This window comes from Cyprinus carpio, chromosome A21 (genome assembly GCF_018340385.1).
Source record: "Cyprinus carpio isolate SPL01 chromosome A21, ASM1834038v1, whole genome shotgun sequence".
Lineage (NCBI taxonomy): Eukaryota > Metazoa > Chordata > Actinopteri > Cypriniformes > Cyprinidae > Cyprinus > Cyprinus carpio.
Window position 1 is genome coordinate 23,517,931 of NC_056592.1, and position 72,089 is coordinate 23,590,019.

Here is a 72,089-nt window from a genome sequence, read left to right on the forward strand (position 1 = left end):
ACAAAATGTGGAAAAAGTGAAGCGCTGTGAATACTTTCCGGATCCACTGTACAGGGGTGTTGAATGTTGGCGGAAAACCAGAGCTTGTGTGCTTCATGTGCTTCTCCAGAGATCTTGAAAGAGGTGTGGGCCAGATACTGAATGCCATACAAATTATATGTTTTATTTTGATGACCTATTCAGTCATTTTATAATCTTCTAATGTATACTATGCTATTGTTGTTTTTCCTGCAGTCATGTTAATAAAACTCAGTTCAATTGCAATTTATATCTGTTGTCTTTCTTGGTCACATAATTAAATACTGTATTTATAGAAAATCTTACAGTAAATTTGAGTTTAGATTAATCTCAAGAGCCATTAGTTTTCTGGTGTTGTTGTATTGAAGACCTTCTTCGATCGAGTGAAATTATCTGAAAATGCATTAAAATAATTTTTTTTTAAATGAATGACAGCACAATAATTTAAAATTCTTATTAACTACATAACTCAACAGAGCTTGTAACCTTGTTAATGGAAAGAGGAATCATTTGATTAAGGTGTTTATACTGCACTTCAGTAATGCGACTAAAATAGGAATACTCCACATGTCTTAATTCGATTAGAGTTTACTTTGATTAAGACTTTAGCCGGATTAAGGTAATCAAAAATCTCTGTTTACATGGAAGATTCTTAATCAAAGTATTGTCTTAATCATGCTAAAATCGGATTATTGTTGTCCATGTTAACATACTCATTGTCAAAAGATCTCCATGATAAAGTAGTGGACAGCCACAAGTCAGGAGATGGATACAAAAAAATTAAAAGGCTTCATCAAAGCATTCCTCCAGTAAAGCATGGAGGTGGTGATCTCCTGTTACAGGGGCAAAATGCCATCAAATTCTTGAAGAAAATCTGCTACGTTCTGCCAGAAAGTTGTCAATGGGAAGAAGGTTTTCCAAAACACACTGCAAAACTGAGCACATAGTGACTGAAGGAGAAAAAGGTGAATGGCCTTGCATGGCCTATAGTCAGAGACGAGACTCAAACCCCACTGCAAATCTGTGGAATGACTTGAAGACTGCAGTCCACAAATGGTCACCAACAAAACTGAACTGAACTTGAGCAGTTCTGCAAAGAAGAGTGGGCAAATATTGTCTACTGTAGATGTTAGACATATCCCAACAGATTAAAGGCTGTCATTAAAGCTAAAGGTTGTTCAACAAATTACTGACACAAGGGGACAATCCTTTTTCCAATTCGTTGATTCAGGTTATTTATTTATTTATTGGACATGGTGTTATATCTTTAACTTGGATGTATAAGTTACACTGAGTAAATGCAACTGGATTAAAAAAAAAACACTATGTCTGTCTTTATTTCAGGCTGCAAAGCAACAAAATTAAACTGATTTAAAGGCGGGTGATTCATTATACCTACTGTATGTGTGTGTGTGTGTGTGTGTGTGTGTGTGTGTGTATGTATAATATATATACAATTTTGCGGTTCTTTTGTAGAACAATTCTTTGTTTTTCTACCATCTTTCAGGCTGCAAAACATTTTGTGTGTGTGTGTGTGTGTGAAAGCTGCTGTGCTGTGTGACCTGCCCTTGTGTCCACCCAGGTCTGTATGGTGTTAAAGAATTACTGGCAAGAACCTAAAGCAGGAGTTCTATGAGAACCTTGAGAGACACACAATTGTCAACACAAGTGATTGGGGTTTTGATGGATAAGTAAGTATTTTGATAAATAGTCACTGAGGGTCAGCTATGGATCCATGATTACAATACTCTACATTTATATACAGGTGCATCTCAATAAATTAGAATGTCAAGGAAAAGTTCATTTATTTCAGTAATTCAACTCAAACTGTGAAACTCGTGTATTAAATAAATTCAATGCACACAGACTGAAATAGTTTAAGTCTTTGGTTCGTAAAGACTTAATCGAGTTCAGTCAAACTTAGAGTTTTCAGTGTATATATATAAAAGCAAATATAATAGCATCATCCATCATCATCATCAAGGCTGAAACAATTAACAAAAGCTCTGAAGGACAAGAAGTGACAAAGAGAGAATCTTTTGAGTACCACACAACCTTTATATTATATTATATTATATTATAATACCCATCATGTGGAAAGGCACTAGTTTTTTACCCAGGCACCAGAGAAGAGTAAGTCCAGGCTACGTGACACCAGAAAACTGTAATAGAGTTGACCCTGTGGCTGATAGGCACAGGTATCTGATCATTCGCGCCCCTTTAAAAGCGTGCCAGATTGTGGGACGTGTGCACACTTGGCTCTTGAATTGCCTTTGAATAATACATGCACCCATGCAGTGTGGTTATATCACTTCACATCTACACATAAGCTCCCACCATGGAGCACTGGTATACATCTCTCTGCTGTAAGCACAAGTGGAAGCAAAGGGCCATATATTTAACAGACACAGAAAGAGAATTTGCACTAGATTTAATATATTATATATATATATGTGAGGTGCTTTCCAATGTAGAATTTGGTGCAACAGTGTTGTTAAATCGGTTGCCAAGTGTTCTGAACCAATAAGACCTCAAATATTTTTATTTTTGGCTGCTTCCTCCCAAAATTATAGCAACTGGTAGCACAGTCCTCTAACACCCAGGTCATGGGTTTGATTCCCAGGAAACATATAAATGATTAAATGTTACACTTAATGAACTGTGAATTTAAAGAGGAGCTGCATTTCAAGAGTGACTGTTTTCTCTTTGAAAATGAGTATGGATAACTATACACAGAACAAAAACCATTAAGCTACTAAACACTAGAATTTGATCAAGGTGTATCAAAGTGTCTGTGATCCACTTCACCTAATATATATATGTCCTCTGGAACACAGACAACACCCTTAAGAAAAATTACACTAATTTTAAAAGTGAAAACATCATTAAATATTAAACAAACACAAATTATATATTGCTTAAATGAATGATTAATAGCTCCATGCATGATTATTAATAAGTGTGACTTTTATAGGGTTCTTGTGGATTACAGAAAATGTACGTTAAATATAAAGATTGCAGATGATGTAACTGTGATCACAATTCCTTTTCACAGTTTTAATAATTTTGCAGATTTGTCCATTACTGTCATGATTTTGCATGGATAAATTACAAAGGCACACAATATAAAATATAAAGGATCTTAAAATATAAGACACACAAAAAAGTAATCCTGTATAGACAGTGTATATCTTAAGTGTGTAATGCACAAATTATTTTTTTTAATTCAGTGCAAGTAATATAGTTTTTTAAACCAGTGACTGCACAAAAATACTACAAAATATGTACTTTATATATATATATATATATATATATATATATATATATATATATATATATATATATATATATATATATATATATATATATATATATATAAAAGACCATATTTAAGAATTAAATAAATATATTTATGCAAACTTTGTTCATGTACAAAAATATATACTGCAACAGTAGATGTAAATGAAGTAATGCTTTAATAAAGACAAAAAATAAAATAAAAAAATTGATCCTTCATAAATAACATTTTTAATAAAAATTTACTTGAGTTGGCTATATGCAATCCTAACAGATGCCAAAAGATTTTTCAAGAAATCATGCAGAGGGATTTTATCTTGCTTTTCATCAGTAAGTTTGCAGGTTTTCTGAAATAAAGTAAATGTCATGGTTATTTTAATTAAATAGGATGGAATAACTGTATAGAGCAGGCATCGAGTCACAGAGTTCAACTTACCACATGGTGCTTGTTATACATGTTTAAATTCCTCATTAGTTTCTTGTCAGTACGGAAATGGTCAAATCTGGCACCAAATAGCCCAGAAACCTTAGTTTTCAGTTCTTGCTCAACCTGGCAGAAAAGAACCTCACGCTCCTAAAATATTGGAATCACAGGTAAGACCAGGGCATGAATCCTTTGAATTTGATTTTTAGCGTTAAAAAAAGCTATCAGAAATGGAAAAAAGAACTGAACAAGCTTATACACTTAATATGGTGTATAGTTGTGTTAATGTACTAGTGGTGTGAGGCAATGAAATTCCATGTGTATCATCTCACCTTATGGTCCAAGCCATTCATTTGCAGATCTTTCAGAAAGATTAGTTTTTCCTAGAAATAACAGGCAAAATAATTATTGCAATCATGTTCTGCTCTGTATATTAAAAGTATAAATAGTTTTGACTTACTAAAGTTTCTATACTAGCTACTAGGTAAATCTTACCTCGGTTTCCTTTGGGAAATCTTTCATTGCCGCGATCAGCTCCTCAACAAGCTCTCCCAGTAAAGTCTTATCGGGGAGAGGCTTGACGCTTGTTGTCACAGGAGTGCTGGAGACGCATACAGCGACAGCAAGCAGTAGAATAGTCTTCATCATTTTGTCTGTCTGCTTGAGTTTCTCAAGACTTTAATTGTGCGAAGGCCAGAGGTAACTGATTCCACCACTGCTGAATGCTGTGTATATATACACTCTCAGAAAGGCAAGACTTGGCTATGAAGTTTTTTTGCATCGTAAGCTTCGTTCACTGGCTGATAACAGTGCGCTCCCTGAGTATCTTGATTGAGATGTGGTTGATTATATGTCATATTGTCCTGATTTCCTGTAACTGACTCTGACAAACTGCCAAATAAGATCATGATGATTTAGGGTAACTGGTCTGTAGATTAGGTGTTGAAGGCCACATCTCGACTGTGCTTGCTTGTGCAAAAAAAAAAAGTTTCAGTACTGCAGAATCAAATGATCAATACTGATAGCTTTTTGCAGCAAATCTGCATTTGTTCATGCTTGCAGTTGTGTTGATATGCTGGAGATGCATTAGTCATACAGTGACGGCAGCAAATGTCCGATGATTAACAACATTTGAAATCCATTTTTAAAATGTTGGTTGGCTGAACTCAAGTGTTAAAGCCAATTTTAGAAACACATATATGACAAGTAATCCCTCTAATGTCACATTGGTGAATAAAAAATTGGACACTCAAGTCACACTCAAAATGTATGTGAGGATTTCATTCCTTAAAAACGATAAAACCAAATAACATCAAAATATTATCAAAGCATCTGTTATTGCACAAGCTAAAGTAGCTATATATTTCCCCCTAAATTATATAATTATTAAAACATTATATAATGTGTTTGGTGTCAGGCTGAGCAGATTTAAATATGGTTAGGATTTATGTGAATATTGTTTTAAGTTCACTTAAATTAAAAGTGATTAATTAGATTGATTAATTAATTATGATGAATTAGTTCTTTTCAAATAAACAGCACTAGTCCAAATACTTTTTGATGCAAAGATAACAGATCATGAAATAAAGCCACGCATAATAGAATTAGGATTCAGAAATTAGAATCAAAATTTTTTTTTTTTTTTTTTTTTACAGTGTACAGTTTTTTTTTTTTTTTTTTTGAAGTATACTGAATTTATAAGTAGGTAGATTTAAAATTTTATTTGGTGGGTATATGTTTTATTTTGAGTGTTTTGTTAATGTCATGCTTAACAGCTGTCCAAAAACTGAACTTTGATTCTGTCACCTCTGTAGACTAACGGTCTTTCTTCTCTCATCTGATCTGATGCATCAGTGCAGGTAGGAGTTGAGAGTGTTGATGCTACACCTTGTGATCTCTGAACACTGGTCCTGGTTCTTCCTGATCCTGTAGAAATGCTCCACATAGTTGGATCGTCCTAGGAGCTCCACAAAATCCTCATCGTGGGTGATAACAAGAAGCTGGAAGTTACGCTGCCGAGAACGACTCTTGATTATCCTGCAGAGATACCAAAAGTATATCTTTCAGTTAAATAGCAAATAAAAGTTCTTGCTTTGTCATGTTACTCCTGCTGGAAATAGACTGAGTTTCCTGTTTAAATACTTCTTGTTGTTTTTGTTTTAATAAAGACTCACTCCACCAGTGCGTGTGCCAAAGACTCTATATTCTCTCTGTCTAAGTTGGTGGTGGGCTCATCCAGTGCCAGAATCCCACAGTTCAGACAGAACGTCTCAGCCAGAGCCAACCGTATGATGAGAGAGGCGAGAACCTGCAGACAAACATGCAGTAAAACCAAAGATTACATTTAACTGGATTTAATAAAACAGGACTGCTTTGTTTTTTTTTTGTTTTTTTCAGTTAAACATTCTGATCTATTGACAGTCTGATCTATCGACCAATAAAATCATCGGCCAGAAGTGTCAGCATCCTCTTCTCAGCTCTAAAATCTATTGACAGCTTTATCAACACATAGTTTTCATTAAATTTGTAAAACAATTACATTTAATGTACATAACCAGGGGTGATTCAGTGACTGAAAAGAACTTTCCAATGGGGAGCGGTAAGTAAATAAACTGTGCATTTTTATAGAGAAAGCCAAGATACATTTAGAGGCTTATTGACCTTTTGTCCAGCACTGCAACGTCCACGCATGTCCAAATCAGTGTCTCCTTTGACCATTACCACTCTATAGTTATAGGTCCTTCTTTTCAGGCCAGCAGAGGCGTTTTCATCCACATCAGAGCGTATCTCCACATATTCAATGTCTGCGAGAGATCACGAGACATATAAACAAGGCCATATTTACAGCTAATATTTTTTTATTTAAAGAAAGAATCAGCATGGGATAAATCAATTCAAGCACCAATCATGGCAGACCTTGTCCTCTGTATGTGCTCCGCCATAAATCTCTGATGATTTTATTAATCTCCTCCATCTTCATGCTGTGAAACTTCATTATTGTTCTGTAATAAAAATAAATAAATAAATACAAAAATAAATAAAAACAACAATAATAAAAAAAGACTAGTAGATATACACAATATATTGGTATCATATTGTTTACAGACAATTAAAAAAAATGGTATTGGTCAATTCTGGATATTTAATTGTCACTCTCATTTACTATATTTTTGCATTTAGATTACCTTTGCCATTATCTAACACTCCAAGTAAATCTTTAGCAAATCTCAACATGGGATTATTTTAAATTATAACGCTATAATATAATTTAAAATGATTCTGCCAATTAATCTGACTGATTTGAGTTTCTAGTATTTTATTATTAATAATAATTAATATAACTTATTATTATTTAGACAAAATAGTATTGAACTTTGGTATGACTTTAGACTTTAGTTTGTTAATATTAGTTCATGCATTAAGCATCATGAACTAAAAAGAGACATTTAAAGTATTTATAGTATTTTACTGTATTATAGTGTTTATATAGTAGTAATCTTACTTGATGTTGTGTATATGTATACTAATGTATACTAATAATTATGTATATTAATACCTGAGGTTAATTTCTATGTATACTAATAAATGTTAAACATCTTATTGATATCAGTGGAATTTTAATTTCAATGCATAATACATACAGTTATAAAGCAATACAAGAGCAAAATGCAAATCTGAACATATGAATCATTATTGTCTAGAAAACATGTTAGCAAAGAAAAAACACTGCCATGTATATGAAATTAACAAAAACATCCCTGCTCCTCTATTGCTATTTTTTATGTATAAGTAATTTACATTGTGCATATACATTAAATTCTTAAAAAGAATGCAGTGGCAATAAAAGCAATAAAAGACTTATTAGAACTATTAGAACTATATTAATACTAAATCTGAAAAAAACTTTTAAAGCACTATTTTGACCGTAAGGCTTTTTTCAAAAAACATTTTATTAGAACTGATATTAGACGAAATCGTGCACCTAAGCATGGTGCGTCCTATCAGATTGCCACACTTCCTCTACTCTTCTGCACAAACAGCAATGATGGTATCACGGTGAGAAGAACGGGTAAGCTGGTTTAATGTCAGACGCGATACTTCATCAGAAGAAAACTGCTTTACTAAAGCAGAATACTTTGGACAGCTGTCTGTGTACGGTGTCTGTTTGAACCACACAGCTGTACAGAATTTGATTAGTGATGTGCACAAATCCCAATTCTCAGTCTTGGCAAATGTGTAATCAATCTTTGAAGTAGCGATACCTGGCAGGCAGTTAGTTTGGCTTTGATGTACCAGTGGTCGACCAATATGGGTTTTTCAAATGGTCAGAGCAGATACCCAAAAGATATTCTGGAATGCCTGAATATTCAAAATATAAAATCAAACTATCTATTTCAGAAGGAAAGAATGTTTTCTGTGCGTATTCCCCCCTAATGCCAGGGTTGGTACCACAAAAGGGCCTGTGAGGACCAGAACCCCCCATCAGACTAGTTTGCTATCCCTTCTGAATCTTCATTTAATGTGAAACACAATTATTCTTAAACATATTTTAATAGTATTTGCACTGATAGTATAACATTTTCTTCTCTTTGATTTAGCAATGAGCAATTTAACCTATGTCACATTACGTGACAGCACATGACTAGGTTATTTCATTACCCGGGTTTCCATCCAAAGTTGCGAATTTAACTTATGCACAAAATTGGAATATCACACAAAACATTTGCAAACAAGTACCGTTTCCATCTAACGGGTCAAAGAGAACAAAATTGTCACTTCCTGATAAACTGGCACTATACATCACTAAGAAAAGTAGGAGAAGCTATTGAATATACAGTAATAATTTTCCTATATAATAAATTACTTGCACCTCAGAACGAGCAGATGAAAACACAATGAATGTGGTCATTGCTTTCGGAGGTGGATGCTGCTGTTTGGGAATGCAGTCTTTTAACAGTTCTGGGAGGCAATTATACAGAAATACTTTGATGACAGACTTTGCTCGGGCATTTCAGAATGACCATATAACAACATTTTCAGTCCGCTGGTTAGTCAGGATTTGCCGTCCCATAGTGCAAAGTCACGTGACTTTTTTGATGCGCTTAGAGGAATTTATTCGCAAAATTCATTTCTATCTCCCATTATTTGCATTAACCCTTTTTCACAAAAGTCAAAAACCACCTCAAGCGAGCGTAAAAACTTTTTTTGTGAATTAAGGCATTTTTATTCAAAATTCAGCGTTTCCATCATTTGATTCTGATGCGATACTTCAAAATGCGGATAAAAGCAGGGTGATGGAAACCCAGTTATTGACAGTTGATCAGCTAGAATTCTCTCTAATGGTGAGTTTTATGTTTTTTTCAATTTTACTGTATGCTACTATAATGCCAAGCTGGTCCTTTGGCTAGAATTCAACTCCTCTAATGGTGAGGTTTTTTTTTTTTATACAGGTATATATATTTTACTGAATGCTAATATCATGCCAAGCTTATTTTAATAGGGTTAGTATTGTAATAATGTTACATAACATTGTTTAATAATGACTGTGTGACTGCACAACATGACTGTTGTTAAACCTGTTAGCATGCTCAAAAGCATGCTGTTTTTTCCTTCATTTTGTTTTTATGGCTTGTTGCTAGCTATGTGTTGTTGATAAAGTAACTACTCAGCATTTGAATGATTATCTGAAGAGCCAATGTACAGTGTAATTCTGCATTTAAGTTCTGCTCCTGGCTTATGCTACACAGCAATGATGCTCAATAGAGACGTGCGGTGTGTAATTCTGTGTTTATGTTTTGGCCTTTTGTGTTTTATTTGCTATCTTGCATACATAGGTCCATTTGTAAAGCAGTGGTCTCAAACTCAGTTTCTGGAGGGCCACAGCTCTGCAGAGTTTATCTTCAACCAGCTCATACTAACACCAGCTTGGAAGTTTCTAGTAATCCTGAAGACCTCGATTAGCTGGATCAGGTGTGTTTGATTAGGGTTGGAGCAAAACTGTGCAGAGCTGTGGCCCTCCAGGAACTGAGTTTGAGAGCACTGCTGTAAAGGGTTCATGATTTAAATAAATACATAGATAGATAAGTAAATAAATAAATAAATAATCCTTCTGTCTATTGCCAAATATAATCAAGTGGTGGAAAATATTCTGAATTTATCTTCCTTGGTTGCGCTCATAAAAAGCCACATTAAATGTAGTTTATGGTTAACCAAAATGGGGATAAAATCACTTATTTTCTGCAATATTTACAGATATTTACCTAAGACGAATCTGAAAACAGAAATGGATTTTTTATCCATTAATAGGCCACATCGAGGGGTTTGCCAGAAGCCATGAGACAAAGCCTGAAACCTTGTAAGAACATGTTGTGGTTTTTAAGAGAAATTTGGCCTATTACTGGTGCAAACTGAATAAAGCCCAAAACAGTCACTATACAAGAAATGCTGTTGATTTACTAATAATTTATTTACAATGGAACAATAATGAGTCATTAATATATCACTACAACTACTGTGTCTCCAAAAACTTAAATATTTGGAGTGAAATGACTGATCTTTACTATAATGACAACTGTGATGTATTAATTAGTAAAGAAAAATAATTCACACAATTTAAACATAAGAAAGTGAAAATTAATGACACAGCCTAAAAAAAAGGATAACGCCTCTGCACTGTAGATGATGGCAGAGTGATTTTGACAACCACAGACCTGCTGATGTAACTTCTGTGAATGCAAGGGATGATATTGATCTAAACCAATGATGATGACTTGAGACTTCCTCTGTATATTCCTACATGGGAAACCAGCAAAATCATTTTGACCGCCTTTTTTAATAATAATGCTTACTGTTTTATCAATATTGATTAAACTGTGTATTTTTGCAGAAACCAGGATGTTCATGTGGGTTGATGTGAATTCGAGTCTGGTGTATGTCACTTATTGAACCATTTTACACGATTAAACTGTGTATTTTTGCAGAAACCAGGATGTTCATGTGGGTTGATGTGAATCTATGTTGGAAAAACGGCATTAGAATTTTATAGTTCCACAAGGAACTGAATTTAGTTTCAGTACTATTTCAACAATTGTGTTGTAAAAATGTCAGTAGAGACTGACATCTCAAAGTTCTTTACACCTGTTCTATCACGGCTATTCACTTACATCTTTCACAACATATTTCTCCTGCGCTTTGACCCACACTCACACAAATCTCAACTGAAAACATAACTTAGGCAGTAGCTGCACAGCTCTTTTAGTGTAGGGTATTCAAGTCCATCAGTTAACCATTGGGGTTCTTCAGGGTTCGGTATTTGGTCCTCTCCTATTCTCCATATACACAAACTCATTGCATAGCGCTATCTGTCAGTCTAATTTGACAACCCCACCATTTAAGCCGGTATCTCTGCATGCCTTTCAGACATATTATAAAATCTCGCTCCACTGGATACCTATAGCCTCCTGCAGACCATGCTTCAAGACCATGACTGGAACAGCACACAAATACCTTATTACACTTGTACAGGTCTATGTTCCCTGCGTACTACAGTCAGTAACTGTGTGGTACCTAAAGGCTCCATGACAAAGTGGTAAAAAAAGCCACATTCCAGAATCCTAACTATCCCTGTTGCTCTGAGACCTTTAACTCTTTCCACGCCATTGACATAATTTTACATCATTTATGAGACAGTGCTTCCCCGTCATTTACAGAATATTCTAGCTTTCCATGTTTTCACTGGTGTATGGTAGGAGGTGCTATAACACATCTTCTGAAAGAGTACTGAATGTCTGCATCAAAAAGGGTGAAGTAGAATCTGAAACATGCGATCGTGTATGAAAGCAGAAGCATATGTAAAATAACGTGATCATCAAGCATTAAACAACTTATACATCAAAACTGCTTAGCGTTACTGAATGAAATGATCCATTAAGTGGCATAGGACCGTGCAAGATTTGAATGTGTTGATGGAAGCAATCTATTTGATCTATGTTTTGATCTTTGTTTCGAGTCTGATCCAGTCTTTTTCAAAAATGCGATTTTCTCAGCTTTTTGAATATTCGGAGTGCCATTAAAACAAACAAACAAACAAAAATAATATATATATATATATATATATATTATATATATATATATTGTTTTAGACCTAATTTGTATATATTACAATATATTCTTTCTTATACTGTCATCACTGTCATCACCTAAAGATGGCAAGATGACTGTTGTTGTGGTTACAACAGTTGCAATGGTAAGTATTTTATCATGATTTTGGGGAGTCCCTGTAATGAAGCCCACTGGTTAGTGATGATTCAAATGCATCATTAGGGCTAAAAAGTCTGAGTCAGACTTCCTTTAGTCTAGATGGATGTGCACATGGCCTGTTGCTGATTGCTGCTTACTGTCTGCTGAACCACATCAAAACCAAACCTACACACTCTGACAAACCGCTACCTGAAACTACCTTTCAGAGAACCCCTGATAACAAAATCTACTTACTGGTCTAGGGCTTTATAGTAGATGTCCAGGTCCTTACTGGCCAACTCTGTTGTTCTCATCACAATCATTTTGTCTCTGTAGAGATCCTCGGCCCGACAATATTGGTCCTCTCTGAGCTCTTTACGAAAACGGAGGATCTCGTCCTCGTAGCCCTTCTGACGACCGAGAGCCACACTGCGGTTCTTTTTCAGGTCCTCCAACTTTCGCTCCACTTCTTGCCGATCACTTGACAACAGAAGACATACTTTTTAAGATACACATTAATCTGATGTTCACTCTCACACTTACAAAAGGTCTATGCAAAATAGTTAATATTAAAGTAATTAGGAGATGGATTAATTTAGGTTAGTTATGATAACTAAAGAGCATACTTGGCACATTAAGATGAGCTTCTGAAAGTGGGTCAAACATTGTCAGGACTTCCAAACTTGTACTTGGTAGCTATTTTAAGTGATCTCATACTTGCTCAGTTGCAGATCTTGCATGTTGCCCATCTCTTTAAGTAATTCTTCATGTTCCCTGGACACCTCTTTCAGCTCCTCCACGCGCTTCCGTAAGGTCAAGTTGTCCTGTAGCCAGCGCTCTTGAACCTGTTAAAAACCATCATATAATAATCATATAACCACAAACAAAACAGAAAGCCATATGCTTCATTTTAGGAATAAAATGTATGCATATTGTGATAAAATATGCATTCAGACAAGTGGTCTCAGATGATTAATCAGCTGTTATTGCATAATTTAAAATTAGCAGCCTACAACTGCATCCAATTAATTAAGAAGTCAGAAGATTTCAGAATTCTGATGTTACAAGTGTTCAACATGCTCATAAAAGCAAACAAAAGCAAAAAAAACCCAAACAAACAAACAAAAAAAAAAAACAGGAAGCTTTGCTTGGCACCTTCTGAGTGTCAATATCTTGTCGAATGTTGCCCATGTCTTTATTGATCTTCTCTCGCTGTTTTTCAGCCTCATGTAGTTGTTTGTCTACCTCTTGTAGTTCAGTTTCTTTTTTCTAAAGAAGTAAAAAAGTTACAAATAAAATACATGAAAATAAATGGGGGAAAACAAACAAACAAACTTGCATACAGGAAATGACAGCTAAAAAACTACATAATTTTGTTGTACTGTACCTCTTTGTAGCTGTCTTTGCCATCTTTTATGTACTTGGTAATCTCTCCTTCAAGGAGGGTCAAGTTTTTAACTTTTTCCTTGATTGCATTGATCTAAAAAACAGATATAAAGCTTTAGACAACTCTGATGATAAGTAATGACATCATCTTGATTTAAAGTAAATGTCCACAACCTTGCATTTAGTACATTGTGGTAAAACGGAAAACATAAGTCAGACCTTTTCCTGTCCTTCCTCCTGTTTCTGCCTCCTGTGCTCAGCAAGGTCCTGTTTGTCCTGCTGGAGCTTCTCTAGAGTGGCAGCTAGAGGAGACACCTGCTCCTTTGCATCCTAACAAACAAACAAATCATGATGAAACAACAGAAACAATATGATTAAACTACTGTTCAAAAGTCTTGGATCTGTATGTTTTTTTTTTTTATGCTCACCAAGGCAGCATTTATTTGGTCCAAAAACAAACAAACAGCATAAATACAGCTGTTGTGAAATTTTATTACAATAAATTGTGAAAATTTCTTTCTGATTTTATAATATTTAGAAATGTAATTCATTCCTGTGATGGAAAAAAAACTAAAATTTCAGCATCATTACTCCAGTCTTCAGTGTCACATTATCCTTCATTCTAAAATGCTGATCTCAAGAAACAAGAAATAGAAAGTTCAAAATAAAAGAATTTAAAATTAATTTTTTTTTGTAACAATGTAAAAGTCTTTATTCTCTTTTGGATCAGTTTTATTGTATCAGTATTATTTTCTAAAAAAAAAAATTCTTGCTGACAAAAAAACGTGTGAATAGTAGTGTATATGACAATTTTCATTAATTTTGTGAATTGAGGTTTTACTTTGTACAAATTAAGCAGTGTATAGTTTTAGTGCATTTATAGGTTACTGAACCAACTCGCTTCAAGGAAACTGCTGATCAACACTCCAGCTGTTCAATGAAGACTCAGTTATGTATGTACAGTAACCCTGGTTCCCAGAGTAGAAAATGAGATTCTATGTCAGTGCATAACATACACCCTCCAGGGTGGTACTGGTGTGAATGGTGTCTTACCAGTAATAGGACGAAGCAGTGTTGCATGTGTGAACAGCACATTTTTGCATGATTCTGGTAATTCTAGGGTAAATTACCAGGATTGTGTCAATGGGACTTGGGGTGTAACGATATTCAAAGCGAACTGAAAAACCACTGTACTCTCATGGCATACATCCATACTCTCTAGGCTTATCCTGCCCCCTGTTGAGACACTTAAAACGCGTACGGCCATGATGGTTTCGAATTGCTTGAATAACTTTGAAAAGGAAGGTACCATTAAAGGTAACATGCAGAACAAATCTATCATACAGGCTACAAAAAATTATAATGAAGACATGACTGTAAAAGAATATGCCATGTTTCAGTGAGTTGTTATGGGAAGACTGTGTCCATAGAGTTATACCTTTATGACTAGCACAGTCAAGTTCACTTGTGCAGCCACTCACAGCCCATTGTAAAACTGTAAGTTGCAATATTCTGTGTGTATGTATATATATATATATATATAAAATATATATATATGTAATGTAAACATTTAAGTCATGCAAATGTAAACATTCAAGCTATTTTAATCCATAATGTACTCGCGCATCTGAGAGGTGGTCTTCAATGCGCTGTCAGTCAAAGCCACCTCTCAAACAGCTCAGATTGAGTTATTACATATTTGATTAAAATCCATTTTATTTATCCATGGCACAGGCATGTTTTATATGTAGCCTAAGCAAAGTCGTCCAATGACTTGTTTGCATTATTTAGCCATTTTTTCATTTTATTAAAAAATTTTTAAGGCAAGTTTTTTTTGGTAACACTTTACAAAGCAAAAATTTTTAAAGTCTCATTTGTTAATGTATTAATTAACATGAACTAACAGAGCAATTATTATTATTATTAAAAAGTGAATCTAGTGTTCTTTAGCATTGCTGGTGTCATGCCATGAACCCTACCCCCACAGCAAACAGAACAGAACCAAACCGAACTCAACCATGGCTCCAAAACTGTGATATGAACCAAATCGTGGGATTGGTATATTATTACACCACTAGTGCGCACCATCACTCCTCAGATTTCTCTACAAAGGAAGCCATCAGCAGAACTGAGGAGTATGGCAAGCTACGCATCACCTTGTCCTTGATACTCAGGGAACCAAGGTTACATAAATAATAGGTTACTCAATGCTGCATCAGTAGCTGACACTGTGGGAACAGTATACTGCAATGCAATACAACCAGGTAACTGCTGGTTTATCATCCTGTGAAACACAGACTTCTCAGAATGACAAACGTGAAAGACTGACTACCTGCTCATAATTGTCACAACTGGAGGGTGTTTTAAACCTGCTACTGACGCAGTGTTGAGTGAACCTATGAAATTAAACTTTTCTCTTTATGAATTAAAAGGCACATTAGAGTGGGCGCTCCTCACTTGAATGTCTCTGTGGAGTGTCTGGATCTCAGTGGTGAACTCCACACACTGCTCCTCCAACTGTTGAAGTTTCTGCATATTGCTGGAGATCTGGAGCTTTTCTCCACGAATCTCATTTACGCTGCTCCTCAAGGCCTGGATATGATCCTGTTGGTCCTGGATCAGTTTCCTCTTCAGCTCGATCTTACTGCAGGCTACACAGAAGGATCATCACATGGAAACACAGTAATAAACAGGGTCATATTTAGAACTGATTTTACCAGTATCAGGGTACGTGACATGAAACACTTTGGGAAGTCCTGTGGTGTGACATGCTATATCTAAAATTATTTTCAATAGCATTTTACAAATAAATATTTATATTAATAATGCATGCAGTTTTTTTTATATAATTATGCATTTATATTAATAATGCATGCAATCGTTTGATCACAACAGCAAATAACTATTTAAAAAATAAAGTAGTGAAGGCAAAGGTGATTAAAAATATTTTTTAAAAGTCGCCATTTACAGTACTCAATCTGTACAATTTCCCTTATATATTAATATAAACAGAATGTAAACAGCATACAACAATATGACAAATGTTTAAAACAATGTACATGACCATTCAAATATATGGGGTCAGTAAGATTTTTTTAAAGAAATGTATATTTTTGTTCAGAAAAATGTGCATTAAACTGATCAAAAGTGACAGTAAAGAATTTTATAAGGTTCCAAAAGTTTTTTTTTAAGGCACAGTATGTAATTTTTCGCTGCTAGAGGGTGCATATTTAAAACAAACAAAGAAACAAAAAGGCATAGTTTGATGATGCCGTGATTGAGTGTGAAATCATGAGAGTTGTAGTCTTCATCCCCACAGCCGATGCAATCGGGACTCAGGCATGTTCATTGATAAGCTAATGAATTACAGATTTATATACGTTACTGTAGTATAAAGCAGGGTGGGACTGAAAATCGTGGAAGTGAAAGCCACTTCCACTCATTCCAGTAATGTGTATGTGGAGTAAAACAGCACTGTTTTATTCATGCTAGATACATTTGAGTTTGTTGACAGTTCTATTATAATGCTTCTCTGTGCGTTCGCTCAGCAGCTGCTATGAGACACTTGTTGCACACTGCAGTAAGCTACATTGATATTAGAATATCATATTATTAAAGGCTGGATGGCTTGTATTGCTAAATGGCATGCTATTGATTTTCAAATATATTGTATTATGCTTTATTACTATTAGTACAAATAAAACTGCATCTGATTATGCTATGTTAGCCATTTGACAAATTAAGTGTTTTCTCTGAGGCATGGCGAAAACATGGTGCTTGCAGTAAATCAAGAAAACGAGATTCAAACAATAAGACTATATAGTTTTGAGCTATATAACAGAGATTCGTTTTCTGTCTATACATTAGGGCTGCACGATAAATCGAAATGGAATCGAGATTGCGATTCGATAGAAGCTGCGATTGTCATGCGTATATCTTTCAGTGAAGCACGGTTCTGGGATCAGCAGTAAATCTCCATCCAAAGGCCAAAGGGCGCTCTCGCACTGAAATTCCAAATATGCCAAATATGCCTAATAAACACACGATTATTACAATATATGGTTTATCAGATTAATTATTATAATTTTCATTAAAATAAGGTATATTTACAATGCAATGTCTTTATCACTGTTTAGAATACTATGTTGCGTGCCTTATTCTGTGTAAGAAGCCACATCATCTCACAGAGGGATTTATTTCAAACACTTGACTGACGTTATAAAGTGAGTTTGGAGTAAAAATATGTTATTAAATGTATTTTCACATGCTTTCAGATGGAGCAGCATTTACTACACAGAGCCTTAGTTCACTGAAAAGTCATTATTGCGAACGATTTTCTTCGATTTCATAATCGGGCAATAAAATCATCTGCAATTTTTTTGCGTAACTTGTCAGTGAACTACAGCTCTGTGTAGCAAATGCTGCTCCATCTGAAAGCACTTGATGATTATTTACTGCTGATTACAGAACCGGCTTTACTAACAAAATACGCATGACAATCGCATTCGATTAATCGTGCAGCCCTACTATACGTACATGTATCCAAACAGTTGCTCACCTGTGTAATAAAACATATTAGAGCATCTTTGGTGTTTCCATGGATTCTACAAAATAAAACCGGAAAACGATGGTAATGCATGTATGACATCATTGGCAGGCGACACAATGACACAGTCCGTTACACTAGTTAAAATTTCTCTGGATTTAAACATTCTTGGAAACATTTGGGTTAATCTAAGTACACAAGTCAGCAAAATATATATTGTGCCATTAAATGGCTGCTGAAAATTCGGCACCGCTATCACAGGAATAAATTACACTTTAAATTAAAATAGAAAACATTTATTTTAATTGCAATAATATTTCATAATATTACTGGTTTTGCTGTATTTTTGATCAAATAAATGTAGCCTCGGTGAGCATAAGAGCATAAATAAAATAATAATAATAATAATAATAATAATAATAATAATAATAATAATAATAATAATAATAATCTTACAGACCATAAACTTTTGAACGGTAGTGTACATTCATATGATATTCACAGAAGTTTTTTATTCTACATAAACTGCTGAACCTACTGATGTCCAGGCGGTGTTGGGTCTCTTGTTTCTCCTGGCTGACCTGCTGCATGGTACGGCTGAGGTCAACTCCCTGCAGCTTGGCTGCATGTTGAGCGATCTTCCTCTCTACATCCTTCAGGTCAAGCTACACATAACAGGAAACATTCTGATTACACACAGGTGGCTAAAAATACTGCTTGTTAAGTTGTGATGCAGGGCTCCAAACAAAAACAAAAAAATCGAGTAAGGAGCCACTGGCTCCTATAAGAAAAAAACTTAGGCACCAAATTATTTTTTTTAGGTGCCACAGAATAAACATGTTTTATTTTTATTTATTTTTTTATTTTCTTATTTTTTTACATTTTAACATTTCAATCATACTCTCATATGTTTATGTCTCATCTTTTCTTGACTTTATCAGCATTTAAATCCATCTTGTCTTGTAACTAAATGTCTTTTCCAACTTGAAATATAGAGTCACATAGAATTGTTCATTATCTGTACCAATATCATGGACCATAAGCATCACAGTTTGGGCTCCTCCTCAATGCATCCTGTAAATGTTGTCATACACTCTTAAAAATAAATGTGCTTCATGATGCCATAGAAAAACCTTTTTTGTCTTAATGGTTTCATAAAGAACCTTTAACATCTGAAGAACCTTTACGTTTCACAAAAGGTTTTTGGCGAAAAGAAGGTTCTTCATATTATAAAAAGTTGAGAAAGATATGGTTCTTTAAAGAACCTTTGACTGAATGGTTCTTTGTGGAAGCAATAATGGTTCTGTGAAGAACCTTTTAAGCGCCTTTATTTTTAAGAGTGTATGTCTTTCACACTTTCAGTCTGTTTTTCATTAGTAACATACATATAGCAAAATGCTCCTCTTTGTAGTTATTTTTCTAGCTGACTGTTGAGCTTATGGACACCGAATGGTTATTCTGAGGTAAATAAATATATCGTTGCAATGTTTACAAGCTTTACACATTTTCCGCAGTTTGAAACACTGAATGAGCAGTTCAACTGAAGTTGAACTTTTATAAAATAGTCTACCTTCTGATGTTAATTCATGTTCATTATGTACTATAGTAGTAAAGAGAAAGATTTAATGGGTTACTTGCCGCTTGAACTGAGGCACTAAAACGACCATGCCTGCCGCATTAAAGAGCGCCAAAAACTGTATTTACTGTTTGTATTTCGTTATGAATTTTGTATAATTTTAAAGCTGATACTTTGTTTACTAAAAAGTAACAAAGCACAAAGCTTTTTGTGATTACTGGACAGCAAGTGCACTTCAAATAATGAAGTTTGCGCATTAACATAGCACAGCAAAGACTTAAGATCTTGTGAAGAAGAAACCATATTATTAATGATTATAAATGAGAATTGTTAATGACATAGCCCATATCCTCACAGCTGATAGCTTTACCTGTTGTAGTTTGTTCAAGTTATGCACGAAATAGACACAAAACAGCTTTTTTGCTCTTTCACTTCTTACATCACCGTCATTTCTCTCTCTCTTGCGCTGCACAACTGAGCTGTGTGTGGCAGAGATGAGGACTGTTTGAAACGTCTCGGTTACGTATGGTAACCCTCGTTCCCTGAAGGAGGAAACGGAGACGTCACGTCGGTGACCGACGAATTGGGATATCGCTTCGATAGACCAATCTACTTCAAGTGTAAACTAAACGAGCCATTGCACATTGGCATGCAATTATTGCATCCAGCTGCCGCTGATCACAGCGTGAGTATAATAAGGCAGCAGGTGCAATGCATACCAGGTTTTCAGGCTCAGCGGTTGTACGGCAACCATTGCGACGGGACGTGACGTCTCCATTCCCTCCTCAGGGAACGAGGGTTACAATACATAACAGAGATGTTCCCTTTCAGTCGGTCACTCTCGACGTCACGTCAGTGACCGACAAATTGGGATCCCTACCAAAGCGCCATGGGTGCTGCCCCTTCCAGTGCCATGTGCGAGCCACCTGTGCCCCTATTAGGTGTAGGCTGGGGCTCGGAACAAGTAGTTCCACTCACCATTGTCAAAGCACTAACACACTGGGTGAGATTGGATAACACTGGGAAAACATACCCGTTCTGCTTGGAATAGGGACGCTGCGGAAGCTCCATCCTTGCCGAATGAGTTTTCGGGAAGCAAATACACATATAGCATCCGTTTAGGTGTATATGGAGAAATTTGAGGTGATTAAAGAAGGAGTTTTCGGAAGTCTGACTGGTGAAACACGGGCTCTAAGGCCATACCATGGGGTGTATATGGAGAAACTTGAGGTGATTAAAACACTCATGGGAAGGATCCATGGTTCTCATGGATTCATCATGAAGGCCTGGCGCCAAACATTCTGCCTAGCTGCCTAGGGTGATGGAGGAACTCAACAGGGTCTACAGTATGGACACTCTGGAGTAGTTTAAGCAAGTCGATACTAACCGGGGACTCTTGGTGCCACTACCCATTTGAGGTGAGAACACTGGAGGATACCGGCTCTACACGAAAACTATAGAACCTAGCGAAAATGTTAGGGTTTGCCCAGCCCGCAGCTCTACAAATATCTGTCAGCGAGGTGCCACGAGCCAGGGCCCAGGAGGATGCAACACTTCTAGTTGAGTGAGCTCGCAACCTGATCGGGCAGGGCACACCCTGTGCCTGATAAGCCAGGGTTCTGGCATCCACAATCCAGAGGGTCATCCTCTGCTTAGAGACAGCATTCCCCTTCTGCCGGCCTCCGTAACAGACAAAGAGCTGGTCTGAAGTCCTGAAGCTTTGTGTCCCGTCTAAGTATCATCTCAATGCTCGGATGGGACAGAGCAAAGCCAGGGCTGGGTCTGCCTCCTCCAGGGGCAGCGCTTGCAGGTTCAGCACTTGGTCTTTGAAGGGTGTAGTGGGAACCATGGGCTCGTAGCCGGGCCGGGGCCTCAGCATTACCTGGGAGTCAGCCTGCCCAAACTCTAGGCACGAATCGTCGACCGAAAATGCATGCAGGTCCCCTACCCTCTTGATGGAGGCCAGTGCAAGCAGGAGCAGAGTTTTCAATGAAAGAAACTTTAGCTCAACTGAATGCAAATAATCAAATGGGCCCTGCTGTAGTGATTTTAGCACTAGAGTCAGGTTCCAAGAGGGTATAGAGGGGGGCCGGGAAGGATTTAACCTCCTGGCCCCTTTAAGGAACCTGATGACGAGGTCATGCTTACCTAAAGACTTCCCATTCATGGGGTCATGGTACGCAGCAATAGCTGCAACCTGGACTTTGAGGGTGGAGGGAGACAACCTTTGCGCCAGCCCTTGATGCAAAGAGGAAAGCACGACCGCAATCGGGCATCTTTGGGGGTCTTCTCAGCGAGAAGAACACCACTCAATGAACAGGTTCCACTTCAAGGTGTAAGCGTGTCTCGTAGACGGTGCTCTTGCCAAAGTGATGGTGTTCACTTCCTCCTGGGATAGGTCACCTAGAACCACCACATCCCGTCCAGGGACCAGACATGGAGTTTCCAAAAGTCTGGACGCAGGTGCCAAACGGTGCCCCGTCTCTGAGTCAGTAGATCCTTCCTCAGAGGAATGGGCCAAGGAGGGGCTGTCGCGAGGAGCACTAGTTCGGGAAATCAGGTCCGAGTGCCACTAGTACCACGGCGCCACTAGCAAGACTTGCTCCTCATCATGCTCCTGGACTTTGCACAGTGTCTGTGGGAGAAGGCTCACTGGGGGAAATGCATATTTGCGTAGGCCCTGTGGCCAGCTGTGTGCCAGTGCATCTGTGCAGAGTGTCCCCTCGGTCAGGGAGTAGAACAACTGGCAGTGAGAGGTCTCTGGAGAAGCAAACAGGTCTACCTGAGCGGCTCCGAACTGTCTCCAAATCAGCTGGACCTTCAGGGAATGGAGTTGCCATTCTCTCGGAAGCATTGCTTGAGACAGCTCGTCAGCTGTATGGTTGAGCAGGCCCGGAATGTGAACAGCACGAAGTGACCTCAGAACCTTTCGACTCCAAAAGAGGAGGTGGTGGGCGAGTTGCAACATGCGACGGGAGTGCAAACCACCTTGTCGGTTGATGTGTGCAACTGTCACTGTGTTGTCCATTCGGACCAGCATGTGCTTGCCTCATAAGCGACCTTTGAGGCAGTTCAGAGCAAGGCGTACTGCTAACAACTCTAGGCAATTGATGTGCCAATGCAGCTGCGGGCCCATTCAAACCCCTGAGACTGCATGCTGATGTACTTGGCCCCCTAGCCGGTGGTGGAGGCATCCGTGTAAACCACAGCATGCCTGGAGACCTGTTCTAAAATTTTAAGATTTTAGTTTTTAAATCATTGAATGGTCTGGCACCGACATATCTCTCAGACTTAATACAGCCTTATGCTCCATCGAGGGGACTAAGGTCTGCTGACCATTCATTGTTAGTTGTCCCTTGTGTAAGGCTGAAGAGACAACTAACAGGGGGGAAGGGGTGACTGTGCGTTTGCAGTGGTGGGCCCTATACTTTGGAATAATTTGCCTTTACAAGTTAGAAAGGCCCAAACACTTACTGTTTTTAAGTCTAGCTTAAAAACCTACTTTTATAGTATGGCGTTTAACACTGTGTGAGAGCTGCTATTTTCCTATAATATTTCATTTTTTATATGTATGTGTATGTATGTATATATGTATATATTAGTGGTGGGCATAGATTAATTTTTTTTAATCTAGATTAATATCACTGTAATGATTAATCTAGATTAAAATGGCTCATTTGAGTTCTGCCGAAGGCATTCAGAATATGTGTGCTACCCAAATAAAATAATGACTAAAAGTAAGTCTTTGAGAACGGGTTTCTCAAGCCAGGTGGCGCATTTGACCAGGGGTTTCCAAAATGCATCACAAACTGCTTGAGAAAGCTGTAAACTAATTCCGCATTGCCCAAGGTGCAAACAACCTGTTTTACACATACTCCGTCTGCAGTGCGTATGCGTTGCATATTTTTTTACGCACCCATGTTAACGGATTCCAGCGTTCATGCGGTTGCGGTCCGTCAGTGCATTCCAGGAGCAGTGCGTCTGCAGCAGTGCAGCGATCGTTTACGTACCGAGTAGCGGACTGCAAACGCGTCCTGTGTGAAAGCACAATGAGAATGAGTCCTTGCTGCTTCTGCACCACATACCTAACGCACACGGACTGCATACGCACTGCAGACAGAGTATGTGTGAAACAGACGTGAGTCTTGTCAAGGTTTCCATTGGGAAGCTTCTTAAAAATTTCCTTGAAGCAAACCCGGCGGCTTCTTAGCTGCATCCATGTTAGCACGTTACGTTTGATGTGGTAATGTCACAGTAGGCATACACACAGGTTCGAAGACTCGTTCTTGCCCCCTACAGTGCAATTCGGCTAGGTATTCATCCTCGCTAAAATATCAAGTTGAAAGTCATCATAGCTTGGGTAGTATAGACCCAGCTCCCAACTCAACTTTGAGAATAGATTAACGGCGATATTTTTTTTTATCGCCCGATAAGAGTCTCACGTTAACGTCGATAACGGCCCACCACTAGTATATATATATCCTTATATCTTATGTTCCTCCTGCCTGGAGGAACATAAAATCTGACTACGGGGTGAGGGTTTGGCGACAGGCCGGTGTAACTTGGACCCGGTGAGTGTCGCGCTTCCACGCCCACCTCGGGACTCGGCCATAAAGCCAGTGCTGGAGCGGTCTCATATGTAACAGGCCGAGCGGTGTAAGTGCTGCTGCGGCCGCCATATGCCCCAGGGACCTCTGAAAAAGTTTCAGTGGGACCGCTGGCCTGCCTTGAACGTATGCAAGCAGGCTAGCACAGACCGTGCACGTTCCTCTGTGAGGCATGCTGTCTGTTCGACCGAATCCAACTCCATACCGAGAAAAGAGATCCTCTGTGTCGGCGAGAGTTTGCTCTTTCACCATCCTCCAGAAAGCAGCTACCTCTCTCTGGGTCGCCCGTCCCAGGGCCTCTTGCTCTTCCGCTCACTGCCAGGTTTAACAGGGGCCAGGATGGGTGGGGCGGCCTGTCTACGCCCAGCTCTACTATGCCATTTGCTGGAGGCTGCTGCGGATGCGGCGTGGGAGCGGGGCTGGATGCAGAGGGCCACTGCGGCCGGCAGACGGGTGGAGGCAGCAGCTGCGTGCTGGTTTGGACTGCCTCAGTCTGCTCCCGTGCAGCCGAGAACTGCTGGGCCAGGTTCTCGACCGTGTCGCCAAAGAGGCCGGTCTGGGACACAGGGGCATTAAGGAAACCAATCTTTGTCAGCGTCCCTCATTTCAAACAGACTCAGCCAGAGATGGTGCTCCTGGACCACAAGCGTGGACATCGCACAACCCAGAGAACGCACGGTGACGTTTGTCGCTCGGAGTGTGAGGTCAGTGGCGGTTTGGAGTTCTTTCAGAACTTCCGGATCATGACCATTCTCTATACAGCTGGGTTCGTCAACCATAACTCCTTCCAGGACAGCCAGAAACCTAGGAGTTGTGATGGATCATCAGTTAAGCTTCACCGACCATATTGCTACAATGACCCGGTCCTGCAGATTTGCCTTATACAACATTAGGACATTAAGACCCTTCCTGTCAGAGCAAGCCACCCAACTTCTTGTCCAAGCTCTTGTTCTCTCCAGACTGGACTATTGTAATGCTCTCCTGGCGGGCCTTCCTGCATGTACTATCAAGGCTCTGCAATTGATCCAGAATGCAGCAGTGAGGGTTGTCTTCAATGAGCCAAAAACAGCTCACGTTACTCCACTCCTCATAAGGTTACACTGGCTACCAGTAGCCGCTCACATCAAATTCAAGGTACTGATGCTTGCCTACAAGACGACCACTGGCACGGCACCAACATACCTAAGCTCATTAGTTCAATCTTATGCGCCCTCCAGAAGTTTGCGCTCTGCAAGTGAACGACGCCTTGTGGTGCCATCCCAAAGAGGTTCAAAATCACTCTCACGGACCTTTTCCTGGACTGCGCCCAGCTGGTGGAATGACCTCATTTTCAAAAAACATCTAAAGACTCATCTTTTTCACCTGCACTTAACCAACTAATACTAGTACTTACCTTTTCTTTTCTTGTCTATCATATTCTTAAAAAAAAAACAAGAAAACCCTGGCTACGTGTTCTGTACTAGACTAACTGAGACTTGTCATAGCACTTGTATACCGTTGTTGTCCTTATCGGACAGCTCTCCCTCCGATGCTGAAATCAACATCTGGTTGGGGGAAGGCCCACTGGATACCACTGGTACGTTCTTTGAAGAGCGCCCAGCGCATCCCACGGGTTGCTCCACTGGATCGGAGGTGCAAGAGGAGTGATGGTCCCCAGAGGGTTGGTTCCCTGCGGGGTTTTCCACCACTGTAATCCTCAAACCATCCGCACTACTGCTGGAAGTGGTTCTCGTCTGTTGGCCGCCAGAACGTGCCCCAGATCGCGGCAGCGGCAACGGGACTCCGCCCCCCTGAAGGTAGCAGAGCCTGGTTCGCAGCTCCGAGATGGTCATCTTCGGGTAGTGGGAACATGACTCATCCACGAAGGCCACCTCAGTGTGCTTTATGCCCAGACACATGAGACAGCGATCGTGACCATCACCCATTGCCAGGTAATGACCGCACCTAGAAACGCACGGGTGAAAGGGTATCCTTATAAGGACGATCCGTCGTCTTTACAAAGACGCATGTGTGAAGCTCTTTTAGAGAAATTTGCTCTTTAGGAAATGCTCTTTTAGTGCTTAGGCACACAGGGGAATTGGCTGCTTGGAACACGACAGGGGGTAGTGCAGCTTGAAGTGCGCAACCCACTTGACTCAGGAACGACCACCGCTGAAGCGCCGCCTCGCCAACACACAAAGCTTCCGAGAGCGTGCTGAACTCGTAGTTCACAGCAGACACAGTTGAGCAGAACGATACTAACACTCGGCTCCGAAGCGAAAAGCTGGTATGCATTGCACCTGCTGCCTTATTATACTCACGCTGTGATCAGCGACAGCTGGATGCAATAATTGCATGCCAATGTGCATTGGCTCGTTTAGTTTACACTCGAAGTAGATTGGTCTATTGAAGCGATATCCCAATTCGTCGGTCACCGACGTGACGTCGAGAGTGACCGACCGAAAGGGAAACTCTTTTTTCCACTAAAACTTTGCTGCGCATCCTCTCAGTTTAATACGTGAACTTAGCAAATGATGCGATCGCAAAACAATCAGGAAAAAAGGCATTACATGCACATTTTTGTGTTATAACATGTAAATACATAGGCCTAGTCGCCAGTGGCGACCTCAGCAAAAACTTCACTCGCAATTTAACATTTTAGTTGCAGTTTGGAGCCCTGTGATGTATTGAATACTGTTTCCAGGTATAAGTCTCTACTCCATTTCAAGTGAGATTACTATATTAACAGCCATTTATGTGAACTATTTATAGCACACCTTTAAGCTGAGCTTTTAAAAAAATTCAGGGTGTACACTATTGTTTAAAATCAGTCAGGCACCAAAATTTTGAAGATTCCTAAAAAAAATTATTTGCTAAGCTTGTGTATGATTTAAGAAGTCTTGAAAAATTATAAACTTGCAGTGCTGTGTATATTTAATAAGAATCACAATACTGCATTATTCTGTGTGTTCTAGGTGTTAAATAAGTCTTAAATTTATATGTTGTGTTGTACTGATGTGCTGTATGTGACTGGATTGTATTTACTGTGTTTGGACTGATTGGAAATGAGCTCAGACCTGATAGCGATCCATGTGTGATATGTCCTGCAGACAGGCCTTGGCTGTTTCTTCCTCAGACATCAGTGTACAGAGCAGTGTCTCCTGCTCCTCAGTGTCGCCTTTCAGCTTCTCAATGTCTCGATTCACATGCTGGAGTTTATTTCTGAGCTCTGGCAGCTCTTTCTCCTGGAGCTCCACTGTATATTGCCTGATCAGTACAGGAGATGGACATATTAGAATATTAGTCTTGATATGAATCTGATGAATGGATGAAAAGGTAAAAAGGTAGATGGGTAGATGGATAGACGAAAGGATAAATAGGTGAATGGAGAATAGATGGATGGATGATAATGGATAACACGACAGATAGGTCAATGGATGGATGAGGGGTAAACAGATAGTTGAAGGGAAGGGTGGATGGATGGATAAATAGGTGAACAGATGAATGGATGGATAAAGGGTTAAATCAGGATAGGATCAGGATAAACAAAGGGGTGAACAGGTAGACGGTGGATGTAGGGGTAAAAAGATGGATGGACGAATGCATTAAGGGGTAATTAGGTGAATGGATGAATGAACGAATGAAGGGGTAAATAATTGAATGGATGGATGAGTGGATGGATGGATCAAGAGGTAAATAGATGAATAGATGGATGGATGACGTGGTGAATAGGTGAATAGAAGATGGATGGATGAAGAAGTAAATAGGTGGACGGATGGATATAGGATGAAAGGAAAATTGGATGGATGGATGGATGGATGGTTGAAGGAGTTAACAGGTGGACAGATTGATGGAAAATGGATAGGTGATGGAGTAAATAGATGGACGGAGAGATGGCTGGTTGAAGGGGTTAATAGGTAGACAGATGAATGGATGGACAAAAAGAAGTAGGATGGATGGATGGATGAAGTGATAAAGAGGTGAGAGATGGATGGATAAATATGTGAAGCAAAAGATAGATGGATGAAAAGCGAAATAGGTGGATGGACAGATGGCTGATTTAAGGTGTTAATAGGTGGATGGACAAAAATGAGTAGGATGGATGAATGGATGAAGTGATAAACAGGTGAAGGATGGATAAATATGTGAAGTAAAAGATGGATGAATGGATAGATGGATGGATGAAGGGGTAAATAGCTGGACTAACAAATGGATAGACAAAAAGGAGTATGATGTATGGATGGACGAAGTGAGAAATAGGTGAAGGATAGATGGATACAAAGATAAAGTAAAAGATGGAAGGATGGATGAATGGAGGATAGACAAATAGACATGAAAGAATGGACAGAAAGAAAGACATTTATTATTGCCTGATTGGCTTCAGTGCGATAATTTCTTCATGCCTATGCTCCTTCCTCTTCAGGTCATGCTCAGTGTTCTTTAGTTTGTCCGGGACGAGTCGCAGCTTGGACTGCATGTCATTAATGACGTCCTGGAGCTCTGCCTCTGATGGGAACACACGCTGACATACGGGACAGCAGGGCTCGCCCTCCTCTGTTAGCTGACTGATGAACTGACTGTACACGGCTGTCGCCCCCGTCAGCATGGCTGCTCAGAAAAACATCCAGGCCAGAGAAGAGAATAAGACACTGAGAATCACATTAAGAACATAGACATCTGAGAAAACTGGAGATGTTCTGAATTTGCACATATACAGGGTTATGTAACTGCTACAAACTACTTAATCTCAGCTGTTTGGGAAGCATTCACATCTACCACATTAGAGGCCCCAGCTTGCTACTTCATATGTACAGTTATTACTATACTGTAGAAAAAAATGGTCTATATCCTGTTTGGCAATAAATACTAATTTACCATAAACCAGGCCCACACGGAAGCCTCATCTGCAAAATCCACAAACTTGAGTGAAAATCAAAGGCCATCATTCACGAAATGAGTCCCCTGGCCCTTGTGGGTTTGTGTAAGCTTTGGTATGAAACTTATAATAATTCTGCGTCATTCTGAAGATTTTCCTCCAAAATTAGCACATAAAATGTACATGTATATTTTGTGTGGGTCTAAAATGTTTTGTAAGAGCTGAACACACTTCTGTACCTATCTGTTTGGAACACTTCTCCAACTCATCCTTTAGTTTGTTCAAGTCCGATTCAAAGTCCTGACTGCCACACACATTAAAAAGTCTCTCTTCATAACTAGCCAGCTGCTCTTCCTTGTGTTTGATCTCTGCAGTAAAGTGAGTCTTGTTCTGTTCTCCAGATGCAAGCTCCTTACTATGAAACAAAAACAAACATTTTTGCTCAAGTCTTTGCATTTAATTTTTCATACTTTTCAAGCCTGAAACACAGTGCATTACAATCACAGGGCAACATGTTTAAAACCTAAAAAAGTTTTTTAATATTATTGTGAATTAATTCAACACTGTTAAAGATACTGTAACCTGGAGAAAAATCACACACGCACACACATATATTATTTAAGTATGTGGGTGGTTGTGCAGAGGTCAGTATCAAAATCAGTGCATGTGCATGTGTCGCTTCTCACGTAGACATTTCGATTCTGTTACCTGCACAAACCAATCAGTGTTTATGGCATTCTCTAGCTTATTCTAACAAACACCTACTATTATACAAATGTTTGTAGAAAAACAAATTGCTGCAAAGTGTGACAGACTTCATTTTGCTGAGCCGTTCTCTGGTGGAGTTGATCTCTTTGGTTTTGGAGTAGATCCAGTCTTCTAGCTCTTTCTTGCTTGGGAAGTGTCCCAGCAGAGACACCAGCTCTTCATTATGTCTCGACTTGATCTTCCTCACTTGCTCCTCTTTTTCAATCTGGAATCCGAAGCAGAGATAAACAATTTTTTTTTCTTGTTGGATAAAACTGTCACTTTCCCAGCCCCTGTCTGGCATAAGCACTGATAATAAAGCTGCTGTATATATAAGCATATGCCTAGTATTTTTCAATAAACATTTCAAATAGTGGCATGGTAGCCTGTTGTCACTGTGTGTTCTAACCAGATTCTGAACATTTGACAATAGTAATAGATAATCTTGGTATTCCTTATACAGTATACAGAATATCTGTATAATGAGCAAAATACTGTATACATATTGATAAATTAGTAGTAGTATCGAGGTATTCCATTCTGAACATATATATAATCTCTTTGCATTTATACTACATTCAGTTTTTTTTTAGAGTGTTTCAATGTAAAAATTATGAAAATAGGACTGAAAAATGTAAACACTCTTGCTTTATATTATAAACACTAGTATAAACACATTTTCTGTAGAAATTATATATACAGAAAAGCAAAAAGACAATAATTTAAAAGAAATCCATTAAATTATATAGTCAATTTATAAATCATATCTAAATAAATCATTTTGATGGCTCAAGCAAATCATATAAAGCAGGGTTGGCCAACGTCAGTCCTGGAGAGCCACAGTCCTGCAGAGTTTCGCTCCAACCCTAATCAAACACACACGGACAAGCTAATCAAGGCCTAAGTGTTACTAGAAAGCGACAAGCAGGTGAGTTTTAATCGAGGTTGGAGCAAAACTCTGCAGGACTGCGGCTCTCCAGGACCGACGTTGGCCACCACTGACATCTAGGTATTACAGTTATATACTGCAAGCAATGTGCTGAAATACTAATGTATGTGCAGGTCAGTTCAGGTCTTGCTGTTCAGATGCGCTATTGTCAAAATATGTTTATTTTGTTTATGTTTGTTGTATTTGTTTTTGACATAAAAGTGGGGATTGGCCACTAATTGGACAAAAGAGTGATGGTGTGTGAGTTCACCTTGGTCTTCTTGAGCATGTCCATCTGTGTGCATGCCGCAGTGTGTGTGTTAAGCAATTCCATCTCCTGGTCTAGCCTGCGCTGGGCCTGATCCAGTTTAGTTTTCTCCTTCTGTAGTTCAATTACCTCTGCCTTTAAACTGTCCACCGTACAGGCCTGCACAGCATTATCAAGCTCATGCTCCTATAAACACACAAGTTAAGAGACATATCTACAAGCAATACAGATGCCACTGATTTTAGTTTTGTTAAATGCAGATTAGTCAGACATTTCTATTTGTTTTTCAGTTAAGGAAACCAACAGAACATTGATACAAATACATCTGCACGCTCAAAGAAAGGTATGCATGCTCTATTGCAGTTGTGCAGGCCTAACCGCTTTCTGAAGTTCAGTGTCCAGCTCTTGTAGTCTGCCTGAGGAGCCCTCCAGTCTTTGGAGGTCAGACTTGATATTTTTCAGTTCCTGTTGTTTCTTGGCCTGTATGTCTCTCTTCAGCTCAATGGTTCTCTCTAGACCTGTCTTCTTATCACGGAGATCATCAATGCATTGCTGCTTCTGTGTCTCTTTCTCCTCAATATCATGCTGAAAACAAATTAAGAAATTCTTACTAAAAATGACAACATGTCACAATACTAATATTGAACTTATAACTGATAAATAAGTTTCATGACTATCTGATTTAAATCTTTTCAATGTTAACTTTCTGTTAAGAACTAAATTAATAAATAAACACTATAATATATAATATAATATAGCTAGAATTATTAGAAAGTTTTACTCAAACGATACCATTGTTTGGTTGAATGCCTCTGAGTCCTGGTCCAGTCTCTCTTTGACTTGTCTGTGGAAGCTCTGGACCTGTCGCTCATTAAGAGGGGTCCGGTCATAACCCTCCAACTCCAGGGAAGATGCTAAACTCTTGACCTGGGTGTCCCTCTTTTTAATGTTTTGTGTGTGCCTATCTGCCTCCAACTGCAGACGGCCTTCAAACAAACCAAAAATTGATGATAAACAGCTCTGAAAAATAATAAACTGTATGTGCTGCTAAAAGGCCATATGAGCAAATTCACTTTGGTTGTTATTAACAGATTTGCCATATTCAAGTGCTTGTGTGTTTAATGTGGTTAAAAAGTTTTTTTGCCATTTAATCAAAGGAGAAATGAACGGATCAATATTTGTTAGAAGCAACCCTAGTGCACTCCTCCCAAAAACCTTCCTCTGACTTGCAATAGCAAGTAGCAAATCATGGCTTTGCCAGGCTGTTATAAACAAAAAGGATATAATTTTTCTTTTAGTGACTCTTTTAAATATAACAATCCACTGAACAATGATTTGAGGTTATTTAGGAAACTTATGTCCCCAATCACTGATACATAAAGGGGAATCGGACCACCTTGCTCAACTAGCAGGTCAGATTTAATGTGGTTCATCCTCTGGCAGTCTCGGCCAGCCCGTTCAAGCTCATGCTGGCACTCCGTAAGTCTATGTTCCTTCTCCTTCACAGTCCTCTGGTGGTTCTGATACATGTCCTGTAGCTGATCATCTGAGCCCTGAAACACCTAAAACAGCACAATACAGAATCAGCGTTCCTCGATGAATGAACAAATGGTGTGGCGCAAGGCTTTGTCTTAGGCCTCTTGTTTTTCTAGATATACACGCTCCCGTTAGGTGATATTTTTAGTAAACATGGTTGTAGTTTAACCTAATAATTGAATATTAGATAACTGTCTCTTTTCTTTATTACAATTAAAAGATATTGAAGAAATCTTCAGGTGGGAAAGAGGGTGAAATTAAATCAAGACATGTCTCTGACTGAACTTGAATTGAAAGATAAGCATGCAAAAGCAAATCCCTTGTTTCAACATCAAATAAAAAGTGTCAGAAGTATACCAAAAGCATACATTACTGAACATCCTGTACATGGTTTCTATGCAAAACACTTCCTCTGCTTTCATATGATCATTATCTGGCATTTATGACTAATACTCATAGTAGTGAAACTTTCACAACTGATGAAGGTAGTTTTTTTTTTTTTTAAATAAACTTTGGTTACCTGCTTGATCTTTTCCTCTAGTTCCCGGTTATCATCCTCCATCTGTTTCTTCCTGCTGTCCAGAGCTTTGATGTCATTATCCAACTTCGTCACTTTGCTGAGGCTGCTGTCTATGTCATTCAGTCGATTCTGAAAATATGAAAAGGTGTTTTTGTTGAGTATACATATTATAACTTCATAAGTCTGTGGGCTAAAATTCAACTGATGTGCAGTCAAAGATATGCATTTTGACTATTTCACAACAGCTCTGAACATAGCTCACCTATCTTTCGTTTTTAACTCGATTGTTTCATAATGTGAAGCTTCTGTTTTTGCACTGAAGTCATGTTCTGTCTTGCTCCAAAGTTTCAAATAAATACTAATTATATTTAATAAATAAATACATTAATTAATTAATTAATTAAATGAGCTCTCTCTAACCTTTAATTTTTAAATAGGGTTGCAAAGGGAAAGTTTACAAAAAAAATCCTGTAATGTTCCCAAAAATTCTGGAATTTTTCTGGAAATTTTCTGCCTCTTTGCAGCTCTATTTGTAAAGAATCATCTGACCAGATTATTAAAAAACAGACATTATTAAGTGTTTTTTTTAAATTAATTAAAATTAGTTAATTAAAAAATATACATTTTTGTGCAGCCAAAGAAACTGTGATATCTGCCGCAACTAGTGGTGTAACGGTACACATAAGACAGGGTTCAATACGTATCTCGGTTTTGGGGTCACGGTTTGATATGGGTTCGGTACAACAGGAAATGTATATATATATTTTTCATTTATTCTGAATAGACAGTAGTACATACATGTAGCATGAGCAATTGTTTTTATTGATTTAAAGGCACAAAACAAAAACAGCAGGCAGACTGAATGAAAATGAAAATTTATTCTCTGACAGCAGGTAGCGATTATGGAACAGGAGCGATGGTTTCCTTGGTTACCACTGTAAATAAAACAGCTGTGCTTATAAACACTACTTTAATATACATAATACAGAGGTAAGAGAAAAGAAAATGCCATCAAAACATTTCTAAAGATGGTCAGTTCCTCTCAGAGATACATTCATATAAACCCCCACATATTTGTCTTCCTATATATCGAGTGTCACGAACAGTGAGCTTGATTTGCCTGGTACAGTTTTTTCTACTATTTACAGACTTTACAGATACAAATTCCACACAGATTACATTTTTGGAAATTATTACAATGCAGTTTGTGTGCAATTCAGGAATAGAGATCGTCAAAAAAAAACAAAAAAAAAAAACGGTTCTGATATATAGCTGGTCGACCAGTGCATTTCTAGAACCCAAAATTTTTCACAAAATAAATAAATGCAAAACAGGCGGTTCTTCGTGCTCTTGCCATCTGAACTCCTTGTTCTTGTTTTGCGTTGGTGTGCAGGTAGTCTCTTCTGGATTGATCGCCTATGACTGACTGTTTTCATCGTCTGACTGCATGAACTGTACCGTGACTGTTCGGGACAAATACATGTACCGTTACACCCCTAGCAGTAACTGGTACCCTAATCGCCATTACAATCACCTATAATAATTTTTTTTTTTACATATTCACTATCCAAAACAATGAACTACCACAGACCTCAAAAAAGAAAGAAAGAAAGAAAGAAAGAAAGAAAGAAAGAAAGAAAGAAAAATCTCATGGCATTAAATCTTTTGAGTCAGCCTTATAATTGGTGTCACAGATTCTTTGTGTCTCACCTTCAGTGTGTCAATCTGACTCTCGATGTGTTGGACGCTCTCTATAGAGGAAGACAGCTGAGCCTCTTTAGTGGACAGCAGCTCTCTAATTTCTTGGGCTTTTTCTTTGTTCTGTTTCAGGTACTTGAGCTCCATGTGGCAGGTTTTGACAATGCTGGTCTGCTTTATCCTCAGCTTCCGCAGGGCATCCAATACATTTGTGTACCTTCAAGCAAAGGTTTTGGTTATTTTCAGCCATTCATCTGTGATGCTACTTTAACATGCGTAAAAGACAACATAACATAAGTAAATAACTAAATAACTACAAATTTAGTTTAACAGGGTTTTAACATATAATTAATTTCAGTAAGGCTGGTCATCGATATATTTGTATGAATAATTACAAAGACATAATTATCGGGGTTTCACAAATTAATCAAAGAATGAATCATTTCATTCACATCCACCGTTTCAGTTGTAAACATCTTTGTGTTTTTTTATTTTTTTTTAAACAAATCAGCTAAGCAAAGATTTAGTATCTCTCCAATAAGACATACCTGTAAATAAACACTCATTTATCGCCACCTACTGGTGTAGGCCTACAGAATTAGAACTATAGCTCAAAGTTTTGTTGGCATGATTGTTGAGCATTTACAAAACATGCTTTATAATGTGTAGATATTACAAGAAGAACCAATTTTCCTAGATATTTCGAGATAAAATGGCTTGATGAACACATTCAGTAACTTTCCAAACAAACAAATAAATAAATAAATAAATCCTGCCCAGTTAAAAAAAGCATTATTGAAACTAAGCTATAAAAATGACTAGACAAAAAAAAAAAGCAGTCAGAGAGGAAGTGAAATGAAAAACTAAAATATGATGCAAATTGTGGACCTTGAAGAAGAAGAAGAAGAAGAAGAAGAAGAAGAAGAAGAAAAAAAAAGCTTCAGTGAGAAATCTGTTGTCCAGGTAAACGTACCTTGTGACTGAGAAAATCTCATCAAACTTCTGCTTGAGGGCCTTTCCTTCACTGAGAGGCCAGTTGGACTCTTCTTGGTGGCAGAAGATGACATGGTTGATAACAGCCTTGGAGACGCCCAGTGCTGAGATCATCTCATGGTCCATTTCAGCACATTTAGTGATCAGTCTCTCTTTCCCTCCACGCCTGACAGCAAGGGAGGGCAAGACATATTAATGTCAAACGATCAAATGTGGTCCTTCAAACAAGGATCATAATGTACACATTTCAAAGGCCAAGTGGGAGTCAAAATTGGTAGCAAAAACAAAAAAACAAAAAAGAGATTTTTTAAAAGAATATTTTTATTCCACAAGTAAATTCCGCACACATTAAATTGATCAAAAGTATCAGTAAAACATTTTTAATGTTACAAAATATTTTTATTCCAAATAATTATATATTGTTCTTTGTATTCATTAAAGAATCCTGAAAAAAAAATCAGGGTTTCCACTAAAATAATAAGCAGCGCAACTGTTTTCATCATTAATGACAATAACAAATGTTTCTGTGGCATTCATGTCACACTGAAGACTGAAGTAATCGCTGCCGAAAATTCAGATTTGCCAGCACAGGAATAAATTATATTTTAAAATATACTAAAATAGAAAACAGTTGTAATAATATCTCACAGTAGAACTGTTTTACTATATTTTTTATCAAATAAATGAAGACTTTGTGAACATAAGAGACCATTTTAAAATATTTAAAAAATCTTTCAGACCCCAAATAGTAGTGTATGACATATTCAACCTACGTAATGACACCATCAAGAGTTTTAAACTCATTTTTCTTGCCCTTCTGTGTGCTTTGCATAGACCTCCGGACTTCCATAGGATTGCCATTCATGTCTCTAAACTGGAGTCTGATCTGTGCTTGTACAGCTGTCTCATGAGCATCCTACAACAGACCAACATAAGCGTTAACACTCTATAAAAACAGAGTGTCACCCTGCCCAGCTCTAGCATGGACAATATGAATCAATATTTGCAAGTTTGCAAAAGTTGAATAAAGGCCCGTTCACACAAAGGACAATAGCTAAGTTATACAAAATTGTTCTATTAAAAGAATAGCAGAGTACACACCACAATTATAATTGTATAGAGGAATGATAGCATTAGAATCACTTTCAGCTGAAAAAAACATTGACAGGTAATCAGAATCCATCCTGCTTTAAAGAGCTTGAGCATTTAGAGTGGCTGTTTATAATAAACAGATCTTTATTGTGCATGTGCATGGATGCTAATATACAGTAGTTATGGTGGGAACAGGCCTTAAGATATGCACATTTGCAGTGTGTTTATAGCATTACTCCCATTAAGCACCTACTTTGGGATCATGGACAAATGTGTTTCCTTTGCTTCCTGGTGGTAAGTCTCCTGAAGTGATGTACTTGAGACACTCAATTATGGTCTGCAAAGTCAAAATAAATAAAAATAAATAAATGGTTCATATATTTTACGTATTATTTATTTTAGAGCTTAATTACATTATTATTGTTAAGGATAATTTAAATATAAACACTATATATTTATATTCAATAATATTTTTTTTTTGTATTGCATATGTAAAACTTCAACATAAAAGCTTTTTTATTTATTTATTTACATTTTATCAGTATAATGACTATCAGCAATTTACAAACCGTTTTTCCAGCTCCATTAGGTCCCACAAGGACCGTCAGAGGGCTGAAGAAGGTGATCACCTGTGCGTCTTTATCCTCAACTCCAAAACTCCTTACTCCTAGAATACTCATCTTTTCAATCTTAGACATTTTGGACCAGTGCTTTGACTTGTAGCCTTGAAACGATACACAATTAAGTGAAGTGAAAATCAGTGCACATAATAATAATAATAATAAAAATTAATAAATTAAAAAAACTTTACATTTTAAATAACAGTAACTAGAAGATGATATTTTCTATCTCTTGCCATGCTAACGAAATCAAGTGAAGTTAAATATAGCTGCAAGCAGCAATTAAGGGGCCAAGCACTACAGAAGACCAACTGCAGAAATGGCAGACATTTTAGGATGATTTTAGTCAAAACGGCTGAAAAACCATAAATACAACCTCTAGTAACATGATTTATTGGCTTATCATGTTTAACCAATAGTAAGCTGTTAACAAATCGATGTGGTTTGTTCTGTGTGAGATGAGAATGGCACACACAAACACTGGTGTCAATATGCCAAAGCATTGCAGAGATACAGACTCAAGTGTCATTTTGGCATCATGCCTCAAATTCGTTGTTGTAGTATGCGAAAACGGTTTTGTCTATCAACACAAAATCCATAACGTTTTGTCAGCATGGTCTGAAGATGATATGATTTGATTTTGGTGAAAATCGGACCAACGGTCTAGAAGGAGTTCGAAAAAGTAGGTTCATGTGTAATTTTGGAATTGAGGAATGGAAGTTTGGCTGACTATGGCAACATTGGTATCACTGTTCTCAGCATGACCCAAGGAATCTATCAATACCAGTCTCATTACAATAGACAAAATTCACAGAAAGCTATTAAGCATTTATTTAAAATTTCATTATAACTTTTGAGCACAAGGTGACACTGTCTCAAAGCTTTTTGAGGACTTTCAGGTCATCGTCTCGGTGGTACATAAAAAGTTTTGTAATGGTACACCAAAAATATATTTGTATATTCCTAAAAATAAATTCGTAAAATATAGCATTTTATATCATAATAATCCATTGTAGTCAATGGCAATTTCATGTTTTGTACAATTCTTGCGCCACCAAGAGGCACAATTTTTATGTGTCCTTAGAGTGTGCCCATACATACGTGTGTCAAATTTGGTTTAAATATCTCATTTTGCTTTGGATTTATAGACATTAAATTACTGATGGCTGACTTTGTTTGCATTTGTTTGCCACTTACTATCAAAATTTTGGCAATTGGGCATTAGCATATTGCTGGCAGGCTAGGATTCCGAATTTGTTGATCGGAGTAACATTTTCTAATATATTGGCAAATGTTTTATAGGCGCTAAAATGCAACATTGCACAAACCCTAAGGCAAAACCTGCCATGTTTGGTATCGCTGGACTCGGCAAGGATTCAGGAGTCTAAAGAGGTGACTTGCGTGAAAATAAATTGACCAAACTCAAAGTTATAAGCATTTGATTTTTGGACTATGTGGTGATTGATGAGTAATTATTTGTGTATTTGTTGTCATCGTGCTGATGACCCATACCAAGTTTCATAATGATACATCAATGAGTTCATAAAATATAGCATTTTAATACAAAATTCAAAATGGCCGATGCCCAAAATGGCTGACATGCGAAAATTGGGTATCATTCGACTCGGCATGATACACCTAACCTAACCAAACCATTCAAAAGTTATATGCATAAATATGCATTTTTCATATCTCCTGACCACTAGGTGGCACAGTGCCGAAACACTGCAGGTAGTCTCAGGTCATGCTTGTTATAACCATAGACTGTATAAAAACATGGATGTAGTGTCCGTGACGTCACCCGTAGACTCCTGAAGAGCGTTTTTGAAGCTCAAAGTGTGCAAAGCGGGCCGTCGCCATCTTGGCAGCGCGTCACCGCGCGACTCTCCCGGATAATCGAAAATGGGCAAAAAGGCGGGAGCTGGTTGCTGAAGCCACGCCCACCTAGCGCGATGGCATTCTCAACAGCTGTCACTCAAGTGGCCACGCCCTTAATTCAATCAGGACCACTTCCGTCAAGTATATTTATGACAATTATATTGCATACAGTTAGTGTTGGCGGTATGGTTATGTTCTGGGCAACACTCCACACGCCTGTCCATGCAGCCTTGTTTTGTGGGAGCAGGGAGAGCAGCAAGACAAACCCCCCTGGGGTACTTAACAGAACCATTATATGCATACATAATTACAATTCACAATTACATGAGTTGTAAACAAAATGTGATAGAGACTGCTTCCAATGAAGAGACTGTAAAGAAAGAACAAAGTTAGATTGGATTACAGGTTCAGTTGGTGGAGTTGGGGTTGGAGGAGGGAGTTATTTGCAAGCAGCGATGCGACAGAAGAGACGCTGAAGAATGGGAATTTAAATAGACCGCATGTGATAGGTGTCAAGACTGGATTGGTACACGTCAGGAACAGCTGACTGTCAGCTGACGCAAGCGTGACTAACGTGGCCTGACTGAACTAACGCGATGCTGAATTTATGCAGAACTTTAAGGCTTAATTTAATTTAAACGGATGAGTTATAAAAAAAATTCACCCCCCTCACAGTTGTCACGAAGGGCAAAATTAGCTATATAGACCAAAATAATTTTATGAACCAGGCTGTAAACATGTTTTTTTCTGCTGTAAAGTTGGGCATTTTAACATGGGGAGTCTATGGGACTGACTCCCTTTTGCAGCCAGCCTCTAGCGGCCAGTCGATGAATTGCAGTTTTAGTCCCTTCCGTGTTGGCTTCACGAGAAAGAGCGGGAGGTTGCCGCTCGGTTATAACTCACACCAGTTGGTCTCAATACGCCAAACCGTTGCGGAGATATAGCCTCGCATCCATTTTCGAAAAAGTAGGTTTTTCGAACAATTAAAAATAGCGAAAAAATTAAACCTTGCAATTGTTGAATTTTGGTGTTAGACTCAGCATGAGCCAAGGATTCAGAAGAAAAAAAGATTTTTCCTTTTGTGCCTTACAGTTCAAATGTTATTAGCATAAACATGAGTCATAATTTGGACAAGTGGTGGCGCTAGAGAGTTTGAGTTAAAGACTTCAAATTTGCTGTGGTTAATGTTGAGACTGCCCTCTATCAGTGTGCCAAATTTTACAACTTTCCCACAAGCGGTTCTAAGGGCTGCCATCAAGAGCGGAAGAACAAGAAGAAGAAGAAGAAGAAGAAGAAGAAGAAGAAGAAGAAGAAGAAGGAGAACGGATAAAATAGGTCCCATCGCACCTTCGGTGCTTGGCCCCTAAATAAAGTTAGATAGTACAAAATAACTACTTAGACAAGAGGTATATGCAGTTTCATTATACATTCATATAATAATAAAACAGTCATTTAGAATGCTGCAGTGCTAGTAAAGGTGTAAAAACACATTAACATTGATATAGAATAACATAGCGTTTTATTAGAATACCTCTTACAGGATAAATAAAGCCGTAAACTCCACGTAAACAGAAGTTCCAGTTTGTTTTGACTGCACGCACTCATGTGTTTCCCGTGTCGGCGCAGTGACGTGCGTCCGCATTCATAAAACTACAAATCCCGAAATGCACAGTGGTGGTTTTCTTTTAATAACGAATGCTTTAAATACAAGTAATTATATTTATAATTACATAATATTGCAAAAGAAACGACATTCACTTATTTGCGCCGAAGCCCCAGCTGTGACCACACAAGTGCAATTTAATTAAATTAATTGATTTTACTGAAATACTACAGCTGAATAATCAAAAAGGTTTTTTTTTTCTTTCTAGTATTAGTCGTATTGTTGCCCATATTAAAACAGGATTCGTTGAAGTAGTAGTTCAGCTCATGAAAACATTTCAAATATTCATGTCATAAGATGCAACTTTCTTGAGGAGACCGCCTTGTCAATTCAGTATATTAAACATTAATACTACCAAAGTTAGGTTTGCAGATATGGCCCTGAAAAACATTAAGCATGTGTGAAATGGTCGGACTGTTCCACTCTTCAAGGATTTGAAAGGCTCAAGGTGGACCTGCTAACCTCCACACACAATCGCGCAGATCTGCACAACCTTCCTTCTCATGCTGATTCTTGTCTGTAAGTACTTTAAAGCTGGATCTACCTTATTTAATTTAATCCTGACAATGTGGAGCCTGAGAAAAGTTAGACGCGTTCTTTGTTGGTCCGTGGTGTCACATTTGAAATCACGGTGGCTTGTCAAAACGACAAAATATCATTAATTTGCTACAATTTATTTTAATTTATATATATTTTTTAATCCGATTAAAATCACCGTGATTTTGGCATATTCTGTTGTTTATGTTCACATTTATCTGGAGGGCAGATATCCCCATTGAAAGTTTATTGTCGTTGTTATACCACATCCGTCCACTTGGTGGCGGTGTTTCGCTGCTGTTTGATAATTGTACGTTCTCTTTAGATCTAGGTAGGTTGCATTTTTTCTAAGTAGGTTTACAGAAAACGGAGATTATCAAATGGCACTTAATATGAAAGAGGCACTATATATATTATGGTATTTATTTAGGGCAAAGCTTAATTTTCAGCAGCCGTTAGAAATCATTCATTTTAAATTGAACATAAATTCTAGTAATACACAATATTACTGTTTTTATTGTATTGCTTAAATAAATGCAGCCTTGGTGAGCATAAGATACTTATTTTAGCATTTCAGACACACACACACACACACATACATACATTATATATATATATATATATATATATATTATATATATATATATATATATATATATATATATATATGTGTGTGTGTGTGTGAAAAACATAATATTTATAGAATATATAATGCACACACACACACACACACACACATACATACATTTTTATACACATATATATATACATTTATATATATATATATATATATATATATATATGTGTGTGTGTGTGTGTGTGTGTGTGTGTGTGTGTGCATTATATATTCTATAAATATGGTGTTTTTCTTTGTAGCATTGCAGCAGATGGGTACGGGGGATGACGCTATACGTGAGGCACTTTATCACCTTCGAGACCTCATGGATTATGCACATCTCTTCACATTTGTAAGTACTATGCTTTTTGAACATATTCATGACATCTTATTTCTTCATTTACACTATAAATAATCATTATTTTCTGCATCTTTCAAAGAACATGAACGTGATATACATACCGAATGTGCATATTGAAAGCGGGGAGGTGAGTTTTGGCTACTTTAAAAACAAATGAAATTTGTATGTTGAGATGTCATCTATTTGAGCAAGACTGGGCCTGTGTTCTTTCAGATGTGCAGCTGTAAAGAGTTCATTGCTCAAGAGCTTCTGAAGACATTAGTTTCAGCAGAAATCACCGATCAAGACGCTGCTGTTGAACCACGCACTGCCCTTAGACTGTTACAGCACAATATCAGATTTCTCCTTCAGAATTCGGTAAGTGATTTCTCTCATATGTGTTTTGGAAGTTGGCCCAATCATATATTCAGGTATGTGGATTTCTATGGATTTACACTGGATTTTTTTTCCTTCTCTTTATGTTATTTTTCTAGATCGGAGAACACTGTCTAAAAGACAAAGTCATGGTTCGCAAGATTAACTTGAGGATTAATCAAGAGTTGTTCATTCGTCGATGTTTCACATTTTTCCAGGATTGGATGTCCAAATGCATAACCAGCAGTGTATTTTGATTCATTCACTTTGGCTTCTATCAAGTTGATTGTATTAAGTAACCATTTAAATATCTATTACTTTTATAAATGGCTTGACAGGATGGTCTAAAAGTTGAAATCTAATATTGATAAATGTTTTCAACCATGTTACTACTATTGCAATAAATAATAATGTGTGACCATGGCTTGGGAAGCATTTTTTTTGTCATGCTTTTAATGCACTTTATTTATTTAGATAACTTACTGGTAGTAAAGTTGGCACTGGAGGACAGATTTCTTATAGAATTCTTATTGTCATAGGGGAAGTAGGTAGTGAATGATGGGTGAAAGTTGAATTTAGCATTCATCAGTGTGTGAGTATGGTGTCTCATAAGTCTTTTGTTTGGTAATCATTAAAAACAACAGGGTGCCATTGCATTTGGTACAAGTAAATGCAATGTACAAAATATTTAAAGGCATACAGTACCCCTTGTAGCCCTGCAGCCAGCACATACACAGTTCCTGAAACAAAAGCGCAGGCAGGTGAAGTGTGGTACGTGGGCAGAAAGTTATTTTGAGGTGGGTTGTGAAGCAAATCAGCTGGATCCGTGGGCAATCGGATGGTTTCTAGTAGACACTACACAGCTCTGTTACACAAAAGAGAGGCAGTGAGAGAGGAGGCAGCTCAGCACTGATTTAACAAGCTTCAGCTAAGACAGATGTTATCTTTTCCTTCCCTGACTCTACATGTGGAGATATGAGCTGAGTCTGAAATCTAAAAATAAAAAACACAGAGAAGAGGCATTAGGGCATGTGATTAAAAATCCAGTTGATTGTGTCATCTTACGGTAAGATTCAATATCTACTGAAAAACAAGCATTGTAGTCATTAGCAAGAAGAAAAAATACAATATTTGTGCTCACCAAGTCTGTATTTATTTGATCGAAAATACAGCAAAAAGCAATATTATGAAATATTATTCCAAGTGTTTTCTATTGTAATATAATTTTATTTATTCCTATGATGGCATGCTGAATTTTCAACATCATTACTTCAGTGTCACATGATTTTTCAGAAATCATCCTAATATGCTGATCTGGTGCTCAAAAAAGCTTCTTATTATTAGCAATATTGAAAACAGAGATGCTGCTTAATAATTAAGCAATTTTTGTGGTGAATATAATTGTTTTTTAACATTATAAATATCTTTTTTTTTTATCTGTCACTTTTGATCAATGTAATGCATTCTTGCAGAATATTAGTATTAATCTTTTCTTCTTCTTTTTTTGATCCCATTCATAATTTTTTTCTCCCTTTACAGATTCGATTGATGTATTGCACTTATCTGTACGATCAAAACTGAAAGTGTAATTTAATGTCTTTTCGGGGTACAGGAGAAAATTTAATCGACTCCAGAGGGTTAAATGTAGTACAGTGTTAAATGAAAAAGAAAAAAAACAAACAAAAAAAAACATTTGTTTTTGATCTCAAAACCTGACCAGGATGAAACTTCTGCCAATACAAATTGATTTTCAATCAATCAATCAATTAAACAAACAAACAAACAAACAAAAAGACTTCTATTAAAGGAGGGTCCAGGTCTCTTTGACTTTGGGTCGGTTAGCAACCACCTAACAACAGCCTAGAAACCATACCCAAACCAGGCTCACAGACTCGTCCTGTGGCAACATTTCTTCTTCGTTGCTTCTTGCACATTTTGCCACACTTTAAAAGTCAAATGTCCAGTGAGTGTTGATAAAAGCATGTTTAGTTTTATCAAAAATGGATAAACATGAATCTGCTAACGTTTTATGTTGATTGCACACATCATGGCAGTTTGGAAATGAAAGACTCAAGCCTTTATTTATATATATATATATATAAGTGATGACTGGATCCACTTTTTCAAGGAAGTGCTTCATCCAGATCATGTCAATGAAATCTGGGCCATAATGGTTCTCTCTCCTGTTTCTGTCTGCTAATGAAAGATACCCTTGTACCTTAAGTTTTGAACAAGTTTTGTCAGTACATTGGTCTTTCTTATTCTCTGAAGGATAAAAATCTATGTACTGAAACATAGGTCAGATGTTCTTTGTAACTCTCCCATTCCTGAGCTCCCTTATCGCACAAAACCTGCAGCACTGCTTCACAATATATGCCAAAAAAAGGGTAGTTGCAATTTTTTTTATCTCACAACAATTTTTCTTTATATCACACAGTTTATTGTTTGAAACTTTATAGAAGTACAAATTACAGAAATGTCTAACAGTGTAGGTAGACACACATTTTTCCAGTGAGACTATGGTAAATGCACTTTAGTGTAGTAAACATTTACAGCTTGTTACTTGAGCTGTAAGAATAAAAAAACAAACAAAAAAAAACAGTGTTAACAATAAAGTTAGTCAAGGTAAAGTTTGCAGTTGTCTTGACAAAGTCTCATCTGAAAGCTTGAGTTTGAAGATGTTACAACATTGAAACAATGATGATTGCACATTTTGAATGTTTAATTGTGACATTTGTAGTGGATTTCCTTTGGGACGATAAACAACAGCATGCTATAAATATTAGGTGGAAAGAGAAGAGAATTCCTCTGAAATCATCTTAGTTATTATTTCAGAGTGTAGATCTAATAAACTTTGAAACTCACTGTTTAAAAAAAAAACTGATTATAAATGCATTTTCTTTGAATCAATATTTCACTTTCATAGCTTGTATTAAAGAGAACTTTAAAGAGGCAGGCCACATGTTCACGCTGACCCAATCTTGAAACTTTTTGATGTAAGACCCAGTTGCAGCTAGCAAGGTGACTGTTTCACTTGTTATCAACATGATCGCTATATATTTTTTCTTCATTCAGGTTAGAGATATATAGCAAAGCATACTGAACCAGATTCTGCAGCCAGAGAGATCATTCAAGATGAATTGTATTCTGAAAGAAGGAAAGGACGAATAAAAGAGGTCAGTAGTGAAAGTAGAAGTCTCATTACAGTTATATTGGCTATATGACCCCATATTCAGTGTGCACTCTCCACTTGAATTCCTGCCAAATGCTCTTTGCCATCACATAATATTTGTTGTCACATGATTCGGGGCTATTTTTAACCATGTTCAAATGCATACAGAACATAGAGCAAACGGAACAACCTCCAGTCTAAAGGGCCAAAAATACATGTTGCATTTGCTATAGACAATCAATTGCGTCCTTGTCATATAGTAATAAAAATGTTTTAAAAAAGCAATTGATTTACTGTAAATCATCAAAATGCTTGCTGTCAATTTTCATCATGCCCAATTGTTTGGTTTCCTTGAAATCTTCTCAAGCAAAAACTTGCCAATTATCATCTGGAAATGCTTGGCGAAGCGAGAAATTAAACATAATACTCAATCTCGGAACAAGATTGGTTCGGTTGGTGGCAGAGACATATTAGCTGGCCAAGTGAAGGGAAAAAAAAATCTATATTTTCCAAGTTTTCAAAATAAAATATGTCAGGATTACATTGGACCAACTGACCAGCTGTTAAAAAGTGTGAACTGGTGTAAATTGGGATTGGAGCCAATGTCAGTCAAAACATCAAAGTTGAAACTGCTGGTGATTAAACGGCAAGGTCACTTGTTCGACACACAGCCTTAAGTCAAATGCAGACCGGTTGCTGTTTGAAATGCGGGCCCTTTCGTCTATTCAATTTAGCAAACATTGAAATGGTAGAGAGGAGTTTGATTAAACTGCTCTCCCACCCCGTGTGCCTTTGGCCTGCTAATGGACCTGTCTGCATCACTTTGCTATTCTAATGACATATCATACTTGGAAAAAGTATGCTGCCTTTGAAAAGTCTTTTTGTTGTGGGTTGCCAGTAAAGTTGTAGCTTGTCACTCTCTTTCTCTCATTGCTGATAATCACTACTGACAACTACATGCCAGAGTGTAGAACATCACCAGGCAGCAGTTTAATTACGACACCCAGGTCATAATGGAGTCCAGTTATTACCATCCTGAGGACAAATTAAATGAACTCAGTGTCATTAGGGACACTCATTACTTTGGCAAATGTCTGCTTTTGCCTCCTCATGGTTCCCAGACTGATTAGAGAGCATGGGCTGTGAGACGAGACAGGCAAAGTCATTTTAAGTTGCTCTTCAATGCAAATAGCATGTCTAATCTTTTTTCCATTAGAATGTACTTATTTGAGTGTAATGCATGTGTCAGCCACATGGTAAACTGGACTATGACAGTAAATATGAATCCTACCACTGTCTATCATTTTGACTTGAGGTCACTAAAGCCAATGAAAAAAAAAAAAAAGACAATTACAACTGGAGTTGTACAAGACTTTGTACAAATTTGTGCGAATCTCCCGTCCACTACATCCCAAAGCTGCTCTATTGGATTGAGATCTGGTGACTGTGGAGGCCATTTGAGTAAAGTGAGCTCATTGTCATGTTCAAGAAACCAGTCTGAGAGGATTTGAGGTTTGTGACATGGTGCATTACCCTGCTGGAAATAGCCATCAGAAGATGGGTACACTGTAGTCATAAAGGGATGGACATGGTCAGCAACAATACTCAGAAAGACTGTGGAGTTTAAACGATGCTAAATTGGTACTAAGGGGCCCAAAGTGTGCCAAGAAAATATCCCCCACACCATTACACCACCACCAGCAGCCTGAACCGTCGAGACAAGGCAGGATGGATCCATGCTTTCATGTTCTTTAAGCCAAATTCTGACCCTACCATCTGAATATTGCAGCAGAAATTGAGACTCCTCAGACCAGGCAATGTTTACCAAACTTCTATTGTCCAATTTTGCTTAGCCTGTGTGAATTGTAGCCTCCGTTTCCTGTTCTTAGCTGACAGGAGTGGCACCCGGTGTGGTCTTCTGCTGCTGTAGCCCATCTGCTTCAGGGTTCGACGTGTTGTGTGTTCAGAGATGGTATTCTGCATACCTTGGTTGTTACAAGTGGTTATTTGAGTTGCTGTTGCCTTTCTATCATCTCTAACCAGTCTGCCCATTCTCCTCTGACCTCTGACTTCAACAAGGCATTTTCTTCCACATAACTGTCACTAAATGGATATTTTCTCTTTTTCGGACCATTCTCCGCAAACCCTAGAGATGGTTGTGTGTGTAAATTCCAGTAGTTCAGCAGTTTTTGAAATACTCAGACCAGCCTGTCTGTCACCAACAACCATTCCACATTCAAAGTCACTTAAATCCCCTTTCTTCCCCATTCTGATGCTCGGTTTGAACTTCAGAAAGTTGTTTTCACCACATCTAGATGCCTAAATGTATTGAGTTGCTGCCATGTGATTGGCTGATTAGCAATTTGTGTTACCAAGCAATTGAATAGGTGTACCTAATAAAGTGGCCGGTGAGTGTATATATGTATATTATATAGTGTAGTCCTGAATGTTTTTGCCAAAATGTGTTGAAGTAAATTAGCAGTTAAAGTAAATGTTATACAGGATTTATTATAGGGGATGTTGACTGCTACTTTTGAACAAATTGGTTGAGTGAATGATGCATTGTCTCATTAAAGGGGTCACATGATGATCAGATTTTCCTTTCTCTTTGGAGTGTTACAAGTTCTTGGTGCATAAAGAAGATCTGTAAAGTTGCAAAGACTAAAGTCTCAAATCCAAAGAGATGTTCTTTATAAAAGTTAAGACTAGTGATCGACTGATATTGATTTTTTTATAACCGATACCGATACCAATTATTTTCATGTTTATGTGCCCAATAACCGATATGCAGGACCGATATTTATTAACTGTTATAAAGTAAATAAATGACTGAGTGAAAAAAGAACATACTTCACTTTGGGTTTTCCTTTTCTCAGTCATCATTTTTTAAAAATGTTGAAAATTAGTCTTTCGTGTTAAATTTAATCTTTATATTACAACAATAAAAAACATTTTATTTATAAAAAGCATCAACAGCAACAACAGTATTATTAACATTAAGCAAAATAAATGTAGAATGTCTAATGTTTTCAAATAGAGAAAATAAAGGACAGGAGTCATATCAACTTCATTTTAAACTACCGTTTTAGTAGGTTTATAAACTGTTTAATAGAGTCAAGAATAATTCACTGGATAATGTTAATTCACTGAATAATATTCTCTGGAATATTGGAATATAACAAACAAAACATTGTATTTTATTGCATTTCTCAACTGGAATGTTATATCAAAATTATTAATAATGTTTTGTCCTTCTAGATTATGAAATGCCTGCTGACAGCGCGGTTTATCAATGCAGTTACACAGAACTCAAACTGCGATCGCTCGCGAGGATAATAAATAATTAATTTCCATAGAGTTGTATTTACTTAGATGTTTATTAGCAAAATAATGTTTATATAGTAAATGTTAATACAATTTAGGGTGTTTTAAACAAGTGAATCTTGTTTTAAGTTACAAGCGGTGGCCGTGCTGGAACATTTCCTGAGCATTAACCACATCAACCCGGTGAGTGAACAGCAACATGAAAGAATGGAGAAATTTACAACATAGAGAGAATTAAATTCAGCATTTTTTTTCCAACATGCGCTCATTCATGGCTCCATATTAATTCAGGCAAAGTTACGTCTTTGTTGGGACAGGACTTGATGGATTATTTAGCATGACTCCGTGAGTTGGTCTCTATTTCTTAGAGCCAAGCTGCATAAACTACATATCAGGCATTCATGTGATGCATCTAATTTGTGCAAAATTGGCTGTTATGTTAAATAAAGTTTACTAACTACAGCAAATCAAGTACCTGCATGCGGTTGTTGTTGTTGCGCTACAATGGCGATCCTGTGTGCAATTCCCAAAACACCCACAAGATGGCGGCATTTATCTGTGAATACGATATTACAAAACCGATATACGATTATGATAAAATGCTTTAATATCAGGGAAAGTATCGGTAACTCGATATATCGGTTGATCTCTAGTTAAGCCCTCCTAAAATGGCTCGTTCTAACACGCCCCCACATGTCTACGTCACGATGTGGGAAGATTTGCATAACACTGCCCAAATGTTCACGCAAAGAAAAAAGGTGTAACTTTTATTCTCGCTGTTGCCGCCGGCGCCATGTTGTGGAGATGCTGTTTGTTTCATTGTGAAATAAAAAAACTACTTTGTTTGGCCTTCCAAAAGAGGACACAACTAGAAATCAGAATCAGATCAGAATCAGAATGAGCTTTTATTTCTAGGTATGTTTACACATACAAGGAATTTGTTTTCGTCACAGAAGCTTCCACAGTGTAACAGAATGACAGTGACAGAACAAAAAACAGATAAAAAAAAATTGGAACAAGTAAATAAGGAATAAAAAAATATACAAATTGAAAATTGTATGTACTGATATATAACAATAGACAGTTGTATGTACAGTTATATTATGTGCAAATTGAAATGTAGACTAAGTATTTTTGTTACATAAATAAGTGTATAAGTGTATAAATAGTGTGTGTTCCACAATTATTGTCAGGTGTTCATGAGATGGATTGCCTGAGGGAAGAAACTGTTCCTGTGTCTGGTTGTTCTGGTGCTCCGAACTCTGTAACGTCAACCAGATGGCAACAGTTCAAAGAGGAAGTGTGCTGGATGTGAGGGGTCCAGAGTGATTTTACTAGCCCTTTTGCTCACTCTGGATGAGTACAGTTCTTGGACAGTGTATAAATAGTGTGTGTTCCACAATTATTGTCAGGTGTTCAAGAGATGGATTGCCTGAGGGAAGAAACTGTTCCTGTGTCTGGTTGTTCTGGTGCTCAGAGCTCTGTAGCGTCGACCAGATGGCAACAGTTCAAAGAGGAAGTGTGCTGGATGTGAGGGGTCCAGAGTGATTTTACTAGCCCTTTTGCTCACTCTGGATGAGTACAGTTCTTGGACAGTGGGGAGGGTTGTACCAATGATTCGCTTAGCCTTCTGGACTACCCTCTGTAGTCTTCTGAGGTCAGATTTGGTAGCTGAGCTGAACCAGACAGTTATTGAAGTGCAGAGGACGGGTTTCTCCTGAAGTCCACGATCATCTCCACAGTTTTAAGTGTGTTGAGCTCCAGATTGTTAAGACTGCACCAGACAGCCAGCTCCTTAACCTCCAGTCTGTAAGCAGACTTATCACTGTCCTGAATGAGACCGATGAGTGTGGTGTCGTCTGTAAACTTCAGGAGCTTGACAGAGGGGTCTTTAGATGTGCAGTCATTGGTGTACAGGGAGAAGAGCAGTGGAGAGAGTACGCAGCCCTGAGGAGCTCCAGTGCTGATCGTATGAATGCTGGATGTGTGTTTTTTTCCCAGCCTCACTAGCTGCTGCCTGTCTGTCAGGAAGCTGTTGATCCACTCACAGACAGAGATGGGCACAGAGAGCTGAGTTAGTTTGGGCAGGAGGAGGTTTGGAGGATAGTGTTAAAGGCCGAGCTGAAGTCCATAAACAGGATCCTCACATAAGTCCCAGGTCTGTCTAGATGTTGCAGAACATAATGCAGTCCCATGTTGACTGCATCGTCCTCAGATCTGTTTGCTCTGTAGGCAAACTGCAGGGGGTTCAGTAATGGTCCAGTGATGTCCTTCAGGTGGGTCAGCAGCAGTTTTTCAAAAGACTTCATGACCACAGACGTTAGAGCCACAGGCCTATAGTCATTTAGTCCTGTAATTTTGGGTTTCTTTGGGATGGGGATGATGGTGGAGTGTTTGAAGCATGAAGGGACTTTGCACAGCTCCAGTGATCTGTTGAAGATCTGTGTGAAGATGGGGGCCAGCTGGTTAGCACAGGATTTCAGACAGACTGGAGTAACACAATCTGGGCCTGGCGCTTTTTTCTTTTTCTGCTTCCAAAGACCCGACGGACCTCATCTTCGCTGATCTGAATTGCAGGGGTGGGGAGAGGGGGTTTGCAGCAGGTGTGAATGGTGTGAATGGTTGTGTGTAGAGGTGTTCAGGGTGGGTGTGGGGTGTTTTTTTAAACCTGCAGTAAAACTCGTTCAGATCGTCTGGCAGTTGTTGATTCTCCACAGTGCTGCTCCTCTGCTCCCCCGACTACAATGTCCAGCAAAACTTCCGAATAATCGAAAACCGGTGAAATATCGGGTGGTGTGTACTGCCGAATGTCCAGTAATACGTCTCTGGTGAAAATGATGATTGCAGGAATATAACTAAAGACAGGACAAACTAGCAAAAACATAAAAACAACTGCGGACAATGCCATGGAGGCTGCCGTGCTCGGCGCCATCTTGGATATGCGCACCACATCCAAATCAGTGGTTAAGTTGTATTTACAACACTGTTCCAGGACAGTTCAACCCAAATATTCAGATGTGTGCTGCACATTTTATGGAGGATGAGGACTGTTTCCTGAACCAGTAGCCTACAATGCGTCTGTGGCACAAAGTCTGTTTCTATAAAGTGGGGCAGTTCAAGCTTTGAAAATACAGTCTGGCGCTTCTGATTCACAGCCTGTAAGTACATTTTTTATATTTAAATAATTTGCCAATGATGATTCAAATACAAGTTTTGAGCAGTGTAGAGTAGCGCTTGTTTACAATCACACATGCAGACATGGTTTTATATTTACGCAGTGCGATACGCAACACAACATGTAAAAAGACAGTATAAGTCATTATAATTATGTCCCCACTGGATGCAACAAATGCCTGGTTTGTAATGGGTTTGTCTCATCTAGTGATGTCCGGATCATGAACGTATCGTTCTATTTAACCAGATCATCTTAGTGAACCGGTCGAACCAGTTCACAAAATCGAACTGAATTGTTCGAAATGGTTCGCGTTTCCAGTACGCACTTATCCACAAATTACTTGTTATTCGGTTTATAAACGTGCCTGACAGTCCCTCAGACGCGAAATAAACCAATATCCCGAGTTATTCAGTTACTCCTAACAATACATTGACTGAACTGCTAAAAGAGATGATGGATGTGCACGAGCAGAGCAGCTGGACTGAGTCTCATCCTGCTGGGAGACGGCATCACAGTATGTTAAGGGGCGTGACATTTCCGTTACATGCTTGAGGCATTCGGCCAATCACAATGCACTAGATAGCTGGCCAATCAGAGCACACTTCACTTTTTTAGAATGATGAGCTTTGTAAAAATCTACACGTTTCAGTAAGGTGGGGCATAGAGGAGAAACAGTAATGTACATTATATGGAAAATAATGTTTTTTAGCCTTAAACCACATAAACACATTGTGTTACACCAAATAATGTTCTTTTTAGCAGCATCATATGACCCCTTTAAGACAGTAATATGTTGCCACCTACTGACTATTTTAATTTCATATTTAAAAAGAAGGCTATCTATCTCTCTATCTATCTATCTGAATGTATTTGTCTACAGTATATGTATGTCTGTGTGTGTATATTCATGTACAGATTTTACCTTGTAGACATAAAAAAGTGCAACAACATCCTATAGACTTGGGCTATATATAGAGATGTAATTGAGTCATGCTACAACTATAAAAATGTAAAATAACAAAACGTAATTTGCCAGGTGTTGAGACTGAATAACCCAATCTTCATTATTCATTGCTCTCATTGCTCATCTATTACCTGATTTGACTAACAGCCAAGAGAGGCAGAATGACTTTTTGTGACTTCATTCTGTGTGTGTAAATAAGCAATCAGCGCACATGTCCTATCCATTTACCAGTGTATGAGGGACCCTGAACAGACAGGATGCAGAAAATACCTGACATAATGCTCTTGAAATCCATCCAAGAGCCAGGAAAGAAATTATGTCAAAAATATAATCATTAGAAGTGCTTAACAAAACCTTCTCAAGGTTAAATAAAGCATCACTTTCCAGGTGACACTGAGTAGCCCACTTGAGGAACCCATCTCTTTTTTTAAATGTACATTATAGTTTGTGTATCTCAGCTATATTTGACCTGAGCATCATATTCGGAAAACAAAGCTATAGAAACGGAGTGACTTCTAGTTTAATTTAGTGTGTGTGTGTGTGTGTGAATAGGAATATTGTCACACACATCACTCTCATCTAATTCCTGGTGGCAACCTGAGCAAGTATGAATGTGTGAAAATCATCATAGTTGAAGGATCCCGAAGGAAGATTTCAGGTATTGACGATGTAAAATTAAATATGTAATATAATTCGCACACAAAATATATTTAAAGAACAAAATGTATTTATTAATAGTTCATACGTTGTGTCTGTATAGAGATTTTCTATTTCATATCATGAAAATATCTTCAATCCTTGATCTGTTTATAATACTTTCCTTAAATTAACAGTAAAACCATGCATAATATTACACAATATTTCTATGCCAAAACAATTGTTCTATGGACCTTTCTATTAATAGCTATTATATTAAAAATGAGATATTTTCAGTATAAATATCTAAACATTGAGATACATTTGAGATGCAAATACATAACCCCCTTTTCGATTAAGAATATTAACTACATGATATTTTATGATGCTAAACTAGTGTTGACCTTGTTTCTCAATTAGGTAGCCTACCTTAATTATAAATTTAATTATTAATAATTACAGTTGTCAGTTCTTTTTCAAATTGATGCTGTTGTTTTTAACTTTCTATTCATCAAAGATTTTGCTTAATAACAGCTGTATATGTAATAATATTTCACAATATTATATTATATACTAATATTATATATTAAATTATATATTGTGTGTGTGTGTAGTATAACATATGAATACATTTATTGGCAAAATTTAAAAGTTTATCTCGCCAGCAAAGCAATTTTTTTTTAATACAGGAAAAAAAACTTTATTGTTTGTATATATATATATATATATTATTGTGTGTATATATGTATATATATATATATATATAATTTTTTCTTCTTTTTTCTTTCTTCTCTAAGGAAAGTGATAGGCGATATGAAAATTATCTGTAAAAATGTTGGCCGGAGAACACAGTGCCTTCCCAAGGTTAAAGAAAACATCCGTTAGCAGGCACTGAGGGGAGAATGAATAGCCCTCTCTAGGGAATCTATCCTCTTTAAAATGATATGGTCAAGAGAATTATTTCCTCAAGAGAAAAGTGCATCAGGTGCCTCATGGTTTTTTTATTTTCTTGCCTTTTCGATTAAAGCTCCATTGTGAGCCTCAGGGAAAATCTTTAAAAGACCATTTACAAAGGTTTACAGCTTTCATCCAAACCAAGAGCCCCACAAAAACACACTCACCAGTCATAACTATTAACGGACATTAAACTCGCCATAGTAGTGTAGAGTGATACAGCAGCTCTCATCTGGAGGATTAGAATTCAGTGTTGAATCTCTGCGCTCGTCTAATACCCGCTGAAAACCAGAGATGTCAAAGAGGATTTGCGGTCCTTGATCTTCCAAGTCATAAGCTTGATAATGTTCTTAGCAGTGGGTGGTAACATGAAATGGGACTCTTTTTATCTCAAAAACCCCTGCACTACTTCTAGCCATCTTGGAAGAAATCTTGATGAGAGGAAACATCTGGGTGACATGAATCTATTTAAATGAGATCTTTGCTGTTCTTGGTTTCATTAGACAAGCCAAATGATTAGTGATCCGCCCGACAAGAAAAGCTTAAGTCTTTTTACTCTGTCAGTACAGCAGGTGCAAATAAAGAGGTTGAAATAAAATGGTACAAAACTGAACCCAAGTGTGCCGATTACTGCTTTTAAACTTAATGAGAGCAATTGACTGTTAAGCTGCAACCGTGCAAAGGTAAAGCCCTGGCAATCTCAACACTGCATATAAAAAATATATATATTTTCTCATCAGTATTTCTGTCTTTTTTTCTAGTAAACATATCTAAACATTGTTGAGATATATACATTTGAGAAGTTAATCCTGTTTTTGATTAATAAGATTAAGAACTAACATGATGCAACATTAGTGCTGACCTAGTTTCTCAGTTAAATAGCCTACCTTAAATTATAAATATAATTATTTATATTTGTAAGTTCTGTTTAAATGAATGCTGTTCTTTTGAACTTTCTATTCAGCAAAGAACATAACATAACATTAACAGATCTGTTCCTGCATTAATATAACAATCAATTTCAACATTTAATCTCATTATACAGTCTGTATCAAAGCCTCTTTTTGTGCAGGATTGTTAATTGAGTCCAACTTAGTTTCTTAAAGTGTTGCTAAAACTCAATTGATTGGAATTTAACAAAAATATTAAATGTACCTTAAAATGCTTGCCAGTCAAAACGTTTGAAATTCTGTATTTATTTGTGTGTGTGAAAAAAACTTGATAATAAACAAACGTAATAAATATACTTAATAAATTAATAAAATAAACTTAATAATAGATGTACATTTTGACAAAAAAAATAGTAACTGTTGGGTGTTCAGACATTTATTTTGGTATTTTCTTAACAAACTTTGTTACATTCTGCTATACCATTTATCGTAATATATATATATAATTTTTTAGGGGGGATTTTCAGTGCAAGGGTACAACCAAGTAAACTATATCACTCTGTTTTACACGGTTAAGTCTAGGAAAAAATCCCATCTGTCTAGCCATCTGATTCTAGCTCATCAAAAATAATTGTGCCTCTGATATACTCGAGGAATCGACTGAACCCATCAATAGCTTTGTGCTTGTCTGTCCTCTCCCTGGACCTCTTTGTTAGTTCACTGAGTTTCTTGGAAAACACTCAGCTGTAAACAGCATGTGAAGATATCAAGCAGAAAGGCAGATATTTTTCCAACCTTATAATGTCTTATCAGCTGAATTTCATATCATTAGTTCTCAGATGTAGCTTATGTTAGTCTTAGTAGTTGCAGCCAAAGTTTTTCAGGAGATTACGACTAATACTTTAAAACACTTCAGATAAAGTTAAAGTTTCGACCTCGCTGTCCTTGCCAAAGGCAAAACTAATCAAAGAACTTTACCTCTGGAAGGTATATTACAACTCTATCAAGGCTCCGATAACACTGACAAAGACATAAAAGGCTCATTTGTGCTGTGGCCTGAAACTGTCACTTGATTCTTGCTGACTTTTGTGCTTGGGCTAAATGAACTTGAAAATCCTTCTAACTCAATGGTTATCAAATCCTTCTCTGAATACAACGGAAAGCTTGACCCCCATGTACTAAGAGTCAGGCAAGTCCAATGAGAAGGCTTGTGGTAAGCCCTAGGATTTATTTGCGGGCGCTGTCCAAGGTACTGTCATTAACCTAATGTTCTGGTGGATGAAGCACAACATCTGACTTGCCTTAGAATAAAAAAGAAGAAAAGCTTCTCTATATTAAAACCACAAGCAATTTAAATATGTATAATTGTGTGCATAGAATGTTTATTTTTATTGACAAAATGTACCTAAAGTATCAAGTGTTTTTGTACTTTATTTTATTTAAATTTTTACTTTTTTTGTACTTTTTACTTTTCTTTTTTTTTTGGGGGGGGGGGGGGTGTACCATGTATGGTACAATATAATTACTATTGGTTAAATATTCTAATCATTCAAGACCATGGTATATGCCATAGTACTGTGGTATTACCATCTGATAATATGACTGCTGTACTCTTCATGATTTTTAAATTATATTAAGTTCATTTTGATTTTTTTTAAATTAAATTAGTTAATTTGAAAAATTCTGAATATACAGTTTTAAAGATTTTCACATTGAAATACAGTGACAGTGTGATTGTAGGGAACCAGGTTTCTAATGCTGTTATACTGACGCTCGTTCACATCCCTAAATAATCTGTTCAGCAGATGGCCTCATTGAGCCATTTCATATGCATAAGCCTGCTAAGCCATGTTTCTTAAAATAACCTGTTCTGCTGTTTTTAAGGTTATTTCATTGGAATTGCATTCCATGTTCTGAAATCATATGATGTATTGTTCATTAACCTGTATTGATGAATAGCCATTAAAAAAAAAAAAAGTTGTATGTGTAATTATTTTGCAACTAGGAGAATTGCTGTGTCCATCATGAATCTTTTATTAACTGATTTGTGAGGGGTTTTGATGTGGCCACCTCCTCCAAAGGTACCTGCGTATGACAAGCCATGATAATGTTTACTTCTTCAGAATAACTACTATTGTGTTACTGGCCTTTATATTTTTTAATTCCTTTTTAATCCATTATTTACTAGCATCTTTTTTTTTCAATAGCAAGTATTCATTAAATACTAGCATTTAATTATTTTGCTACTGCTAGATAATAGGACCTACTTATGAGACACAATTGTTTATTTTTTTATTTTATTTTATTTTTTTACTCGTCATGTATTATGACAAGTCAAAATGTTTACTTTTTAAATAGAACTACTTAAATAGTTAAAAGTAACTAAAAACTATCACTATGCTAGTTACAAGTAAAACATGAATAAGTATGAGAAACAACTGGAATATGAATATCTGATATCTGAACCGCAGATCACCGAAGAATCCAATGACAAAAAAAAAAGCAACGGCAAAAAATGAAATAAAATAAAATAAATAAAATTAATTACAGTAATTAATAAAAAAAAAATTGACCAGTTGCAAAATAATACAAATTATTACTTAATGAAAAAGAACTTGACTAAATTATCAGATACTAATCACTATGGAATAAGTGCTGGTATCTAATGAATAGTTGCTAGTGAAATGAAATTGGAAAAAGATCCTAGATACTATTTGATTTTTTTTACTACTGTTTAAAAATAAGTACTAGTAACATAAAATTAGTTTGTAGGAATACATGTTATAAAGGCTTGCCATAACTCCAGACCTGTCAGAGCTTCTCAGAGTAAGCCCAGCACAGAAGACTGCAAGCCTTAAGAAAACCTAAAGGTAACTATTGCACTGACAAAAACAAACCCAATGATGCTCAAGACTATTTGCATCAGACAGACATGCAATAATAACGGTGCAGAAATTGAAATCAATAGATACTTCCAAGAATAATCCTTTTTTTTCATTGTAAAGTTGACATTGCTCGAATGTTGGTAATGCACATGTGATGCTGCGCGACAGGATGAGAGAGTATGAGCTGTAATTCCACATGATGTGCATGGGACGACAACAGCCTTTCCTCACAGGACCGATGCAAACGATTTAAAATCACTTTTAAGGAAAACGTAAAGGAAGGAAGATGTTTTTCTTCACGCGCAAATGAATCGGGGACAAATCGGACGCCTGAAACGTGAGAAGAGCGCAAAATCGCAACTATGACTTTACTGTTGAGTCTAGTGCGTTTGCAGCTTATGATCAGTAGAATCCAGATGCGCTGAACGCAACGCAAACGGGAGGAATGAAATACTTTGTTTGTTGTCGGTTAAGTGAAGTCTTTTGGCAAAGCGCTTGAGAAAAGGAGCGGAGAAATCTTATTTGACAGAAACGATGTGAAATGCGCGCCTCTTGCTTTTTCTCAAACGAACTGTCACCCGTTCTCTCTCTGGAACAGAGTCTGCATTGGGAACAACATGACACGGACGCGCTTCTGCTGTCATTAACGGGGACAAATCAGACCACCGTAGCGGCAGTCCGATCAATAGACTATCAATAGGCTCATATATAAGGCTAATCATCACGCCTGCCTATGTTTGCTTAACCTGCTTGGGAGAGTATGCTGTGGGACAATGAACAAACTGCTGACAAGGTACTGAAAGCAGACACGTCTTAATTAGACACTATCTGTTTATAAGCAAGATCAAGTTATTATTAGGCTAAATGTATGTCTTTTTTTCTCCTTTAGTCATATTATGTCCATTGGGAAGATCTGTGGGAGTTCATGGATCTATTTTTGAACTCCTCAAGAGATTTTTACATTAAAATTATGAAATGTATTTTGCAAGATGACTGCTACAGTCAGCATAGCGTCAGACAAACCAGTTCAACTAGTTGCTCCGATTCCTGTGTAAGCACTCTCGGTTTGGTGTGGAATTATGGGGTGACTGCTCATTCGACTCGATGAAAAAGCCATGGATGTGAACTACTCCACGGTCCTGGACAGCAGTGTGTCGCAGCGCAATTCATCAAAGCGAGTTCTGACTGGTTGTTTCCTCTCGCTCCTCATCTTGACCACGCTACTGGGCAACACTTTGGTCTGCGCTGCTGTTACAAAGTTTCGTCACCTGCGCTCAAAAGTCACCAACTTCTTTGTTATATCGCTGGCTATTTCTGACTTGCTGGTGGCCATTTTGGTGATGCCATGGAAAGCGGCATCTGAGATTGTAGGGTTTTGGCCATTTGGCGCCTTCTGCGATGTCTGGGTGGCCTTTGACATCATGTGTTCCACTGCCTCCATCTTGAATCTGTGCGTCATCAGCGTGGACCGCTACTGGGCCATTTCTAGCCCGTTCCGCTACGAGCGCAAGATGACGCCCAAGGTGGCGTTCATCATGATAAGTTTGGCGTGGACGCTGTCCATCCTTATTTCCTTCATCCCCGTGCAGCTAAACTGGCACAAAGCCCAGGCGGAGCTGAATGGCACCTACGGCGAGCTTCCCCCAGACAACTGCGACTCCAGCCTTAATCGGACATATGCCATCTCTTCTTCCCTGATCAGTTTTTACATTCCTGTGGCCATTATGTTGGTCACTTACACCCGCATCTACCGCATTGCCCAGAAGCAGATACGCCGGATCTCGGCACTAGAAAGAGCGGCTGAAAGCGCCAAGAATCGCCACAGTAGCATGGGTAACAATGCCAGTATGGAGTCTGAAAGTTCCTTCAAGATGTCCTTCAAGCGTGAAACCAAAGTCCTCAAGACCCTCTCGGTCATCATGGGCGTTTTTGTATGCTGCTGGCTGCCCTTCTTTGTCTTGAACTGCATGGTTCCTTTCTGTAACCCCAACGAGAGCTCTGACTTCTTCTGCATCAGTTCCACCACCTTCGACGTCTTTGTCTGGTTTGGTTGGGCCAACTCCTCACTCAACCCCATCATCTATGCCTTCAATGCTGACTTCCGAAAGGCATTCTCCATCCTGCTGGGCTGCCATCGACTCTGCCCGGGCAGCAACGCAATAGAGATTGTGAGTATCAACAACAACGGTGGCCCTCCGTCTACTTCTCAGTATCAGCCTAAGGGCCACATCCCCAAGGAGGGCAACAACAGCAACTACGTGATCCCTCACAGTATCCTCTGCCAGGAGGAGGAGAACCAGAAAAGAGAGGACGACTCTGGTATAAAGACCTTTGAGAAACTGTCGCCTTCCATGTCAGGCAATTTGGATAGTGATGTGGATGTCTCGCTAGAAAAGATAAACCCCATAACACAAAACGGGCAGCACTAATCCATTACCTGCTGAGCACTGGGTGAGATCTGACTCCAACAAAGAATCCTTTTTTCTATACAGTACAGAACCCAAAAAAGCTTCACTGAGGACCTTAAAAACATTTCTTGGACTAAATGAAACTTGCAGAAAACAAAAGAATGTTCCAATTGAAGGCACTTTATGCTGGATAACTATCTGCAAAATATTCACAGGATTTATTATTGATGTTAACAGGTTAGTTGTCTCAAGACATAAATGGAAAGTAATTTGAATAAACCATGTATGCATATGTATACATGTTATGCATTTGAAATGTGTATACATGCGCATGCCCATGTGGTTGTGGTAGAACTGCTGTTGTTAATATAAAGACAAGAGTTAGGTCACTAGTAAAATATCTTGTAGGTGAGTTTATGTAAACGGCTTGCGAGTAGAGAAATTCGCCTGCGTCTACTGTCGACAATAAAATGTACATAGTGTTGTTTATATTTTTTCACCATTTATCAGAGTTGAGCATCTCCTTACGCTGCTAGTTGTGAAACTGTATGTGCGAACCACCCCGTAATGTAACTTGAGAGAAGTAGCTATTCTCATCCTAGTCTTCTACTTGTGCATTGGTGTGATGTCAAAAGGAGGAGCAGTGGATTTTTCTGCTATGTGATTTATCAGCTGTGGAATTGGCCAAAATATTTGGATGTAATTTTTAATATTTTGATGTCAACGACCCCTTTCCTTACCCAACCCAACCCCCTTCCTCACTGCCAACCCTTTACTTGTCACAGCACAGGGAAAATATGATCCCAGTGGTAATTTCGTTACCTACACTTCGATTGTCATTATTCTCATATTTTTTAAAAGGCACATTTTTTTAATTTTTTTTTATTTTAAACTCTGTGCACAAGAGACCTGCTGGTGCACTTTTATCCATCACAGTGTATTTAAATGATAGAAGAAGCCTCATGTGGATCCTTTTTCTGCTTTTCCTCTTTGATTCCATCCACTCTTAACGTAGTTTCAGGCACCATGGCTGCCTTTAAACAGTTTCTTTTGCCAACTATGTGGATGAACTTTGCTTTAGGAAAGTGTGAAATACCGCTAATGCATAACTGAAAAATGTAATTACTGTATCTTATGCAACGCATCTGTCCAGCTACCCAGAAACATGTTGTCCTTTCCAAAAACACCACAAGAAGCACTCTGTAGGTCATTCTATAGCCTCAAAGCATATCCAAGATGAAAACCATCTTGCATCATGCATATAGTTATTGTGCAGAATCCAGCCCCTGAACTGTCATGTCAGCTGTCAGAATTTATGGCGTATGAACTGCCGTCCTAGTTTTAATAATTTGTTGAGCTGTTTTGTTGGGTTATGCAACTGCCCTTGATCTAAGTTAATTCCAGGGCCTACCATCCAGTGAGCGCTTCCCATGAACATTGGGAATTGACCGAACTGATACGCATGAGCTTGTTCTCAGAGTGCATTAGAAAAAAAAAAAATGCAAGCAAGATGCAAACCACAACAAAATGACTACTGTAAATCAATCAAGGTAGCTTTTAGATCACTTTGCTGCTCCTTTTTAGCTGATCGTATAAACCCATTTAGTTAACACTGACTCTCATAACTCACATAGATCACATTGACTCTAAAGAGAAAGTCTCTCATATTTGCCTTCAGTCATACCCTGTGCCAAAATGCTGAGGACATCATGATCAGCAGCCTTTGCCAGCTTCTTCGCACTTAGCCTAATGTTCTCCTTCTCTCTAAAAGCTTGACAGAATGAACTACAACCGCTCTTTATGTCTGACTCCAAACTAACTGAATGGAGTAAAAATGTACATGCGACTTGGACAACTTGCAGAGAGAGACTAGATGAACAGAGACTTCAGTACACATATTTGTCTAAAATTGGACATCTGCTCCAGGGAATTTTCCAAAAGACTCTGTTTACTCATCTGCCTGTCAAATACCCGTTATTCACAATGCTGCTATGGAAATATTCAGCTGTATGTTTTATTTAGTTCCAGAAACTAACTCTTAAACACCTTGACGTTTCAAATAATGCTAATATTTAATATATATGCTACTATTTAAGATGGTTGGTTTCAGCAGCATTTAGTTAAGCAACATCAGATTTATTCACTCCAATGAGGTGATTAGCATTTAAAATGAACTCCCGTGGCATTTTGAAAAGTCCCAGGTGCTGCTTTTACTGCAAATGCTAAGGTATTCCCAGAAACGCTGAGGAATCATGGGTGGTCTTTTAATTAGAAGTGAATAAAATAACAGTGAGCCAAGTTTCTTTCTTTCTTTCTTTTTTTTTAAAACCAAAGATTGCAAGTTTATCTTTTGATTTTGCAGGTGTTGTTCTATGTACAGTACTTACACAAACCAGTGATTTCAGGTTGAGAGCTGTTGTGTTCTGTTCCTTTCACAGGAGGTTGAAAATGACAACTAGTGACAATGGCAAGAGCTTATGATACTGTGTGACAGTGGCAGCACAAAGCCCTTGGGTCATAACTTTATCAGCTGCATTGTACCACTATTTATGGACATTCATTCCAAGGTGATACAACCTTAACCTCAGATGCTCAATAACTTAGCGCATTGTAACATAAACAAACCAACTGTTGTAAGATGTAAAAATAGAGATGTGAAAACAAGTGCTTTTTATCTTTAAGTCCTTAACCGTGAGTAGAGAAAACAAATGTATGTGTTGTTTTCATGTGGGTTTGTCATGCAGTCAAAGCGCTGTGCTGGTTTCCGTGATTCCATTGCGTAGGATGTGTTCCTGGATTAACATGTTTGTTTGTCCTGGAACAACATTCTTGTCCTGTCGTTAACATGAACTACCCCCAAAACCAGACAGAAATGATTGGTTGATAATGTTTTTGAATTCCCAACCCCAGCTGTGAAGGAATATTCTGGGTTCAGTACAAGTTTAAACAACCACATAAAATAATTGTAATCATTTTAGAGTAATTTTAGGGTTTATGGTATTGGTATGGTGATGACAAAACTGTAAGTTTTGATATAATTTTACTTGCAAAAATTATAGATGTACACTAAAATCATGCTAACATGCATATTGTGGCTATATTTACAGATTGGCCCCATTCACTTCTATTGTAACCCAAAGATGTGTCTATTGTACGAAAGAAAAGTTTAGGTAAGAAAGAAAAAGGTTTGAAAGTTTAGGTAACCCATTCACTTCTATTGTAACCCAAAGTTTAGGTATGTCGACTGAGCTTAACTTGTACTGAACCTGGAATATTCCTATTGCTATCCCAAACCTAACCTAAAAATTGGATTGGTTTAAAGGAATGTTCCATTGAGAAAGTCGATCCAGGAACATGTTCTACTTGGAAAAATCACGGTCACTGTACAGGTTCTTCAAGGTATACACAGCAAATTTATTACAGTACCTAGTTTACATGTATAAAACAGCCCCTTTCTATTTGCTAAATAAAAGTGTATGTTGTTTTTGTAATCTTGTTTGCTGTATATGTTCCCTTGTTTTCAATATATGAGATTCCACATAATCTGTTATGAGAAATGACACTGCCAATTCTTTATTTAAAGGTGAACTCTTTGTGGAAAATCAATTGTTATTGATTACACCATCAATGACACACTTTTGTCAGATAGAAGTGTGTCCTCAATTGGGTAATTTACATAAATTTTTGTATTGAGAAGGAAAATTTAGCTCCTTTGTTTGATTACACTTTTTATAACCTTTATTGTCATTCTCTGGCCTGAAGGCTTGTAAGATGAGAGGTACGAGGAGTGATGTGACATGTCATAGGGCCCCTGGAGTAAACTGGAGTTAAGTGTTTTATCTGAGAGCAAAATAGTATGGTCAGAGGGGAGACTATAATATTTGTATCAAGGGCAAGAATTAGCTCCGACTCCCCTGCTGACCCACCTGGATATGAATCAATGACATGAGTTCATCCCAAAAAAAAAAAAAAAAAAAAAAAAAAAAAAACACGAATTCTAACATTATTTTAAGCCTATCCCAACCTGAATGACTTGCTTTCTGACTTGCATTTTTGGGTGAACTATCCCTTTAATGCTCTTTGTCTGGATTCTGCCACCCGTTTTTGAGCATTCTGTGATCAGACTCTCCTTATCGATTTAATTCAAAGTTTAAAACAGGATGCCAGCAGAATTTGAACCATGAAGTGTTATTTTACCCCGAATGTTGGCAAAAAGGTTTCAGTCCATAATAAATATGCTGTATGCAGGAGTTTAGCTTTAGTTACAATATTTGTTCAAGGTCAAAATAAATGAGGAGAAGATGTGAATAAATATTACACCACAATCAAAACATTACATCCGGATGGGATTAGATTTCTCAGAGGATCCCAGAGTTATCCAAAGAACAGTTTGTAATTTGCTTCATGATTTATACTGAGATTGCATGAGAAAAACACAGATGTGTTCAATTCAGATGAAATTAAAACAAAGTAAGTCTGGGAAAAAACACCAATTTACCTGACCTCTTCAGGGAAGACTAATCCCGTCTGAATAGGACCATTTCAGAAATTCCATACTAACAAAAATATTATCTTGGGAAAGTTTGGAAAATTAAATGAAAATTTCAAAAATTCAAATTGATGCTCATCCTTAAAGAAATCTAGAAGTATTCAGGAGGCACTTTTTCATGCATCCAAAGTGACTGGTTTATATTTGATTTATTTATATTCTTATTTATTTATATTATTATATGTTATTTATATTCACCAAAGAGGACAAAAAAGTTACACTAAAAGTAGTCCATATATGACTTGTGTACTATTTTCCAAGTCTTCCAAATCTTTAATGATACACACACACACACACGCATGTTTTTATGTGTTATTTAACACACACACACGCACACACACACACACACACACACACACACAAGAGATACTGTGATGCAGACACAGATAATTGTTGAGATTCTACAGCATGATGCTGTTACATCACAGTCATTTCATGCTCTCATTCACCATGATGTCACAGTAGACAGCTGACATTTGTAGTTCTAAGTAATTGCAATATGTATAAATAGTCAAATAAACAAATAATATAAAAATTACTGTGAAAGTATAGTAACTACAAGCCATGGACTATACAGTGTATTCTTATTTTTAGTAGGTAGATTTTGTATTCTAGATGAATTAAAAGCATAAAAGCACAAAACATGTGGATCAATCATGAATGAGTGCATTTTTGGCGCTGATTTCATTGTACTGCAATTTTAACAGGTTGCTCCGAATGCTTATTTCACATAGAACAGAACAGTGCCTTTTTCACAACAGCTGAATGAGTCAAAGCCAGTGCATATATAGGTTGCCTGTAAGGCATTTTGGTTTGGCTCCTATTTTAATCTATAAGGCGTTACAGTGCTGGCCATTCAAGTGTAAAATACAGTATCATGAATAGTCAAATGCATTGCTCTCCTTCAGTGCCAGTTTGAGAATATGATGAGTAATAATATCCACGGACCTAACACACAGCCCTGAGGGCTCTCGACTGTAGATATCTGACCCAGTCTTTATTTCTGAGTGGACCCAACATATAAACCCATCAACATACACCAGAGTTCACAAGGTCCTGTTTGGAAAAACACATAGTCAAGGTTAATGACAGGCCTGGGGCAATGCTCATTGTGGTGGAAAAGGGATGTCTATGAGCCGTTGTAATGTTCTTATGTAACTGGCACTCGGGCCTCGATTTCACCCCTGAATGCAGTTTCGGAAACAGCGCTTGCAGAGTGTTCACTAAAAATATCACTTATACAAAGACACCAGATCCCCTTCGCTTGCATTAGTAGGTGGATGTTGTTACTTCTATCCTGGCTGTTCACCGGGTGCCGAATAACATGATTTCATTTTCCCAGGACCCATGTGACAGCTGTAGCATTCCTATTATTTCCAATATGAGTCAGCAGGGCACTCAAACTCAAATAATATCGCTCTTGCCAGTTTGCAGCTGTGGTGTCCTTGATGAAAGCCAGTGAGATAACAGTGTGATGTGACTTTGACTGAGCGATGCTCTGAAAGCAACGCTTCACTGATTCTCTAAGAACAGAGAGCTTTTCCTTATTGCGGCTAGCATTAGCATCAGAGACAGTAGGTAAACAAAACTTTTGGGTTCAGTGCAAACATAGTGTATTATAGTTGTCTCTGCTGCTCTGGAAAATTAAATATTAATGAGGCAATTTGAAGCCATCTCAAATATTCATTTGTTTACAGTTGTGACACTTCCTTTGTTGTTGAATTTTTAAGATAAATTTCTGTGACTACTGTGTACTGTGCTTGGAAATGATGCACCCCAATAACTCACTGTAAAGCTTAGTGTGGTGTGCATCCAGTGCTTTTTTTTTTTTGTTTTTTGTTTTTTTAAACACTGTAGGCATTCTGACATTACAGTGCTAGACTGATTTTTAGTATCTGGCCACCTAGTTCTTGGGTTTGGTGAGGGGGGGATGTTACAAACACCTACTGGCAACACCAGCACAGTGGAGGAATTAAAAACACACTGCAAAGTTCCAAGATTCTAAATTGTGCATATGTTCAGACTGACAGGCATCATTATATCACTTAAGAAAATTTGCAACACACTCATGGTAATAAGTAACTGTATAACATTTTGGAGAATTGGTGGCTGATTCGTATGATCTGTTTATGCCCCAGGGTTAAATTTAATGGTGGCTCTTCATGGTTATATTTTGTTTCTAAAAAGCATACATTTCCATAGGAAACACATTGTACAAGTTCATGCAAAATCACCAACTCGTAAATGTTTTTTCATGAGATTGGGTTGGAAATATTTACCTTTTTTTTTTTTTTAACTATCAGTCATTAGTCATTTCATGTACAAAGTCTAAATTCAAACCCAGGGCCCTATCATATACACGGTACAATGCGGCGCCAGGTTTCTGTTTCAGTGTTCACTTATTTGGTCATGTTCCTGTTCTCGTTGTCTCATTATTAGTTGATTCCCCGCATCCCTCGTTAAGTTTGTAGTATAAATGTGTAGTCTGCCTCATGTTTTCTTGTCTGGTTTTGAACATCTTCCTGCTGCTCTATGTTCTATGATGCTAGTTTACACATTTCATGCAGAGCACTGTCGTCTGAAGATGGTCCTCGAGCTGATTTTGTGCCTCTTTGGGATTGCACAATAAAGTGACGTTCACTTGCAGAACGCAACCTTCTAGAGGGTACATAAGTCTGAAGTAATGAATTAAGGTAAAGGGGTGCAGAGCCAGTTGTGGTTTTGTAGGCAAACATTAATGCCTTGAATTTTATGCGAGCAGCTATTGGTAGCCAGTGCAAATTGATAAAGAGAGGTGTGACGTGCATTTTCTTCAGTTCATTAAAAATTTATCTTGCTGCCGCGTTCTGGATTAATTTTAAAACACACCCATTACTCATTAAGATAACATGGACAACCCTTTTAGACCATGCGCCAGGTGCAGCAACCATTTTTCCCATCCTTAAACTAGCAAAAGTGGTTTCGGACACGCCCTAAGCGCAATTGCACCGTGCGCTTTAGGCCATGCACTAAGATTGTTAAAATAGGGCCACTAGAGTTTTAGGTAAATATTTAATAACTCAAATGAAACCTTGTTGTTAGCATGTGATTAGAATAATGTTGGTTTAGTTTCACTTCAGTTTACTTCATTCTTTTGCAAAAGTTCTTTTAAGAATGTTAATTCTTATGCAGAACTCAACTAGGGGTTTTACTTTGTTTGAATAAATTACATGCCGCTTGTCACGGAAAAACATGCCACATGGTATAAAGGTGTTAAGGGTTGTTACCAAGGTGTTGCTATGTCATTGTTAATATGTCCTGGGTGACATTTTTTTTTTTTATTATTTACTTCCTTGAAATTTACCATCTTCATTGAAATCAATGGATATGAAGCATTTTCTGACTAGTGTGACCTTAGATGCCATTATATACTTAGCAAATGAAAAAAATGAATTGGTCTGACATCATTGTGAACAAAATCAGGCCGGAACAAAGTTTGTTTGGAGTTTGTTTCAAGAGTTTGGCATGGGTATATCAAGGCCATAAGCCACATGATTTAAGGTACCATTCATTTTTTAAATCTTTAACCCTGTGAATAAAGCAACAGCACCACCAGTAATGTATGAGCTCCCTGAATTTCTATTCATTTTTGACTTGGCTGCATTGAAAAAATCTTGACTCCAACCCTGATGTTACTCATTCAGGCTCTGGAACGCCCATCAATGTCGTTCTTCTTCAAAGCATCTTACCCAGCATGCTCCTCTAGAGCCTTGTTTGCTCTTACTTGGGAACAGCACTTAAAATGCACGAGCTAAGAATAAAACAGTGCCGATGTGCTCTCCCAGACTCGCTCCTGCAGCGTGTAAATGGGTGTAGAGAGTCCATTGGGAAATTCCTCCACTGGCTTCTTAATTCATCTCATGCACTTCTATCCTGTCCTGAGCACCCGGGGAAAACAAACTAGCAATCCACCTGCCCGCCCCGAAAGAACCTGAAATACTCTCTCTGTTGACTAGTCAGAGAATGAAATCTGCTTCAAACGCACATTAGCCACTCTGAAGAAGCACATAAACAGTGTTGCACATGTGGAAACCCAAGGACACTCGGAGGACACTAGTGTGACATCGCTAATCTCAATCTAAAAGGAACACTTCTTGACTTCAAGCATGAGCAATGTCAGTTTTCACCTTTCTGCTTGTCATTCCGGGGCTTTGGAAGATGTTCTTGTAGAATATTGCATCGTAGACAGGGATGAATAGATATCGCTCTCTCCTTATGAATATTAATGAGATTTAGTTGATGAGACACCCAGTGCTGTGCAGGCAGTGCTGATCATTACAGACCGCTGAATGACATGGTCACAGCTATACACTAGCTGGACTTGTGCCTATGAGAAACTCAGACATAAATGACACAAGATCATAGATGGCTGGGTCAAGATGTTACCTAGTGCAACGCGCTTTAGAAATGAAAAAGAACAGCAATTTCTCTGATTAATATAATACCCTCATGCTTTGGAAGTTTTTTCCTTTTTAGATGGAAATTGATGAAAAGGGAATAAGGATCCAATTTTAATAACAAAACCATCAGTATTCTCAGATGTATTCTACAGGTCAAAAGTTTGGATTTTTTTTAAGTTTTTGAAAAAAAAAAGTCTCTTACAAGGCTGCATTTATTTATTTTATTAAAAACAAAACAAAAACAAAAACAGTGATACTGTGATGCAAAGCTCAATTTTGTCACATAATCCTTCAGACACCATTGTAATAAATATAAAGCATTAAGCAGCAAAAAGTGTTTTCAACCTTGAAATTAAAAAGAATCTTTATTAATAACTGACCAACTTAGAATGCTTTCTGAAGGATCATGTGACACTTTTATACAAAATAGTAATTCAAAATGCCTCATTAATGTTAAGTATACTGCACATCACAACATTTTGTTAGACAGAAGTATTGTTATAGTTTAATTATCTGTTAAATGATTAAAACATGAATAACATTCCGTTCATATTATACACATGACTTACAGTATAATGTCTGTACATTAAAATTAATTAAATGTAGAAAATACACTTACATTACCTAACTCACATAACTGAGATAACATCCATAAAGTTTGTACAATCTATTATGTTTCACAAATTTATGTTCAAAATATGACACAAAAATTATGTTGTGTGGAACAGTTTGCTGCCATACAATTTGCCAGCCTCTATACTATGGTAAGATCTCTGTTTACAATTTTACATGGTTGTGTGGAACAGTTTGCTGCCATACAATTTGCCAGCCTCTATATCTCTCTCTCCTCTCTCTCTCTCTCTCACACACACACACACACACACACACACACACACACAGAACATTGTGGTTATTATCTGATTTGAATAGCTTATACTGTAACAATAATTCATTACAATTAGTTATCTATTTTGTAAATTGCACACTATGCAGTCCTGCAGAATCTATATCTATAGGAATGTATAGATTTACCAAATGATTCACTGACTAATCATTAAGATTAATTAGGTTAAATCATAGACAGACATATTAAACTGAAGAAGATGAAAGGCAAATGAAGAGTTTGATAGTTATTATGAAAGGCAGTTATTGTGAATAAAATTTTTACATAGTTGAAACACATTTTGTGTTCTGATTTTATGTTTTGTACTAATGCAATTGAAAACATGCTTAAATATTTGAAAAAAAGTGCATTTTTGAAGAAAAAAAAAGAGTTTTGAAAAGAGTTTTTTACTTGGTTGTGAAAATTTTAATAAATAAATACAGTAAAATTATAATTGATTTAGGTGTATACTCTCACATGTAGCCAGATTTAAACATTCTTGAAAAATAAATAAATAAATAAAACCAAGCGAGCAAACAAGTAAATAAATGAATAAAAATTCTTTATTGTAACCATTTTTATTTCTCATTGTCCCATTTCTTAATAAATAAGAGATAAGTACAGTTTGGGTATTTAAAGGCATCATACATTCTGTTAATGTGGGCAACAAATTCAACAGCATCAGTTTAAATATGCATTATAGCATACTCATATCTCCAGACTACTTGCTAGTTCTCTCACAACTTCAGAATGAACTGTAAATCATAAAATACAGCAATTGGCCCGGAATTAACACGAGCTAGCTGTAGCAGAGAGCAGCTTCATCTTAACAATGTATGAGCTGCAAAATCAGCGTGAATCATCAGCCTGCAGGTGATCACACATATTCTCACTCACAAATTTAATAAGCACCACAATTACCACACAACACCATAACAGTAATGGAGACTGTGAAGAAGATATACATGGTTTGTGGTCATTGTTTTACAATTTCACTTTTTTTTTTTTTGGTTTCAGAAAGTATGATTCTTCAAGTGTGAGTATAAATGAGT

The 72,089-nt window shown here is 37.5% G+C and overlaps 2 protein-coding genes across 4 annotated transcripts; one reads left to right on the top strand and one right to left on the bottom strand.

The window, feature by feature from the left end:
- Window positions 1-5,490: 5,490 nt before the first annotated feature.
- LOC109056895 (DNA repair protein RAD50-like) lies at window positions 5,491-40,890 on the bottom strand. 3 transcript variants are annotated; one of them, XM_042711366.1, is made up of 26 exons: window positions 40,766-40,889; window positions 37,299-37,453; window positions 36,983-37,066; window positions 36,411-36,553; window positions 35,618-35,803; window positions 34,657-34,861; window positions 32,947-33,075; window positions 32,287-32,452; window positions 31,683-31,876; window positions 31,269-31,475; window positions 30,894-31,076; window positions 29,763-29,920; window positions 29,187-29,362; window positions 28,442-28,679; window positions 27,149-27,338; window positions 18,448-18,574; window positions 15,821-16,014; window positions 13,583-13,693; window positions 13,365-13,457; window positions 13,133-13,246; window positions 12,695-12,822; window positions 12,233-12,457; window positions 6,656-6,741; window positions 6,401-6,543; window positions 5,914-6,047; window positions 5,491-5,776 (listed from the first exon to the last, which is right to left on the bottom strand). In XM_042711366.1, the coding sequence occupies exons 1-26, from the start codon at window positions 40,830-40,832 to the stop codon at window positions 5,590-5,592; spliced, it is 4,023 nt and encodes a 1,340-aa protein (XP_042567300.1). In that variant the 5' UTR covers window positions 40,833-40,889; the 3' UTR covers window positions 5,491-5,589. The 3 variants fall into 3 exon arrangements, with proteins under 3 accessions (XP_042567300.1, XP_042567301.1, XP_042567302.1); XM_042711367.1 differs by having other exon boundaries at window positions 40,759-40,887; XM_042711368.1 differs by lacking the exons at window positions 5,491-5,776; window positions 5,914-6,047 and adding an exon at window positions 10,450-10,531 and having other exon boundaries at window positions 6,402-6,543; window positions 40,766-40,890.
- A 17,813-nt stretch (window positions 40,891-58,703) lies between these two features.
- Window positions 58,704-61,650, top strand: LOC109056899 (D(1)-like dopamine receptor). Its single transcript, XM_042711369.1, has 2 exons — window positions 58,704-59,551; window positions 59,648-61,650. The coding sequence occupies exon 2, from the start codon at window positions 59,874-59,876 to the stop codon at window positions 61,185-61,187; it is 1,314 nt and encodes a 437-aa protein (XP_042567303.1). The 5' UTR covers window positions 58,704-59,551; window positions 59,648-59,873; the 3' UTR covers window positions 61,188-61,650.
- The last annotated feature ends 10,439 nt before the right edge of the window (window positions 61,651-72,089 follow it).

Bases quoted from the DNA above. Each gene is read 5' to 3' on its own strand.
- LOC109056895 (XM_042711366.1), bottom strand. From the start codon at position 40,832: ATGAGTGCGTGCAGTCAAAACAAACTGGAACTTCTGTTTACGTGGAGT. The intron at 32,453-32,946 runs GTAACCAAAGTT...GTGCTGTTTTAG, and splicing joins TAGAGGAAAAGATCAAGCAG to GTGTTTCAGGGCTCAGATGA. The intron at 16,015-18,447 runs GTAGGTTCAGCA...CCTTCTGTGTAG, and splicing joins CCAACACCGCCTGGACATCA to CCTGCAGTAAGATCGAGCTG.
- LOC109056899 (XM_042711369.1), top strand. From the start codon at position 59,874: ATGGATGTGAACTACTCCACGGTCCTGGACAGCAGTGTGTCGCAGCGC.